This window comes from Cupressus sempervirens, chromosome 10 (genome assembly GCF_028749045.1).
Source record: "Cupressus sempervirens isolate cs-2001-9-10 chromosome 10, ASM2874904v1, whole genome shotgun sequence".
Taxonomy (NCBI): Eukaryota; Viridiplantae; Streptophyta; class Pinopsida; order Cupressales; family Cupressaceae; genus Cupressus; species Cupressus sempervirens.
This window is the reverse complement of record NC_143127.1, coordinates 418,006,597-418,078,685: the sequence shown is the minus strand read 5'-3', so window position 1 is coordinate 418,078,685 and position 72,089 is coordinate 418,006,597. Positions and strand designations below refer to the sequence as shown.

The 72,089-nt window shown below is 34.2% G+C and overlaps 1 pseudogene; it reads left to right on the top strand.

Moving 5' to 3' along the window:
* Window positions 1–32,471: 32,471 nt before the first annotated feature.
* LOC149534482 (uncharacterized) lies at window positions 32,472–41,444 on the top strand (annotated as a pseudogene).
* Window positions 41,445–72,089: the final 30,645 nt, after the last annotated feature.

The window sequence follows — 72,089 nt, the reverse complement described above, 5'->3', positions numbered from 1 at the left end:
GTTTGACATCAATAACAACATAAAAATTGTTCCAATTATATTTTCCAACAATCTCCCTCTTTGGCATTGGTGACAACACCTTTAGTTACCATGCAATGGAAAATTTATTCTCTTCATTTTCACTATTAGTTACAATATGTTCATTATATTAATATCCTTAGTTTCATTTTGATTCTCATCCATGCAATCTTAGATATGCTCCCTCTTTACTTCTTTATGGTTCTCCCTCTATGATACCAATGTAGATTCTTCATTGTAACACCACTTGTATGGACTCCCTATTTGACATATCTCCTATGATAGTATCTTGACATACTTATTCCTTACACATCTTTAGATATTGGATGGTAGCATCCATCTTCTCCATATTTAACAACAATGCCAAAGACATCATCCACTCTACACATCACTCTCTTTATCACTACACAAACTAATCTTTGAATAATCTCTCCCTCTTTCATCTTTGATTGTATCACCATGTGCCCACTTCAACTCCATCAACTCATACTTTTGTCCTTCTTTTAACATCTTTAGGAAGCTCCTAAAGTGTGACCTCATACATTATTTTTTAAGATATTATAATCATAACAATTGATCCAATGATGCATCTCTTCATAATTTTCTTTAGATAAGGGAATTAACCCTAACTTACCTCTTAGATACAAAAATTAATCCTTAGGTAGTGCCTTACTGAATATATCAGCTATTTATTCTTTTGTGTTCACATATTCTAGTCTTACTTCTTGGTCTTGCACTAATTCCCTTAAGTATTGACACTTAATTGAAATATGTTTGGTCTTTTTGTGTATCACAAGATTCCTAGATATGTTTATATCACTTGTTTTATCATGATATATGATCATAGGTTTAGTGATCTCTTCCTTCATACCTTTAAAAAATTGCTTGATCTACACAATATTTGAGTAATTAACTACTATTGCAACATATTCAGCTTTTGTAGTGGATTGAGAAATACAATTTTGCTTCTTACTTTCCCATGAAAATAATCTCCTACCCAGAAACAAAGTGCATCCAATTGTACTCTTTCTATCATCAATGTTTCCAACCCAATCAACATTTGTACACACTTTTAACTTAAACTTTCCATTCTTCTTATACCATAAATCATAGTCTTATGTACCTATCATATATCTCAATATTCTTTTCACAACCATCATGTGATTCTCCTTAGGATTAGCAAAAAATGTTGCAACAATTCCAACACCTAGTGCAATGTCAAGTCTTCTATGAATAACATATTGCATTTAACCAATCATTCATCTATACAATATCTAATTCAGTTCAATAGAATCATCATTCTTTGAAAGTTTATGCCCATCATCCATAGGGGTTCCAACTGGTCTTGAAGCTTCAATTCTACATTTCTTTAGTATCTCCTTGATATACTTTGATTGTGTAATACATATGTAATGAACCCTTTTTGGGGGTCCATCATTTTTATGACTTTCCTTTTAATTATATTCTTTTTTTGCCATATTTTTTCGATGATGTCTTTGACAAATGCTAAATTTAACACTCACACCATTGAAACTAAGAAATAAGACTGATCCATTTGCCAAATCTAATTATAATTTGTTCACTGGTCTGAAGTCCCAATCTAAAGAGATAGAATAATTTTCATATTTTCCTTTCATTTCTCCCTACTTCATCATATGCTCTTTGACTGTTGTTGTCTCTTATCTGCAATTATAATATTTGCACTAAGATAAGTTGTGCTAGCCACTGTTTATTCTCTTTACTAAGTGGATTCCATAAAATCAATTCTCTGAATCTATATTTTGGATAGCCAATCAGCTTAGTAAATATATGTGCCGAAGAGCCACAATGAGAAGATGCCTCTTCAATATCATTAACCACTATTTGTGAATGGATAAACAATATGACTGTTATGAATAACCATATGTTATTGTAGTTTCATTAGTATTAATGGTAATATAACTTATATATTTATACCATCAAGCTTAATATCATAATGTATATTGTATTATATTGTACCATATATTTGTTCAATCCATAATGTACAATAATATAATTAGTATATATTTATATGTCCAATATTTATTTAATAATAGTGCACATAATTCATTAATAACATTGTTTTTATTATTATTAAATCATATATATATATATATATCTGTGTGTGTGTTATATTCACAAATCTTGATTACTTTACTAATATTATTAATCTTTAATTTATTATATTTTAATACTATTATCATATTATAATTATAATATAATATCGTAGTGTATGATAATAACATTATTATTTCATTTATTAATAATGATTTGACCTTTTATATTACCTTAGTAACATATTATTATTATTATATCAATAATATATTATTATTTATTCTTTATTATTCTTAATTATTATCATTGTATAATATGTTATTCAAATATTCATATATCCTTAAATTTGGGCTCACGACAAGTCCGCTCCTCTTGAATTTGCTTTTCCTCAAGCAATAATCATTTTCATATTTGTTTCACCTTATATAAAAAAATTGACTACTAGATCCCATTCAAATTTTTACTTATAAGATTACTTCATTCTATTCTATAAAGAGTCACACATGTAGTATGCATTTGAATGCAAAGTATACATATGAATGTATGAAGACACAAAGAAAACACGAAGCATACACATTGATACATGAAGACATGAAGCAGACATGATGTAGACACATCATACATAACCTTGATTAGATCCTAAAGTGCACAATGACTATACTTCTTTGTTAGGCATATAAACCCTGCAACCAAAAAATAAGCATTAGTACATGCATATAAATATATATAAACTTGAAAGAAATTTGAATAATAATTAGTTAATCCAAGCCAGTTCCATACTAAGCCCAAGAGCAAAACTTTGGCCCCCTTGGCCCTAGTGGCGGGTGTTAGGCATCCACACGAGGTGGTCTACTTAGTGGATTGCTTGTTTGGCTAGAAAGGTTCTTGTGAAAAGGAGCCATTACTATCTTTCCCTTAACTAGCACTACAATAGGATGTTTTCTCCTGATTGTAGACTCCATAGGAAAAGTGGTAGGGTTCCTTTTTCTTATTTACATAATCCTTTGAAAGGAATCTTTCTCCCTTTCCTTATTATGATCATCATAAGATGGTAGATTTACGGTGCAGAGGGCATGTGAAACAAGCTCCAAGCATATCTGACAAGTGCTTGAAATTACTCTACCTCTCCCTCAACCAACTCCCTACCTTAGGATATCATAATGTGGATGAGAAGATGAGTATTAAATTTAATTTACTTAGTTCATTTGAAATATTTCTTCTTATAGTATACAAACAACTTTCTCTCTCCTTGTTACGATCATCTTGATGGTAGAATGATGGTGCAAAGGGCGCGTGAAACAAGCTCCAAGCGTATCCGACAAGAGCTCGAAAATACTTCGCCTTTCCCCCCACCAACTCCCTATCTAAGATTACGTAATTTGGACAAGAGATAGACTCTTTGTACTATAATTGAAATGTATTTTAATTACTATGTTTTCTTTAAATCAACATATTTATATTTCTTTTTTTTTTTCATTTTTAATATATATATATTTTCAATTTATCTTTCATTTTTCATATATTCTAATTTCATTTCTTTGTAACTAGAATCATTGATAGATTATTCAATATTCTTTACAATAACAAATGTGTCAGTAATAAAAAAGACACTATCAATTATTTCATAGAAATATATGCACAAAAAATATATATCTTACCTCATTACCCTTATGTGTTGAAGTGGTGATTATAGGATATTTATCCATTAACTATCTTAAGGATCCTTTTAGATTCAACCACCTTTGCTGAATAGTTCCCCACTTTTGTGTGAATTAAATGCTTTGGGAGAATAGGTCAATCATAGAGATTTACCAAAATACTTTTGCTCTAATAATTTTCCTTTGTCCCTTTCTTTACAAGTTTTCCTCTAATGAAATTTCAGGCTCCTTACCTTGGAAGTGTCAGACTCCTTCTGAATCTGATATCAATATCCCCTTTTCTACAAGACATACTCGAAAGAAAAGATCAAAGAAAGTGCTCGTAGAGAAAAACAAGAAATAAGAGGAAGATTTATATCACACTCAAGAATAAATAATTTTGCACAATAAATAATTCCAATATATATAATAATCTAATTGAAATATATACTTTAATACATATATGTCCAACATTTTATTTCCTTATCAAATAACTATGATTATGAAATTCTAATTCAAAAATGAATAAGGAAACATTACACACATAGTTAGTTATCTACATAATTGAATACTTTATTATTCATCATTTAATGATAATATAATAGTTCTATCGGTAATATTAAACATGAATTTCTTATTTATCATTAACTCTATTTCAAGTTCATATAATGTTAGAAGTAATAGTAATGATAAATTTAAATAATCGTTATCAAAATATATATATCCCTCATGCACTTTCACGTACCTATCCCACTTGTATATGGTTTCATAGGAACATGGGTGCTTCCCATGTAGTTTTTATGATATCATGGATGAATGTGAGTATTGCTAAAATTGCATTCTCAACCAAGTTATAGATGGATCATGATATAGTATCCATTCAATCATTCAATCCATAAGTAATGACATAAATTGTTGATTCTATTATATACTATTTACATTTATATAGCCCTTTAAAATTCAATGATATATTACCTTGCATATAATAAATGATTAAAGTGTATATATATTATGTTCATTATCATAATAATATAGTGAAGGAAATTAAAGGTTTATTGTTTACATTTCCTTACCTTACATTGGATGGCTCTCATATATTAATGGGCCGGTTTTGCACTCAAGCTCATATATATTGCTACACTTTATCTATTTAATAATAGAAATAAAATTTGATAATCTATAGAAATTTAAAAATGTAACCATACCATATTCTTACCTTATTTGGGATTCAGCCCCACCTTCAATGTTTGTCTCAACGGCTCCAATTTTTGTAATGAACCATTATACTACTATCCAAAGTTTTTGGATAAAGCTACGCTGAAACCTTTAGCAAGCTTTGAGGTTAAATGACTTAATATTTCTATCTCCATTGTTCATGAGAGTCTTCCTCTTCTCAGATTGGCTTTTTACAATGAATAGTGGATGAATGTTTTTATCTTTTCAATTCAACCCTTTTGAAGATAAATGTTTTTCCATCTTTTTTGAGGCTATTTTATGGGCTTTCTTTTCAAATCTTATAAGCTCCAATTGTCCATGTCATTCTCATGATGCCCAATTAATGTGAATATCCTCTAATGTCTCATATTATTCCTCTTACTTGGCTAAGTTGGCATTACGTAATGCCATGTTACCTCCGTCCTCATCAGTGTTTTCATATATCACTTCATAATCGGATTCATATATTCTGGTAACGTATCAAATGTTTGTATCCTCCTTGATGGCCATTGCTGCATCCTCAAAATTTGGTAGCTTCTCCAACATAGAGAATCTCCAAATATGCAAAAAACGTAGCTTGGGAAACCCAGATTGCTTTCCAAATGCATTTGATAATTTTATACAACTTTGATTACCTTCTAGTTTCAATTTCTTCAAGTTAGGCAATGCTTTTGTCAGCGTAGCATATATCTATTGTAGCACAAGAACATTGGGATGGATTGCACAAGCAGTTTGGGTCAATAGTAGAGTAGATTTTCCACTTTCATTTCCCTATCATGGTACTCAATGAAAATATCCTTCCAGGATTCATTCTTTGACTATCTACCATTCATTCCAGTTGTTACTGCTACAATGTATTTTGATTTCCAACATTTTTGCACAATTGGATGCCTTGATGTTTTGCAAAATTTTGGCTGCATCAGACTGAATCCTTACAAATGATATCATAGAGTGGTCAAGTTGTACCAATGATAGTATTGTTATTGTAGAGGTTTAAACTCTTCTTTCACAGTGTTATATATATATATATATATATATATATATATCAGTTGCATAATCTTCGAACCCAATGATAAGATGCTATGCCAAATAATGCTTTCACAATCAAGGGGAATATATGGATCCCAAACATGGACATTTATATTGATCTTTCAAGTATTATCTGTCCCTTGAGTTGTTGTTTCATTCCTAGTAGAGGCACAATATATTTTTACTTAAAATACTATCTTATCATTAATGCTTTTGTCTTCATTATTAGATTATATCATCATATGTTGATTCAACTCAAATAATATTGTCTTAATCTGATGTTCACCAATAATTCTTTTGACACAATAGTTCTATTAATAGAAAGAGCAAGCAAATTTGTGGATGTATAATCTGCATTTTGTTGCCCCCAATCACAAGCCAATGTTTATCCTCATATCAATGCAGGTTGTTCATATATAGAGGAGTGATATGTTGGGTTTGAGGAAGTTTTATAACATATATTCAACTACCATTTCAACTGCTATCTTTGCAGACTCTTAACATATTATAGTTCTTGGTACGATTAATCTGACCAATGCATCCACGCCAGATTTTTTTTTTGTTTTGTTTAGAAATATAACTCCTCAATGATGTGTCATCAGCACTCCCTTAACACCCAAAGATAATCTTATTGGGTTGTATAGCAATCTATCTTTGATGACATTTTGTCTTCAAAAGTTTTAGTCCATTAAAAAACACTCATTATAATATGTTTTGAAACTTAAATAGAAGGCAAACTTGAGAGATAGATTGATATACAAATAACTCTGACAACATATGTTTTCTCCACTAAGTAACATCACCTGTAATACTATCAGTTCGTTGGTCTTCACACTTTCAATGATTGTCAATGTAGAACCACTTTCGTAACACCTTAATCAAGATGAGACAAAATAAGCTTCATAAGTCTTTTCCATTCGATTAATATATGATTTTCTTCACAATAAGTAAGGACCTCATCATTTGATGTTGAAGCAAATGATATATTTCAAACAAATTAATTAATTTCAGTCATGTATATTCAGAGGTAGTTTGGTTCAAAGTAGATTATCTGTAATGGACCCAAACTCTCCATGACCAGATGCTTGTCTTCCAAACAATCCTGAAACATCTCAATCATGGAAATACTCTCCCTAGATTATTGACTAGCTGTTCGAATTTCATATGTTGCTCTGAAACTGTAACCTTTATCTTAGTATCTTGAATTTTATATTAGTGTAACCAGCAAAGATAATTCTAGACTTCCAAAAATGTCTTCATGATTCATAGGCTGGCAGGATGCTGGCTCTGATACCATTTGTAATGAACCCTTTTTGGGGATCCATGATTTTTATGACTTTCCTTTTAATTATATTCTTTTTTTGCCATATTTTTCTGATGATGTCTTTGACAAATGCTAAATTTAACACTCACACCATTGAAACTAAGAAAGAAGACTGCTCCATTTGCCAAATCTAATTATAATTTATTCACTGGTCTGAAGTCCCAATCTAAAGAGATAGAATAATTTTCATATTTTCCTTTCATTTCTCCCTACTTAATCATATGCTCTTTGACTACTATTGTCTCTTATCTGCAATTATAATATTTGCACTAAGATAAGTTGTGCTAGCCACTGTTTATTCTCTTTACTAAGTGGATTCCATATTAAAATCAATTCTCCAAATCTATATTTTGGATAGCCAATCAGCTTAGTAAATATATGTGCCAAAGAGCCACAATGAGAAGATGTCACTTTAATATCATTAACCACTATTTGTGAATGGATAAACAATATGACTATTATGAATAATCGTATGTTATTGTAGTTTCATTAATATTAATGGTAATATAATTTATATATTTATACCATCAAGCTTAATATCATAATGTATATTGTATTATATTGTACCATATATTTGTTCAATCCATAATGTACAATAATATAATTAGTATATATTTATATGTCCAATATTTATTTAATAATAGTGCACCTAATTCATTAATAACATTGTTTTTATTATTATTAAATCATATATATATCTGTGTGTGTGATATTCACAAATCTTGATTACTTTACTAATATTATTAATCTTTAATTTATTATATTTTAATACTATTATCATATTATAATTATAATATAATATCGTAGTGTATGATAATAACATTATTATTTCATTTATTAATAATGACTTGACCTTTTATATTACCTTATTACCTTAGTAACATATTATTATTATTATATCAATAATATATTATTATTTATTCTTTATTATTCTTAATTATTATCATTGTATAATATGTTATTCAAATATTCATATATCCTTAAATTTGGGCTCATGACAACATATACCTCCTTTCATTCGATAGATTTACAAACCAGCAAAGAATTTAATCTCTCCAAAAATTTACATCTCAAATTTTTCTTGCATCTCATTAGCAAATCATTCCTACAATAAATCATGTCCTCCAAATATGATATCATCAATAAATATTTCAGCTAATAATATCTTATTCTCGGATTCACTTTTCAAGTACAGATTGTTATTATCATTAGTTCTTGCAAAACCGTTTTTTACCAAATATGTATATAATATTTCATACCATGCTCTAGGGGTTTACTTCAAACCATAAGATAGTTTGTGTAAGTTATATACCATGTTCAAAAAATCCTTCAATTTATTCAATGTATACTTCTTGTTCCAAGATTCCATCACAAAATAAAAATTTAACATCCATTTGATATACTTTGAATTCTTTGTAAGAAACACATGCAAGTAATGTTTGAATGGATCGATAGGGGTCATGGGAAAACCTATGATCCCTTTTAACACATTTCATGACAACATATGTCCCTAGGGTCCAAAGATACCTAGGGGCCTATTTCACATGTTCAAATGGGTCAAAAGGGGTCATAGGTGAAGATATGACCCCTTTTGACCCATTCCATGAAAAAATATGTCCCTAGGGGTCTTAGGACCCCTAAGGAACTATATTATTTGTTGGAATGTGTTGAAAGGGGTCATAGGATAGCCTATGACCCCTTTCAATGCATTTCATGACAACATATGTCACTATGGGTCCTAGGATTCTTAGGGACCTATTTCATTCATTTCAATGGGTTGAAAGTGGTCAAACAAAAATCCATGGTACATTAAACACATTTAATTACAACTTATGTTCCTAGGGATCCTAGGACCCCTAGGGACCTATTTCATTTGTGTAGATGCTTAAAATCATCCCTAAACACTATATTAATTAATTTTAATATTTCTCGTGAAATTTTAATTAATTATTAATTAATTAATTATATTGCTCACATTCTTCTACTTATTTAATTTAATTAATTAATTAAATCAGTTCATTCTCTTAAGTATTTAAATCTAATTTAAATACTTCTAGCCTTAATGTGCTAAATTAATTTAACACATGATCCTCCATGTTTCACCATTTTAAAATAAATTTTATTTATTTAAATCCTCACATCCCATTAATTCCTCTAAATCTATGATTAAATTAAATGTCATTTAATTTAATCTTAAGCCTAACCTAGAGCCTAGCCTACAACCATCATTTTCATCTTCTTAAGCCTACTTCTTCTCTAATCCCACTTAATCATTCTTAATCATCTCTCTAATCCCCCTCATTAGCCTAAGAGTGTGCTCACACATGTGTGAGATGGCATGCCTACACACTCCCCTTTACACTCTTGTCTCCCACTCTTCTTCTCAAGTTTGCTCACACATGTGTGAGCAAACTTTGAATTCTTGACCATTTGCATGGCTTGCATGTCACCTTATGTGGCATCTACATGGATGCCACCTCACCAAGCCCTCCCTCAAGCCTATAAATAGAGGACTTGTCTCAAGCATTTGAATCTCCCATTATTGCATTGTTACCATGCCATTTTGAGTTTTGAGTTCTCATGCTAAGAGTTTGCATTGTAGTTTGATTTTCATAGAGATTTCTAGGATCATACTAACAATTTGGTAGTTGATTTAGTTTGCTTCATGCATTGTTAGTCTAATTTCTTCATGTATTAGCATATCCATTTCATTTACATCTTAGTTTAGCTTGCACATCTCATTAGTTTCTTAATTGCATTCCATAGTTTCATCTTTGAATACTTTCAAGTATGGCTTTCTCCATAGCTATTTCTTGAGGTGTTCTTCATTTCATCTATCCTAGGCTTATATTTCATTTTCACTCACACTTACACATCCATTCAAGAGATTCACTCCATTGTTGTGTTTGGGAGAGCACACCAAACATACCCCCCCATCTTAACACACCAACATGGCCTCTTATGAGTGTCCTTGTTGAGCTATAGAGGTGGCTGGAAGATTGGGGTTTTTAGTTGCTTACAGTTGCAAAACCCAAGCAAGCATTATTTAGTGCTTGTTCCTTTCATTTTGATGAATCTTTGATGCACTTTCAAGGTTTTTAGCTAATGTTTGCTTGTTGATTCATGCTACTAACAGGTCACATTTTCTTCCACACAATTTGTTCAAATAGGTCAAAAGTGGTCATAGAAAAACCTATGACCTCTTTCAACACATTTCACGATAATATATGTCACTAGGGGTCCTAGGACCCATAGGGATCCATTTCATTTGTTTGATTGGCTCAAAAGGAGTCATAGGATAACCTATGACCCCTTTGAACACATTTCATGATCGCATGTCCCTAGGGGTCCTAGAACTCATAGGGACCTATTTTCTTTGTCTCAATAGGTCAAAAGGGATCATGGGATAATCTATGGACCCTTTCAAAAACATTCACGACTATATATGTCTCTAGGGGTCCTAGGACCCCTAGGAACCTATTTCATTTGTTCAAATGGTTTGAAATGGTCATAGGATAACCTATGATGCCTTTCAACACAGTTCATGATAAAATATGTCCCTGAGGGTCCTAGGACCACTAGAGACATATGTAGTCATGATTTTTTAAAGGGGTCATAGATTATCCCACGACCCCTTTTGACCCATTCGAACAAATGAAATAAGTTCCTATGAGTTCTAGGACCCCTAGGGACATATGCTATCGGAAAATGTGTTCAAAAGAGTCTTAGGACAGCTAGGGAACTATTTCATTTGTTGGAATGGGTCAATGGATTTTGTATGACCCATTTTGACCTATTTGAACAAATGAAATCGATCCCTAGGGGTCTAGACCCATAGGACTGATTTCATTTGTTTGAATGAGTTGAAAGGGATCATAGGATAACCAATGACCCCTTTAGAGACATTTCATGAAAACTTATGTTGATAGGGGTTCTAGGAGCCCTAAGAGCTTATTTCATTTGTTTGAATAGGTTGAAAGGGGTTATAGGGTAACCTATGATCCAATTTGATACATTTCATACCCCTAGGGACCTATTTTATTTGTTTGATAGGGTCTAAATGGGTCAGAGGAGAACCTATGACTTCTTTTAAAGTATTTCATGACAACATATGTCCCTAGGGTTCCTAGGACCCCTACGAACCTATTTTATTTGTTCAAAAGGGTCTAAAGGGGTCACATGATAACTTATGACCCTTTTTGATGCAAATAATGACAACATATATCCCTTGGGGTCCTATGATCCCTTGGGACCTATTTCATTTGTTCAAATGGTTGAAAAGAGATCGTAGGTTAAGATATGATGCCTTTTGATACTTTTCATGACAACATATGTCCTTAGGTGCCTAGGATCCCTAAGGACTTATTTCATTTGTTTAGATGGGCCAAATGGGGTTATAGAAAAACCTAGGAACCCTTTCAACCCATCTCATGACAACATATGTTCCTAAGGGCCTTAAAACCCATAAGGACCTATTTTATTTGTAAAAATAGGTTGAAAGGGGTCATAGGTTAATCTATGATCCTTTTTAGTGTATTTCATGATAACATATGTCCGTAGGGGTCTTGGGCCCACTAAGAACCCCTTTTATCTGGTTAAATAGTTTGAAAGGGGTCATAAGTTATCCTATGACCCCTTACATGCATTTCATGGAAACACATTTCCCTAGGGATCCTAGGATCCTTATGGACATATGTCGCAACGAAATGCATCGTAAGGGATCATAAGACATCTTATGACCTCTTTTGACATATTTCATAACTACATATGTCCCATAGGTCTTAGAACCCCTAGGGACCTACTTCATTTGTTTGAATGAGTCAAAAGGGGTCATATGATAACCTATGACCCTGTTCGATGCATCTCAGGAAAACATAAGTCCCTATAACTCCTAGGACACCTTGGAACTATTTCATTTGTTTAAATGTGTTGAAAGGGGTCATAAGAGCATGAATAAGTTTCCATGAAGTTGACATTTCTTATAGGACTCAACATAACAAACAATGTCACCTTGCATGGTTGGCCAAAAATAACCCACCCTAAACAATTTTTGAACAAGTGAAAGGCCATTGGAATGTGCCCTACAAATTTAATCATGGACTTCAACTAGTGCCTTTTCGATTTTTTAGAGAGCATCCTGATGATGGATCATTGAGTATGATCCAAAATGTCAATGCTATCAAACTTACACACAATCTCATCCTAGAAGCATTAATAGTGAATAGCATGGATTGTGGAAATTTGTTACAATTTAAGTTTATAGTAATTGGGCAATATTTTTCTCTTGAGTGACAATTTTTTGTAAACAATGTGATAAACTTTAGTATAACCAAGAAATAGACCTAGAAGTATCCAAGCAATACATTTTTGGAAAAAAATGTGTTGCACAATATTTCTATAGACACCATGTGATAGTTTTCTATTGAAATGTGAAAAGAGATAGTTTTGACTCAAAAAAATTGCATTTCAGTCGGTCAATCAAGTAGTTTTTAGATTAGACGGTTTAGAACTTCAGTTCGTGTCAAATAACAACAAGGTTTACAAATAATAAGTGTATTTTAGTATGTTTCAAACAATTGAACAAGGGTCAAAACAACCTTGCCAATAAGAATTTGTGATATTAGAACATCCTTCCTACCAATTTTACCAAGATGTTTGATTTGTGAGAACATTTACACAAGTCAACACATTTAAAAAAACTCACCAAGCAATCCATCTTGAAGTCATGGTTCATTACTCAACAACTTGGCCCATGCTATGTGCTCCTTCACCTCACACCAAGTGGTTGCCCACAAAAGATATTGGCTTTTTCATGGAAGTATCATAAGCACAACCAAGGGAACATAGATGGTGAGTGTAAAATCTTGGGGTGATTTGCATAGTCCACTAGGATCGATCCTTGCATGAAGAAGTTGAGCAAAGAAAAGGGTAGCTACTAACTTAGAGCATTTAGAAAGGGCTTTCGTTCATAATGTTCCTCTTGCACCCAATTATGGGACACCCCACCTTGCGGTGGGTAATAGACCTCACAACCACAAGAGTACCTTAAGTGTTCTTGCTTAGCATTTTCCTCATGGTCCCAATCCCACAAGTAATCACACTAAGCAAAGACAAAAAATATGTCTACCAAGGTTTTGTGTCCTTGATAGCCTTGAGTTTATAGTGGGTTGGAATAGTCGAGTTTTCTTGTCCCCACTTGGGTCATTCCTCTTGGTTGCCCAAGAGCAAGCCTTCAAAAGGATTCTAACTAAAAATAGATTGGATCCACTTTCAAGAGTCAAGATTTCCAATTCATCGCAAGGGTAAAGACCATACTCTCTTATCTTGATTGTTTCCCCCAAGCATGCCAAGAAGCTTCAATTATTCCTTTGTTTTTGAAATCCAAAGACAATTCAAGATTTTTGATTCACCACCAGGGTGAAGAGCATACTCTCCTATCACTAAAGATTCTCAATCACAAGTTTAATGTGCCTACAAAATGAAAACAACTAGTAGAGTGTTGCACATGGAATAAAAGAAAACAAGCAAGTTTGGTTTTTATGCTTTGAGTAGCCTTGCAAATTAGTGTTAGTATCCCTTTTGAATTTGAAGCTTTGACATGCATTCTTTTCAAGAAAATTATGTAATCATTCAAATCTATAAGATTTCCACAATCCATGAAAATGACTTTTAAGTAATGTAAGCATTTCAAGGCAACAACCTAAAAACACAACCATTAGTCCCAAATAACATAAAATCTGCAAATGAACATCTGTCAAATAGCCATAGACCTATAAAATTGAACAAACAATAAGAAAGAACCAAGAAATTGACCTAGCTACCCAAACAACAAGAAAATCCAAGCTAGGCAATAGATTTTGCTAGAAGACTATCTTAAGCCAAGTGAAAAAATTTACTATGCTAAGGCAATAAAGTTCAATAAGGGCATGTGATACTTTTAGTGGAAAATTATTTCATGATATTACAAACAAATGTAGCATGATACTGAAAAAGTATCACCCAAAGTCTATGACTCTGAAAAAAGAAAAATGCAGGGAGAATGCAAAAAATGTAAGAAATGCATCAAGATTAAGAGAAGAACTAGGACATCTTGCCCCATGGTAGGCATAAAAAATTCACACTCAAAATGTGTCACAATATAAACCCTTCTATCCAAGATATTCCATGAGTTAGAATGCTTGGATGTTGACCTAGAGTTTCCTATCCACATAGTGCAAGAAAGTATGTTTCAAGTATGTGAGGGCTCTCAGTTAAGCCTTAGAGATACTTTTCTTGCTAGTAAACCATGAAACAAGAGATTTCTTTGAGACAAGATAGAATAGTACAAGTTTCCACAAGAGAACTCACAAAATGCAATGCAAATGTGAAGTATGCTAATATGAAATGCAAAAACAACTATAGTAACCAAGATGAGAGTATTACAAACCAGCCTAGTTATGCCATGTGAGCTAGATTATAGTAGAGGAAACTAAGCTATCATGAAACTACATTAAAAATTCCATGGTATGAGAGAATGTAGACAAGAAAATGGAAGTTCTCCACAAAATCTCTCAAGGATTCGAATGGTAAACCTGTAGCATAACAGTACTCAAGAGTGTGGATCCTTTGAAGGGGAAAGTTCTTTCTTTTAAAGTCATACGGATGATGGAGATCAAGATCAAGATGATGGAAGATTAAGGGTGGAGTTTGAAAATGAAGTGGATCCATGTACACACACAAGTTAGCTAGTAAACAAAGAGTTGACTTTGCATGTGAGACAAAAAAAGGTCTTTTCTTTTAATATGCAAAATAGAAATAATGCTTTATGTGTGCACATTGAGTGGGTTAGAAGAAAGGGGGATTTTATTTAATTAAAAGGGGACATGTTCTTTTAATCAAATAATGAACTTAGGATAGCATAGTCAAACCTATAGGTTATAATCAAATTAATTAATTTTTAGCAATTTGGTTTAGGGAAATGATTAATTAATTTAACCAAAATGCTGAGAAGGGGGCTAATAGATGAGATTGAGGTTAAGAAGATGAAAAAGTTGGACCCTAGTAGCTCATTTGGGAAGAAAAGGAAGATTAAGGAGACTGATTCAGATGTGGATATGGATTTTGAAGAGGAGAAAGGTAAAAGTAGTATTGGTTGTAAGGTCTCTAAAAACAAGGGGAAGAAAATGGACAGGGCCCCAAGCATACCTTCTAATGATGAAACTTTGATCAAGAGGATGGAGCAAAAAGAAAAAAATGCACTTCGCTAAGCGAAGATGGATGCTAAAGGGCATGAGGAGATCGATTATGAAAGAGATAATGTTGGTCGGGATGAGGATGACCTTACTCATAACAAGGGCAATGATGACCAAGGGTTTTTGAAAGGGATTTTTTGGCAATCCAGGGTTGATGAAGAAGGAGATTAGTAGTTTGCAGCAGCAGATGTAGGACATTGTTAGAGAATTTGACTAGTGCTAGGATTAAACCTTAGACATAAATAAAAATTACATGCAAATATATACATTATCATAAAATAATAGATCGTAGAGAAAAGAACACAAGACACCAAGATTTATTGTGGTTCACCCAAACCCTGGGCTACATCCACCAAACAACAATTCCAATATTATTACAATCCAAAGATTACAACTTGATTACAATTCATAATCCCTTATAGCTCAATATCGTTGCAAGAAGCAATTTTTGCATCATAGCTTATGAAACAATCCCTAACCCTAAGCCCTTTTATACAAGTTTTTTTTTTCTTTAGGGTTAAAACATGTTGTCCATAAATTAGTGAATATAAGCAATAGTCAATTGGCGAATAGTAGCCCAAATTTTTGTGTCATTGGCGAATGGTGAATAGTAGCCCAAAATTTTTTTGGGCGGATTCCCTGAACCCTAATGAATTTATGAAGTATGTATAGTACTTCCTTGATCAATCACCAAAAACTAACAACTAGCTCAGCAAAACTACTATAGGGGAGAGAACTTTGGGACAACATATTAATAAAATTTTTGAGGTGATTGGTAATGCTGAAAAGGTTAAGAATTTAATGAAACATGTTCCACCCCTTGAAGCCAAAAAAAGAGCTTTGGATCAGATGATAAAAAATTTTCAAAAAAAGATAGATGGTCTAGATAATAGAGTGGTTAATATGGAGAAGATGGTCAAAAAACTGGCAAATTAGAATTGCCCTATTCTGAAGACAATGGCTGATAATATTAACACTCTCCTGAACAAATTTGAACAAGGGAAAGGTCAAGGTTCCAAGGAAGTGAAAGATGATCAAGGACCTAGCAAGTGCACCAAGGCCAACTTGAAGAAGACAGAGGGTGTCAAAGCCAGATAAATTGATGATCTAAAGGCCTCTATAGAAAACATGAATATCCTTGCAGATTAGGCAACAGATCTACTGAAGACCCTGTAGCTAGCTTTGTGTGGTCTTTTTGTTATCTTTTCCAACTCATTGGTTTTAGCTATTTGTTTTAGCTTGTTCTTCTCTTAGTGCTAATGCACAGTTCTGGGTTTCTTAGTTTTTATTTCTCTGCTACTCTATAAAAGGTTTCAGGTCCTTTAAAACATATTTTTACTTAATCAAAACTCCTTTTTTTTCTTTTTTTTAAAATTTATCTCCACTTTTAACTCTTTTACTTAATTTATAAATTAATTTTTCTATACTTTTAACTCTTATTTGTTACTATTTATTTATAAAATTAATTAGTTGTTATCTCCACTTTTAACTCATTTTTTTCCTTTCTTTTTATTTAATTTTGATTTTTTAAATTGATTGAAGTTTTAGTTTAAAATTATTTTAATTAGTTTAGCTTTTTTACTTTAAATATTAAATTTAAGTTTAGCCAATAGGATATTTGTAGGAGGGTTTCCTTTTTTTACTATATTTTTTAATATTTCTCATATTAATTTTTTAAGATATTTTTCCATGGCAAGTTAAATTGTGATATCTTAGCAGTCATTAGATCTAGGTGATGCTCATAGAGGTGAAGCACCAAGATTTCCTCTAATTTAGTTTTTAGTTTTTATAATATTTCAGTTTATATTTTTTTCTCCACTTTATACGTGTTATTTTTTTCATATTACTTTCTTATTAGTTTTTCATAATAGATTTTTATGGGAATATTTTTTAGATGATAATTTATTAGTATATAATAAACTAAATAAAAAAATATAATAAGGAAACCAATTCATGGAATGTGTTGGGAGGATTTCCTATGAGAGAAGATTCAACAAATGGTTGGGGTCTCACATTTAACGCATGTGGAAATGAACAGATTGTGACTGGAGGGTACAGAGGACCTAAAAGTGAAATCATTGAGATGGATTCATGGCATTTGACTGCTAATGGAGAACCCCTACATTGTGATCTACTGGCATTCAAGGAGCATGTTGGGGGTTTTTGTTTATAATTATGTAGTTATGGGATGCTAATTTTTTACACTCTCTTGTCGGGTCTATTCTATTATTCACAGAACTCTTATACAAGAATACACTGATTTATGGTCGTAGGTATGATTTTTTATATCTTCACATCAACAAAATTGGAAAATTTAGTTTATTCATGATAATGAGATCAGATCTCAAGTCATCAATGATAGTTTCAAATCTCAAAATCAACCAAAAAATATGTTTTAAAGTATTCTCAAGTTTAATGTTCCCAATATGGTTAAAAAAAAACAACTTACTTTGGTCAACCTTCATGATCCTGGAAGTTATTTTGCAGAAGACAGAGATGAATAAGTTATGGCAAGTGTCTTGTTTCTTCTATGTAAAGGCTATTACAGAGCCATTAGAACAACAACTTATGAACAGGTTACATCAAAAAGTAATGGGAGTATATTTTCTTTCACCATTATGGAACGATTTCCCTTCCTCGAATGAAGTGAAAAATTAAAACTTTTGGAAAAGTCTATTTATTTAAATTTACGAACTTTGTATTGGATCAACTGCTATAGTTGATACTAGAGATTGAATGTTTCAAATCTTTTAGTCATTTTACCATTGTAAAATGACTCCATATTTTTCATTTCTATTTGGAAACTTAACAAGAATTAAGGAGAGAATTTTGATTTTTAAGATTGACCACCAATCATTTATTTTAAAGGTTTATTGTACACCTAACATAGAAGTAACAGATATTGCCCTCTATGTCAGCTTTCCTTATTATCCATCTTAGAATAGCCTTATATGTTTCATTTATACAATGGTTACATTAATGTGGTATGAAAAATCATGTCTTTGAAATTTGAATCATTATTGAGATTATTTTATATGTTAGTTAACTCCATCTTTCAGTGATCATCGTAATCCTCTAATGAATCTAACTGAATATCACTTGGGAAGAAATAATTTTTTTTTTCTATTTTTTCAATTCCTTTCTTTATAGGTTGGATTTATAAGGAAATTTTGTTTACAATTATGAAATTTGGAATAATCCATCAAATTATTTTTTTGAATTCTATTGGTTGTATTTAGTAACAATATTCACCAACATGTATTACTATTCTATGGTTGATATAAAATTGGTTAGTTAAATGCCATTTTCTAGCTAAATAGGTGGATATGTGTTTCCATGGCTCATGCATTCAATGTGTGCATGAATTAGGAGGTTGGTAAACTAGATTTGGGAGATTATTTGTCCTTATTTGTAGTATCTGCAAGGGTTATATAAATTACTAGACTTCTAAATTACAATATTACAAACCAACTTATGTCGTAGAACTGAAGTAATGCATCAAATTAGTGCTAGGGCTCATGGGAGTTACATATTACTTAGTCACTATAGCCAATTATGGTCCAGAGTTGGCTAGTGGAGGCTTGGAAACAACAATTTCTTTTCTTGTATTAGTGTTTTTTCATGGTCTAGGGAGCCATCTGTCTTAATTATTTATGACACTTTTATTATTATTATTAATATTTATATTATTTATTTTTTCTTTCATTTAAGGGGTCAATTGAAGACCATGAGGTAACAATAGGGTATCATTCAGCTGCTTACCTAATATTTTTAATCAATTACAGCTACAAGTATTCAAGAGGATTTATTTTGGGGTAGGATATTTTATGAGTTATTCTCAACTATATTATTTTTAAAATTAATAAATTTGAAGGTAAAATCTAAAAAGGAAGTGTAAAAGAGATGAAATGCAAAATGTACTGCCATTGGGAAATATTTGGTTTAGTAGTGGTTGCACAAGTTTAACTGCCCTCTCTATACACAACTAAACTTACAAATCCTTAACAATAGGTCCACCTCTATTTCAGGAGAAGATTAAAACTGTGTTGTGGGCTAATTAAAATATTTCGTGGGACAATGACAGCTTTAAACAATTCAGTAGTAAGCAGCTAAATGAAAATGTTGTATGTGTTGAGGTATTAATAAAATTTATAAATGCAGGTCAGATTTCTATTGCCTGGACCTTCTCTATATCTTTGTTACACTATAGTCTTGTGTATTTTTTGATCATTACACCATGATCATGTCTTCTTCCTTATTGTAGTAACTTGTCCATACTCTTCTTATAACACAACCCTTTTCTCTATTCACTCATTGTGCCAAAACCTTGTCCATGCTCCTGTTGCATCATAACCTTGCCCATTTGCTTATTGCTCCACAACCTTTTTTGTGTCCTTATTTCACCACAACCTCATCTTTCTACAACCTTTTGCATTTACTTGTTGCTCCACAATCTTATTCACACAATTTTTTTTCCCTCATTGCACCACAACCTTGTCTATTTTCTTGTTATGTCACATCCTTACACATATGCCATTACCTTGACCATGTCCTTCTTACACCATGACCTTGTTACTCCACATTCTTATGCCACAACCTTGCTCACATCTTCCTTTTGCCAATATCTCCCTCCCTCCCATATCCTTCTTACACCTCAAACTTGCTACATGTCTTCATTGTACCGCAACCCTACATCCTGTTTGTCATATAACAATGTTGTTGCATGTATTTGTCATATCACAATCTTGTCACATGTTTGTCATACCACAATATTGTGTCATGTACTTGTTATACCACAACTTTTTCCATATATCTTTCATACCACAATTTTGTTGTTGTATTTGTTATGCCACAACCTTGACACAAGTTTGTCACAAAACAATGCTCTTGCATATATTTTCTATACTACAACCTTGGTGCAAGCCCTTTTATACTACAACCTCTCCATATATGTGTTGAGTTGTGGGTCACCTTATTTAGGTGATGGTATTGTAGAAAATGTTTATTTGTTGTAAACGTTATGAAACAATAAATTTGTGTTTCAAATGCCAAGTTTAGGAGATTAAGTATTTTAATTTGCATGCAAAATTTCTCATACTTTGCATTCTAAAAAATAATTAATGTTTTGTTTTTTTATCATTGAATTTTGGGATGGCTTATTTCGATGTTGTTGGCCTATTGTTACTTCTAAGTGGTTGATGAATTCTCTTTAACAAGTGAGCCAACTAATGCCTCCCACACAAGGACGATTATCACATTGGAGAATACCTTTGTAGCTGAAGCTTGAACTTGATAAATTGAATTTAAATAAATAATATTTCTTAATCTATTTAAAAGATTTTAGTAAATGTCATGTTATTTAAATTGATTTTTTTTAATAATCTAATTTCTTCAATGAGATTTTATTTTACATCTTCATTTTAAATTATTGTCTTTCTTTTCCTAATTGTTTAAAAATAAATATTTGTGATCTCAATTCATTTAACTTTTGATTTTTAATATTCATTAAATATTGTTAGATCTTATATGTCTTAAATTTCGTGTAAGTGATATATTGTTAGATCTGAAGGAATTCCTTTATGATATCTTTATAAATGTTAGCACAACACTTAATATAATTATGCTAATTGAATATTACTCCAGTAAACAAAAAAATAAATCAGAAATTATATGAATTCTAAAAATAATCCAAGTTCGTCCTTACTCCAAAATATAACAATAAATTACAATCCTTTACTTTCTCGTTTCTAAAATTTAATTCTTTTATCAAGTTAAAATTAAAAAACAGAGAAGACAGAATCGAGTGAAAGTTTTGTCAAAAGTATGTAGACCCGTTTGCCATATTTTCCACAAAACGTGCAGAGACTTCCCCATTAATCGAATCTTTCATTTTTTCTGTTTTTCTGCAGAATTGTACAAAAAAAACTACCTATTTCCCTGTTATCGTGGAAGGGAGAAAGAAAGATACAAAATATGGTCAATTAAAACAGTACAATTATTTATCGCACCTTATCAGTGATGATTTTCAGTCAATGATTTAGTGGTTTACTTTTTGGTAAGTCATGAAAAGTGAAATTATTATCAACTAGTTATTAATTTATTTAATTTTCAAATTATGATGATTTTTTGTCAATAAATTTTGTTTCGATATTTACATTTTGGTAATAGATGAAATGCAACTAATTTATTGTTTAGTACAAAATTTAATTTGAAAAATAAAGATTGAAAGGTCTTCAAATTTAAAAATCAATTTCATATTTCTAGAAGGAAAGTATTTTTTCAGGTTATAAGATATGTTAATATTAATATCATTCTTCACTCCCAGTTTTATAGTTTCATTATTAACATTTTATGCTTATATCTCAACTACTATCAAAACATATTGTATTGTGCTTGAGTTTAGAAAGGGAAATAAAAGGCATTCTCATGCTTCGAAAGATTAGACTAATCTTGTCAGAGTTATTGTGTTTCAAACGAAATATATTGTGATATTCTCTTCATGCTATTAGGTTGGTGTTCATCTCATGGAAGGGGGAGGGGGCTTGTCTTTTAACAACTTAATTTCTATTATATGTGAAATTACTAATCTCACAATGTTGATAGTACAATATTAATATTTTAGTAGTTCTTTCCTCCACAGTCTCTTGTATTGCAACCAAGGACAACTTCAATCAGTAATATCTGCCAATTGGCTAATCTCACTCATCAGGGAACCCAAATTTGGCTATTTTTTTTACACTTTTGGGATGTCCATGTCACCTACGCTTTACCAAAATTGGGTCCCATACTTAGACCAATCGCCAATAATATTACATAATTATATGTATTTTAGTGATGACTTCACCAATAAAATATAATTTTTGTATGCTATAAATTAAATATTTTTACCTACATTTTCAAAGGACAATCTTAATCAATGGTCATATTCACTAATATTTGGTAAAAAATAAGTCATCTTAAAGATTAAGTCTATAGATGTAACATGTGTCTCTATTTCAAAGACTTTTCATGAAACTTTTTATCGTTTATCACTTTAGTCCAAAATAGATTTGACTAGGGAAACATATCTTTTTTTTGTGGACTTTCTTTAAAATTTGGTATCATTTTAAAAGTCTGGCTTGAAATTGGATATAGGTCATTGATTTAGGATCATCCAACGGTTATAAATAATAGGGGTACTACCTCCAAACCACCATTCAATAACTTGGAGGGAAACTCTAACAATAAAAGTCAACTAAATTTAACTTTAAAGTTTGATAATTAATTAGGATCCATATAATAATAGTAATAAAATCATGGTTTCTAAGTATGTGCACTTATATCTATGATTTTCATCAATAATGAAAGATTCACTAGGATTTTATACAATTTTCATATGATTAAAAACAAATCATTAATAAAATTAAAAATTCCCCTTCTTAAAAATAAACATTCGCTAATAGAAATTAATTTTTCCTCCCTGAACTAATGTGTGATTCCCCAAAATTTTATAATTTTTTCCAAATGGGGGTTTCTTAAAGTGATCCCTAATTGCAACTAATTACATGAGCTTAATTTATTGTGAAATTGTTTCATTGGAACATTACCTAGTTGTGTCTCCAATTTAAATAAGTTAAGAGAGTTGAACTTGGCATGAAAGTGATTTTACTCATTTCATTCTTATAGGCTTCAGAATGTTGCCAAAGCTTAAAGCTCTCTAATTCCATAAAAATAATTTGAGTGGCAAGTTTTGTAATTCTATCAAGAATATGAAGCCTTTATAAAACCTTGTGCTTGGGAATAATTATTTTTCTAGAGTACAACACTTAAATAATTTACAATTTAAAAGAATTGTAGTAGTTATAACTATAGAAGTATTGCCTTAGTGTCTCGATATATCATACAATCATCTATTGGGTGATATTCCAATCAATTTATTAGCTCTTTAAAATTTGAGATACTTATTTTCATATGATGTTAAATTTCAAAAATGTTGTCGCATTTTAATAAGTGTTTAAAACAACCATACACTATTATATTATTTTGACTAATTAACATTTATTTTTAAAAAATTTAAAGTGTTGTAGAGAAAGGAATGATAAACCAACAACAATGAGTCCCAAAGTAGATAATATATCTTTTCAATTCAAACTAGGGTGATATAACATTTTTGCCCCACCTAGGAATCCTTGGACACAAGGATCAATCAAGTACAAAATATTTTTTTCACTAAAAAAAAAGGTTTAAACATATGAAATAACATACATTATATAAGGAAAGTGATGCTCTAATGAAACTGTTGAAGATTCCCAAGCATCAACTAAGTCCATGAGATGATTACATACTGTTAGAAAGTAAAGTCCACGAATACAACTAAGAGGTGGGGGTGGGGTGAATCAATTGTGTTTTGATTACAACTTAAATTCAACTTATCAAATCCAAATTAAATAACAAAAATATTAGGCAATTCCAAGAGATAACACACTCACAAAATGATTTGTTAACTATGGAAACCCTTGATTAGAGGGAAAAGTCTAGTGTAGATGGAACCCACAAGATGATATACTAATATTAAAGTTCCTTGTGAAATAATGTCACCCTATTAGGAACCAAATATGATAGAATCAATATATTAGTCCCTCTTAGGATACTTTGAACCCTTGTTAGAAGGTTCTAGCCCTACTAGGAGCCTCAAGAAAGAAATTGAACACATTGTCCAAATTGCTTTAGTTACTATTATATAAACAAATCTTCAAGATAACAAATCCAAGTAGTGAACTAACCAAGGTTGTAACTCAATTTCCAAAATAGTTCCTTTGAAGTTCTCAATCCAATATTAATTTAATCTTACACTCTCCTTTGATCAAATTCGCACCCCATAACTCATGAACATTATGTCACATACTCAATCACACTTACAAATGAAGGAAACAACTTTGCTTTATATCCAATCCTAAAAACTAATTAGGGAGGCATTTTGAGCTTCTCCAATGTAAAATTACTTACATAGGACCTAATTAAGATATTACATTAAGTTACCACATGTTACAAGATAATTTCCAACTTCCAAAATAATACAAGAGTCAGTTGCTAGTGAATATATCACATGTTACACTTCAATGACCTCCCTAGAATGAACTTAAATATGTGCTAATGTGAACATATCATCATGAACATTTCTTCAACCATGATCTAAGATCACTTACCATAATTCCAACTCACTCATCAAATATAGCCAAATATACTACAACCTATTTTACTACACAATGGCCTACTACCAATCTTCACAAAATAATTTATAACTTATATAAACACACGTGAACACAAATTTATTATCCAAAAAACTCCTTGAATGTGATCCTAATATTGCATAACTTAACCTATTGTATCACAACTTTAACAACTAATTTGAACCTCTGTGGTGTTCAAAATATATGTTTGACATGTACACACACACACACACACACACACACACACACACACACACACACACACACACACACACACACACACACACACACACACACACACACACACACACACACACACACACACACACACACACACACATACACACACACACTTGCACACACACATGCACACGCACATGCACACACACATGCACATGCACATGCGCGCGCGCACACACACACACACACACATCAATGCCAAACCTATTATTAATACAACACACAACCAACATATCCAAGTGACAACCACTTGTGCAATCCTAATAGTCTCCCCCTTTAGCATTGATGGCAACATGTAATAAAAAATCATCAATTCAAAAAGAACGTCTCGACATATACTACTTCCTGAACAATCTCCCATTTGGAATATAATTTTCTAAGTACCCTCAACATATAAATCCTAAAACCTATTTTCCTTAATAAAAAACATATAAGTCCTAAAAATATTCTCCTCTCATAGGTATATATACTTTTCTTTGAGTTACTCTCCCTCGTAGATATATGATTTTTTCATGTGTTAGTCTCCCTCATTGACATCAATGATAAATGTGTCAATATGCCAATTTTAGAATCTCAAGTACTCTCGTTATTTTTCCTACATTGGATCAAGCCAATCAAACCAATTGCTAATAGACAATGTTCTACCAAAAGATTCACAAGTGCTCTTGAATTGACTCTTCCCAAAGAAACCATTCACCCATATGAGTAGCATCAATCTTCTAGTCTAAAAGTATGAGTATCACTTTGATTGTACTAGATTAATGTATTTTTGTATCAATTTTTGATTAAGTAAAATATAATTTTTACAAGGGTTCCTAAAACCCACCAATTCAAAAAATAAAACAAATTAAGAAGAATAGGTTTATCTAAAAAAAAATTAGAAAAAACCATAGGCCAGGCCTGACCAACAAACGAAAGCAAAATACTAAAGGCCTAAAACTAGGAAAACATAAAAGGCTAGGACCACCACTTAGGAAATAAGATCTTTAGCTAGCTCCTTGTTCTTTAATTTCATCCCTTCCTTGGCATCTGCCTCATCGGTCCTTGAGTGACTATCCTTCAGGGAAGCTAGCTCATCCCTCTTTCTCTTTTCCACTATGCTCTTTCTGATTGGTCTCATAGTTTGTATATATATATATATATCAGTTACTCTAAATCAAGTTGGGATATTACCACAAACATTCATGAAAGGTACTAAAATCTACCCTAAGCCAATAGTTTGGTAAAGATGTCTTCTATGTTTTATTTTGTACAAATATATTTCTATCTAATTTCCTTTACACCAAACTTTTCTCTTAGAAAGTGATAATAGCAATCTGTTTTTTCTTTGAGTGTTAAATTTGATTCTTTGACATGCTCATTACTTGTGCTGTCATAATGATAATAATAGGTTCTAAAATCCCAATACTTATATATATCATCATTTTCTTCATCTATATGATTTTATTATAGTTTCTAGCTACTTCCACATTAATTTCTTCTATTGTAGATTGTGAAATGTAATATTATTTCATTCTTATCTAAGAGAGATCAATCTTCTTCATACAAAGAATGCACCACCAATTATACTCTATTTGTTATCAAGATTTCATTTGCAATCAACATTACATAGATGATGTAGGTAAGGGATGAGGTCATCCCTTACCTTCTATGTACCAAAATTTGAGGTCTAGAGCCAAAACGTAAAACTTGAAATCCTAATTCTCACATTTGAGCCATGTAGCTTTGAAACCTATAAATCTACACCTGCAAGAAAGGAAAAAGGCATTTTTTGAGTAGGGGGAGGGGCTTGATTTGATCACTCCCTAGGTAAGGAATTAGCCTTAAGATGATAAAACATGTGAAAAAGAAGAGAATGCAAATATTTTCGTCATTTGTCAAACCTCCACTGACAGATTTAGATCCACTATCCACAAAGATGTATAAATTCTTGTATATAATTGATAATGTAGGATGTATCCATAGATGAACCTAGATTCATGCATACCAAATCATGGACCCGTGAATGCTGTATTGATTAAACACTTGAATGTTTCTTGAAAACTTGCTTGAATGGGTGATGCCTTAGATGAGTCTTGTTGAGATAATGGGTGTTGCACACATTGCATAATATTGTTATATTGTAGTAATTTATTTTATTATGTAATGTTGCACCTAGATGGATGTTCAACATGGAAAGATTCCCATGGGATATACTTAATGACTTGTATTGTAACATTATGAGAATATTTCATGTAATTATTTAATATTGCGAAAAAGAATTAAGTTTTCAATATTAAATGTGGGGTCAATGGGTTAGGTAGCACATGGTTTATGTAATACCACTTGGTGGTTTTGTGGGACTTGCTACTATATAAGCAGCCACAAGGGCAGTTGTTGGTGTGTGAGGAAGAAGGCAAAAGGAAAAGAGTCTAGTAGGACAAAGCTTGATAGGTTAGCCAAGGGAGCATTTGTGAAGGTTGGAAGCATGGCATGGGATGTGTGGATTCATGCTTGTCCACATAGATTGCTTGGTTGTGGCTATGGCTTTGAAGGCTTCCATGGTTGTATTGCAATGGTGATTTTGCTGAATAATACATGGTGATATGCTTTTGGAGACTAGGTTTTTTTCCCTCAATAAGGGTTTCCTAGGATATATCTTGTGTCACAATTTTTGTGGGTATGTTGTTTATTCTCTTGCATGTGAATTTCAATTACATATTTATTTTAGATCTATTATGGGTTATGTGTAATTGGTTATATTATTTGTTGCAAGTTTTCTTACAATCCTTTCTATCAATGAATGCTTAATGAACAACTTTAGATGATTAAGGATAGTAAATTAATCCTTTTGTGTGTATATAATGACAAATAAGGGGAGAATGACTTCTTTTATAAATATATTTCATACCAAAAACTAAGAAGAGATGACTCAAGAAGGTGGGAAATAACTAAAAAATGCTAAATTAATCCCATGATATAAGAAAAAATGGCTTAGGGAAAAGTTCTTCTCTTATCTCAGTCTCAAGGATGGCCTCAACTTTTACCCCTAGGGAATTTGAACCTTAAAATGCACATCGATATCTCAACGATGAAAAGATAACGATTAGAAAGGAGTAGAACTTGAGAACAAGAACAATGAAAGAATAAGAACATTCATGTACATGGGAGATTATTAAAGGGGTTTCTAAAAGGTCTTGTAATTTGAAATTTGCTATACTATGAAAATATGAAAAGAAGAGTCCTCATGTTAAAACAATCCAAACCCAAGTTTGAAAAGGTTAAGCTCTAGCCATCTCAAGTATACACAAAATAGAATCTCAATGCCAAAAAGTAGCACCTAATCCAAGAATGTCCCAATTAGATTAAATTGAGAGAGAGAGCATTGAAATCACATTACAATTAGAGTGGGATTGAAAGATTGACAAATTAAGAGTCCACCCAGGAGTTAATTATGTCCTTATCAAGATCACCACTTACAATTTTTATGATTAGGCCCAACTTCTTCCTCACACACTTTGCACTTTGTTTACCCTAGAGTCCTTTCTTAGAGCTGCAATATAGATTATCCTCTTCAACATTGTTAGTTTCATCATCCCTTAGAAGCATAGCTAGAATCCTTTCCTAGTTACATCTTCTATCGCATCATGTCTTTTGTATCATCATCCTAGTGGCCATATATCTTATATATTGCATCTATGTAGCATTACAACTATCCCTTTGCTAACACACTTGTCCAAGATAGTTTATTTCATCATTTGTGTTCATTGTCACCTTGGTCAAAATGTTGGGATCCATACTTGATTATCTACCATCATCCTACAAATCTCACACATATCACATTATATCCACCTTTGATACCAAGATAATCCTCATGGTCCTATAGGCATCATGTGCTTAGACTAATCCTACACCATCAGACTATCTTCCAACATTGGTCACCACCTTTAGCCTCTTACAAAATCTATGATCATAGACTTTGTCTACTAGCTTACATCCACTATCATATTATCTTTTTACACCCCCATGTCTAGGTTATAGTGTCATTTCATTCCACCAATTGCATCTCTTAGTAAAAGGAAGGAAAGGAAACTTCTCCATATCCTCTCAGCACTAGAACTAGTGCATGTCTCAATCCTAAGAAAACAACAAACATGCTAGGCCCAACATCTCAAGATCCAAAATCCAATACCAAAAAAATCACGACTTCACAACACATAGATTTTCCCATAGAGGTATTTATGTTTCCCTTAGAATGCATCATTTGTTAGGGAAATCATCAAAAGGAATAAAGATACCATCAAGGCTAATTTCCAAAGAGTAGACATTGCAAGTTTTGACTTTTGGTGAATGTGGCCATCTAGCACTATCATAGATCCCAACCATCCACTTTACAAAATGTCCATGTCATGGGAACCCTTAGATCTAGAACAACCCAAAACTGAAAGTCATCCATTGATACAATAAAATAATAGATCCTTTTGCTACATCTATGCAAAATAGTACTCTTATCCCCCAAAGAAAATCATCACCCATCACACCATCTAAAATTTATACAATGTTACAATCAACCACCGCATTACTAGTTCCATCCACAAGCATTCCCATCACTAATGTTGCTATCGCACAACCCATATTGATGCCTTTGAACATTTCATGGCCTGTCACTTTCCAAGCACCTAGCCAAAACACTACCACCCAACAAACCCCATATGCATCTCTCATTATTTCCATTAGAAATTTTTCCAACATGACCCAACAAGGTTCATGATTTGCACCCTAATACATTACAAGGATGCCATCCATGGGGCTTATTACTCAAACCACCCCACTACCTATTACTACTTCCACTTTATCTACAACAAATCTGAGTATGTCCACATCATTTTTGTCTACCTCATGGAGCTTGAACCAAGCAAAAATACAAGTTGTAGGAAACCCTACCTTCACCCCTATTGTGCCAACTCCACTACTGACAAGTTCCCTTAAACATGTCCCTAACTACTTCATAATGCCACCACTTAGAAGTAGTTGCACCTCCCAGTCATTGATCCAATAGAAGAAAAGGGTAACCTCCCCTACCAACTATGTTATATTGCTATGTCATAGAAGAAAATGGTGACCTCCCCTATCAACTATGTTATACGGATTGAAATTTTAACTCACTTGAAATTGATAGTTTTCATCTCCCACCAATTTTTTTTAAAAAAAATCTATTTTAATAGGAGAAACAAAATATATTATAAAAGATAACTCTCTCCTCTAGAACACCATATAATTTTTAGATTTTTTTAATATGATTTAATATTTTTTTCGTCTCAAAATTGACATTTTTTCAAGTGTCAAAATACGTGGTTGTGTAATTTTTTAATTACAATATACTATATCTAATTAAAACACTATAAACTCTACATGACAATAATCTTGACTCTGAGCTCTATAAAATGGTGTTTATATGTTATTAAAAAAATATTCTAAAAGATAGTAAGAGTTATCAAAGTGCCACTTTTCTAAAATAATTAAATATTTCTTTAGTAATTGGATACAGTTTAGTATAAAACATGCATTTAATAGACATTTCAAATTGGAAAAGTGTGTGACTATATATAACTTAGCTAGAATGAATTTATCTAGATCATACATTTAATTTTTTTTAAAAAAAATTAGATAGAAATACTCAAATTCAGTCGTTCTGATAAGTCAGCCTGAAAGGTGACACAGCTTTGTACTTCTACCCCTCTAGTACGATCTTCCTTCAAGACTAGAGAAATCTAGATTCTTTAAAAATATCTTCTTTGTGTCATCTATTATTTAGAAATGTCTTCAAAATAATGTTGTACCAACACTATGTTGAAGAGAGGCAAAATGTAGACACCTAAATCTGATCACATAAATTCATAATAAAATTTAGGCATCTTCTAAAGAATATTTTAATTAAATATTTAATATTTAATAATTTTAGTATTATCCTCTAATTAATTAATTATATCCCAATTAATAAAATAGCAGACAACTAATAATCTAATATATTAATAAAATCCTTGTTCCTTTATTAAATTAAATAAATGTAAAACTCATTTAATTTAATCTCCAAAACTCCTTTCTATTTAATTAATTTAATCCCTCCACCAACAAACTCATCCTCTAAACCAACAGTTATTGAAACTCAACTCATGCACCAATAATTCCTCTTTAAATTAAATTATTTATTTATTTAATTAATCTCATGCACCAACAATTCCTCTTTTAATTAAATAATTTTTTTATTTAACTACATGTCATGCACCAAATATTCATCTTTTAATTAAATGGTTTATTTATTTAATTATATCTCATCATGAATAATTTCCTTTTTAATTCAATAGTTCATTTATTTAATTAAAATCACCCACCAACCTTTTCTCTAAAAAATCAATCCACCTCCCACATCATCCAATCAACTTAGCCACCTCACCCACCTTAACTAAAACACATCACCTCTTCTTCCATGTCTAAAATTCCTCTGTAGATCTCTTGCATAAATTATGACATGATTCATTCTCCTAACTCAAGCCTAAGTCTACTCTCTTGCCACATCTCCCTCATCCATCTCTAAACATAGAAGTCTATCTCCTCCACCTGTAACAGTCAATTGAAGCATATCTCACACCTCACTCAGTTAACTATTCATCAACAATTCTTATGTTTTTCTCACACAATTTCCTATAAATTGAACCCATTTCTCCTCACAAATTATCCACCTTCTAAGTAGAATTATTATATCATTTTAAGAGCTAATTACTTTTGAAGTGGTATTTGGCAATATTTATATTTTCATGCATCCATCTATCAAATCCATCCATTTGTTAAGTATGGAGCATACAATTGAATATACATCCATAATCATAACCACATCAACACATCAAGGAGGCTATAGATTATTCAGGTTTGGATTCTCGTTGTCTGGGTTTCCTTATTGGTTTATCATATATGTTTGTTAATTGACTTAGTTTGTCAAATGTTTGGATTTGACTAAATGTATATTTTGCATCCTAATTCTAACACATACACTATCTAGATCCTTGGGGATCATATGCTTTGGACTAGCCATGCATGGCTCTTTATGTTGAATTTTATTTTATTTTAGAACTCTTTATATAACGATAATGTCTTTCATAATTTTAATACTGTTATGAAAATGTTGCTAAGCATTTTTTGTATGTCTCACTAATTCTACATGACGTTTGTGGGTAGGGAGAGGTGTATTTGTTTGAAGTTTTTGATAAGACAATGGAAAGCATTTTTTTATGATAAAGAAAGGGATTAGCTGACTTTTTAAAACAATGAATTTATATGATTGTAGTTAATGTGTAGTAATTGTAGTGTTTGAGTCTATCCCTCTTGTCTTTTTCTTGGGCCAGCCCCCTTGTTCTGGCTCATTTTAATATGGTCAAATGATTCATCCTGTGCCGATTGTAGTAAGTCTGACAGAGCAGCTTTCTCACATTTCTGTAAGAAAAATCTCTTTTCCAAGACAATGGCCATCCCTGCTCTCGCTCACTTTTTCTGCATTCTTACCTTCTTACATTTGTTTCTCCACTGTTTTTCCCTGTCGCAAGATGGCCTTATTCTGCTTCAAATCAAGAAGGGAGATTGGAGGCACACCCGAAATGCTTTGAGCAACTGGAATGAATCTCACCAAAATCCATGTTCTTGGACTGGAATCTCCTGCGATGCTCTAAACACCGTTACGGCTATTGATCTCACGAGGGCCTCCATTTCTGGGAACTTGACTTCCGCGATATGTGCCCTTCCTAATCTAACTGCCCTCATTCTCCAAGACAATGGTTTCAACGGTCCCTTCCCACGCGGACTTTTGCATTGCAAGCGTTTACACAAGCTCGATTTATTCAGCAACCAGTTTGTTGGAACACTGCCCTCTACTATCTCCGAATTGAGTAAGTTGAGAGTACTCAACATGTCAAATAATAGCTTCTATGGCTCTATCCCTCCAGCCTTAGGTATGTTGTCGAAGCTCGAAGTTCCCTTCCTCAACGACAATAGCTTGAGTGGGGTATTCCCTAAATTTGTCGGGCATTTGGAGTCTCTAAGGAACTTCACGATTGGCGGCAATCCTCTGAGTCCTGGTGTGCTACCGACGGAGCTTGGCAATTTAAAGCACCTGCAGCAGTTATGGTTATATAACTGCAACCTTGTGGGCGATATTCCGACTTTCTTTGGCAATTTAACCCAGTTAGAGTGGTTGGATTTGTCGCAGAATCATCTCTCGCGTTCTATTCCAACCAGTTTAATGGTTCTTGAGAGTTTGAGAGAACTTTATCTCTATGACAACAATCTGTCTGGCCAAATTCCGGCCAACATTGGGCAATTGTAGAGCATGGGGAATCTGGATTTCAGCGACAATCAGCTTCGCGGCACAATTCCAGAGGGAGTCTCCAATCTGACGTATTTGAATTCTCTGCAGTTGTTGAACAATCGACTTACCGGAGAGATACCTTCTGAGCTCGGCAATCGACGATGTTTGAGTTACTTGAAGCTCTTCAGCAACAAGCTCAACGGATGGTTGCCCCAGAGTCTGGGCATCTTCTCCAATCTCGCTCACGTTGAAGTGTGGGAAAATGAATTGGAAGGTCCTCTGCCAGAGAATCTCTGTCGGGGAGGAGCGCTCTATGCCTTTTCTGGCAAGTCAAATAAATTCAGTGGTAGTCTGCCTTCGTCCTTCGCAGCCTGCAATTCTCTTCAATATCTCGACATCAGCAACAATCGCCTGAGCGGCAAGATTCCTGCTGGACTATGGGGCGCCTCCACTCTCAAGATATTGTTTCTCAGCAACAACAAGTTTGAAGGCAAGATTTCACCTGCAATCGGCCAAGCGAAGAATCTGCGTCGGTTGGATGTAAGCAACAACCAGTTGGAAGGAAGAATCCCGGCACATGTTGGACAGCTGCTTAAACTTCAAGTGTTCCAATCCAGCAACAAACGGTTGACAGGGCGCATTCCCCGTGAGCTCGGGGCCTTGAGTTTGATCATAACTCTCCAGCTGGATCATAATTCTCTGTCAGGAGAAATTCCCAGGGAAATAATGTCGCTAAAGAAACTGAGTCAGATCAATCTTTCTCACAACCGACTTACAGGCGAAATCCCTGCAGCTCTGAACGACATCATCAACATTCTTGATCTGTCAAATAATTTGCTTTCTGGAAGGATTCCTCCGGAGTTGGGAAACATGAAGCTGGTTGTTTTCAATGTCTCCAACAATGACTTGTCCGGACGTGTTCCTGAAGCGCTAGACCTTGTCGCTTACAAGGAGCGATTTCTGGGAAACCCGAAACTATGTGGAGGTCAGAATTTGATGCTACATCCCTGTCCCTCTCCTCATTATTTGTCGCGTCGGAGGTTAGCTACAATTCTGGTACCGCTTTTGCTTGTTGTGGCCGTGTTAGTCTGCTCCATTTGTCTATGTTCCTCGTTTTTCAGGAAGGCGAGCAGCGGATCAACGTGGAAATTAACTATTCCACTCGACAGAAGTGGACTTGAGATACATCCTGAAAAATTGGATGAAGAGTATCGTGATAGAATCCGGAAATGCTGGAAAGGTTTACAAGGTCATTCTGAAGAACGGGGAAGCGGTAGCCGTTAAGATCCGCAACACTAGCAGACTACAAAGACGTTTTAACAGAAAAGATGAGCAAGAAGAGAATATAGATGGGGACGTCGAGGTCGATACACTGGGGCTCATACGGCACACCAATATAATAAAGCTTCTGGGTTGCATGACAAGTTAAGAGTCAGATTACAAGTTGTCGGTATACGAGTACATGTCCAACGGTAGCCTCTTCGACCGTCTGCACGGTAGCCGAGGAACAGAAAGGCTGCTGCCGTGGCCGACACGTTATAATATCGCAGTGGGTGCAGCCCGTGGCCTCCAAATTCTGCACAGGGACGTGAAATCTAGCAACATCTTGCTGGACGGGGAATTCGCGGCTAAAATTGCAGACTTTGGCGTGTCCAAAGTGGTTGATAGGTTGGAAGATCAGAATAGGGTGTCCGGTTATGTAGGGTCTCATGGATATATTGCTCCAGGTACGAAGACTTTGTCTTCTTTATAAATTCAATAATTTTTTTGATGAATAGTCCTTTTCAATTAATAAAATTTACTAAGATTACAATTTACAAAAAAGGGTCGGGGGATACAGGATCACCCCGCGAATGAGTTCAATCGACCGAAGCTAGAGTAAACAACATGGCCGCAGCCAACAACTATAAACTATTCATAAAAAAAAAAACATTTAAAACAACTTCATGCTGCCAAGGCAGTACCAGCAGAGGGAGGAGGATCATCTTTATCAGGAAATCCCCACGCATCAGTGGGATTGTGAGGCGGACTAGGAACAGTCCAGCCGTTAGCAGCATCTGTAGGATCTAGGGTAGTTGCAATCTCCACATCCCTCTTGTCTGGTCGTGGAGGAGAAATTGCCAAGGCCAGTTGGGAAAACTTGCCAGAGTGCGCCTGTCCAGGGGGAGGAGCCGGAGACCGGCCAGAAGCCCGCCCAGGGGGGGAGCCGAGGACCAGCCAGAACCACCACGTGGTGGGAAAGCGGAGCGGCGCCTCCAACCGCCATGACCACCACTGGGAGAGTGGTGGCGGGGACCCTAGGAGCGCGGCGTGTGTGAATGGTGGCCAGAGGACTGGCGTCTGGAACGGCGACCGCGAGACGAGGAGGCATCAGCCGAGGCATCTGAAGGCACTCTGGCAATGGTACAAGGAGCATTGCCCCAGTGGTTTAACAATTCCTGTAAGTGGGCAACCTCCAGGGCAACTTTATTAGCTTGCACCTGCATCTGCATAATGACATTGTTACAAATGCATGCCTTAGTGTACATTGCAATGTTAACATCCAAAAAACTATGAGTGAATAAAACCGCATTCCTATCTTTCCATAGAGAAAACAAAATTTCCATCCTGAAAGTATGCCAAATTTGGGAAAACTTCAGAGGAAATCTGGGGGAATCACCCAGCAGGATCATGTGCCATGAAAAAGGTTCGGGCCTGAAAGGCTTGAAAAAATCATGGATCCAGTGCCAATAATTCTGAGCACGCTTACAAAACCAAAAAATATGCAAAAAGGACTCAGGTTGGCCACAGAAGGGGCATCTGAGATCAGGAACCCCAATGTGCTTGAGCCGAGGCCCCAGGGGAAGACCTTGGAAAGCAAGCCACCAAGCAAAGTGAGCAATCTTAGGTTCTGTAATGGCACTCCAAATGGTGTCGAACCATATTCTCCATTGAGAAAGCGAAGAATGCAAATGCCACCATTGATTAAGCGTGTCCACGATCGGAAGGTGGGGCGAAAGCCATCTGTATCCCATATTGGGCTTATAATTGGTAAATGGAGTGGCAGGAAACCACTTCCAATCATACCACCAAGGTCGAATAGACTGAATCCCCATTTTATGAAGTAAGTGCACAGAGATGGAAGACAATAGAAGGTCATAAGTCTGGCGAACGGCACGTACAAGGCAGTATTGAATTTGCATATCCTCCCAAGACCTGAAGCTCATGGTGACTCTTGAAAAAATGTCCTTGGTAGTGCGAATGCCACGTTTAAAGAAACACAGAGCACTGACACCTTGAGTCTTGGCAAGAGGAATACCCTGGAAGGCAAACAGGGGAGACCACCAAATGTTCTACTGATTTAAGGACAACCCATTTCGAAACTCATCACCAGCCCAACGAAGACAAGGCTTAACAACTTCTCAGGCTTTCCAGATGCTCTTTATAACAAAAGAGCCCTGTATGACCACTGGTTCACGCATAGTGAGAAGGGTCTAAAAACCAATCCCCTTCCACGCCGGTCTGTTAGTAGGGAAGCCTGAAGAGATGCAATGCCTGACAAGAATTTTCTAGGCTTCATCTTCAAAAATAGCTCTGATAATCCATTTAGCACAGAGGGCAAGGCCTTGCTTTCGAGTGGAAAGCAGGCCGAGACCCCCAGATTCCCTTGGGAGATAACAGAAATCCCAAGCAACTCTGTGAAAACCATGATGGTCAGAACCGGAGGTCCAAAGAAAATCTCTGAGCAAACGTTCTAATTTGAGATAGGAAGCTTTGGAGGGAGCCCAACAAGAAGAATAAAACACATGGGTGGCAGCCAAAATCTTAGAACAAATCTAGAATTTACCAGCAAGAGAAAGCAGCTTAGTGATCCAATAATCAAGCTTTTTGCTAATCTTTGTAAGCATAGCATTCCAAAGTTCCACAGGGGAAGCTTGGAAAGCAAAGGGAATGCCAAGAAAGCGAAAAATTTCTCAATGAGTAACCCATTTCCATTGGAATTGGCTAAGCCAAGGTGGAGCTGGCAAAAAAGATTATCGGTAGCAGAGCATTTTATGCCATTGAATGGCAGAGCCAGAGGCTTGACAAAAAGTGTCAAGACAATTTAAAACATTTTTTATGTTTTTTTCATTTTCAAGAAGAGTAAGAAAAGAATCATCAGCAAAATGACCATTGACTAACTGGGAGGAAGAATCAGGCAAGGAAATGCCACGGACCAGCCCTAAAGACACAAAGTGAGCAAGTAAATAACCAAAACCTTCACCAGCAAGGACATAAAGCACTGGAGCTAATAGAAAACCTTGTCTGATGGAACCAAAAAGTCCAAAAGCTTCAGATTGCGAATTATTGATGGTGATGCAAGCATTAGCATCACCAAAGAGCATCTCCACGGACTGAAGGAAATTGGGACCAAAACCTAGAGCCTGAAGCATAGCCAAAATGAAAGGCCATCCAATGCAATCATAGGCTTTAGCAAAATCTATCTTTAAAAAGATAGCCTGCTTCTTGGATTTACGAGCCCATTCCATACCTTCCCAGACAGCAATGATGTTGTCAAGAATATACCTGGATTTGATGAAGCCAGTTTGTTCAGGCCGCACAATTAGAGGAAGCATATGGCCGATTTTGAGAGAGAACGCCTTAGCAATGATCTTATAAGACACATTCGGGAGGGTGATGGGCCTCCAGTTGCAAATGTCCTCAGGATCACTAGCTTTAGGTATGAATTTAATATTGCCTTTATTTATGATCGCTCCAAAGCTTTTAGAATGGTATGCTTCAAGATAGACTTTGTACAGATCAGGACCAATTTGCTCCCAAAGATGTTTGTAAAATTCACAGGGAAATTCATCACACCCAGGGGATTTGTCATCTGCCATGGAGTAAACTGCCTCTTTAAGGTCTCGGAGGGAAAGAAGTTGCTCACAGAAAGTGTGTTGCTCAACCGCGAGGTGGTTTGGAGTAACAGTAATACACTTTCTGAGAGCCTCCTCCTGAGCAACTGAATGGCCCTGCGAAGCAAAAACGTTCTCATAGTGAAGAACAAAAGCTTGCAGGATGTCTGGCAGACTAGAAAGAACATCAATTCCTTGTTTTATCTTTTTAATCCCAACATTAGTATGACGGGCTTAGAGAGCCTGGAAGAACTCCTTCGAGGCTTTGTCGCCAAGCTCCAACTAGTGGAGATGGGCTTTGATTTGAGCTCCTCGGGCAGCATAGTTATCAGCAATTTTCTTTTCATGGCGAAGCTTGGCAAGCTGAAGTTGAAGATCCACATCAAAGGGGTTGAAGGTGAGCGCTTCAGAGGCTTTCTTGAGGGCAAGGGTGTTGGCTTCATAAGATCGTTTTCTAAAAATTGCCAGCTGACGCCCGTAGATGTGCAAAAAATGAGCCGTTCTGGTAATGGCATCGTTCCACCATTGAATCCAACCTCGATGAGAATGTGGACGTGGTTCCAAATTCCAGACACGTTGTATGTGGGAGATGGTGGAGGCATGTAATAGCACAACGTGTTGAGGAAGAATTGAGACTTAACCACTTTGGGGATAGTTGTTTGACAAGAAATGCCAAAATAAATGGGATAGTGGTCTGACAACGTCGCATCTATCAAGGGAATGACAGGTAGATCACGATCTTCAGAAAAATAAAAAAAAAGACTGCGCCGAGATCATAGCACGATCAAGACGTTTCAATATGCGGTCAGGACCGGCTTGAAAATTGGACCAAGTGTGCCAAACCCTATTATCATGACGATGGCTAGTATTGGGATCAAAGAGGCCCAATTTATGATGCATGTAAAACCAGGCTTCTCTTTCCCCAGCTGTCCAACGAAAAGGCAGAATGCCATCTTTGTTAGAGGCCACTTCAACCATATTGAAGTCCCCACACAGGACCCAAGTAGCTCGCGGCAGGTTGTCAACAAGTCAAACCCACATTTGTGCCCTTTCCATAGCATCATTGGAGGCATAAACATTAATGACTCCAAAAGAATGATTGTTAATGGAAAGCAAAAGCCAAATAATACGGTGTGTGGGGTCAGAACCGTGCGAAATAATAGCAGAATGAAGGCGAGGTGAGAGGAGAGTAACTGCACCACCTCAGCCAGCTTCACATGTGCTGAGAAGAAAACATGACGCCATCCTGCCAAATGACGCGACATGCAACAAAAAGCATGAAACCAGAAATCTTAACTTCTTGCAGGCAAAGAAAATCTAAATTCTCAAGTCTATGACGGGTATCTTGGACATAGAATTTTTTGTGGAGGTTTGTAAGACCTCAAACATTCCAAGAGAGGAAGTTCATGAAAAATCTTCCATATCATCCTCGTCCTCGAGAGAGGAGTAACTATTCTGCAAAAAGGTAGAAACCGAGTGAAAGTTAGATGGGAAATCCTTTGGACTTACAACCTTTCATTTGACCCCTGATATCTTCGCACGTCCAAGAGGTCTACGAGAACGCCTTGTTGCTGGTGGTACTATGGAAGAGATTGTAAGAGAATAATGAGCCCCAACCAAGGACGAGGTCCTGGCGGCTGCCTTAATCCCCTGTGAACCAGCAGGGTTTGAAACCTGCGAAACTAGAACAAGTGCAATAGAAGCCGCTAGCATCTCCACGCTAGCAGGCATTGACACTTAGGTGGAAGTAGGAGGAATCACGGTAACTGCCATATAGGATGGCTTGGGGGCCAAAGGATTCAAGGCAGGCTTGCCTTTGCGCCCAACAGTAACCCATTCTTCTTTTTTCCCTTCGACCTGCTTGACATGCGTTGCTTTAGGCTGGGGTTTGACCCTAGGCATGGCCAAAGGGCAATCCCTGATCTTGTGTTCCGCAGATTGGCACCTATAATAGGTGTTAGGTAGGTTCAAGTAAAGCACCTTCTGTGCGAAGGTTTGAGTGCCAATCTAGATTTCCATAGAATCCTTGAGATCTTTAGAAAGATCAACTTCAATGCAAACACGCCACTGAGGGCGAGCGTTAAAAAATTTCTCTGGCTCCTTGGTAACAACTTTGCCAAGGGCTTGGGCAATAGACACAATAAAAGGCCAGTAGGGCAAGGGTAGACCTAGGAATTCGACCCAAACAGGAACCCTAAGCTTTTTATCGTCCGAGATAGAGAAGTCTCGAGACCATTTCTGAAAAACAAGCAGAGAGGAATGCACAGACCAAGGGTCGTTGGTAAAAACTGTGTCTGCTTGCGATGGGTTAGCAAAGCAAAATAAAAAAAAACCTCTAGTAAAGTTTTGCACAGCGTCAAGGAAGACTCCATGAGGAGTCCAACTTTTGTTGACCCATTCTCTGAGCATAGCTTCAGGGGGAGTCCTACCAACAAAATACCCTATCAAGGTATGTTGTTCTAACCAGTCACATGCAACATCAAATTCTTGCAAAGGAAGGACAATATCAGGATTACCTCGTGGAAAACCTTCGGGACAAACTTGCGTGGGCATTTTTTCGATGGCGGCGCCATGGTAGTTCGAAGCAGTAGTATGAACACTAGAAACAACTGGTTCACCGCTGGCCGGAGCTATTATAACTTAACGTAAAGCTCTCGCAGTAAATGCGGTATGACAAGTGCCGACAGAGGGGGAGTGCAAGTGAAAGGCCATACGCAAAAAAAATTGAAAGTTCGCATGAAGCAAGAAAACCCTAGCAGAGCCAAAAAAAATTGACCAGGATAATTAAATTCAATAAGTCAGCTTTCATGAATCAATAATTTATTTTATATATGTAATTTATCTTTTCAGAATGTGGTATGTAGAGTATGTGGAGAGGTTCACAGTGGACGAGAAAAGTGATGTGTACAGCTTCAGAGTGGTTGTGCTGGAGCTGGTGAGTAGGAGGAAAGCCACGGGTGAGGTTGATTATGGGGAGGGCGTGGATATCGTGAGGTGGATATGCAACACAATTTTGATGGGCAGAGAGAGAGAAGCGGTGGATGCGCGCATTGTGGAAGAGAAATGCAAGGAACAGATGATGCTCGTCTTACATGTGGGTTTGCTTTGCACAAAGAGAGAGCCGAACTAGTGGCCATGTATGAGACAAGTGGTGGAGAATCACAGGGAGATGGGGATGGAAGACTGTTTCAGCATTTTGAATCGATCTCGGGTAGTCAATCCGAGAGCGAGAACTGAATGGTCAACTTTTCCAGATTAATGGGCTTACAGAACTGATTTAATTAAGGTTGGTTTATTAACATTACCATTCGTTTTGTTCATTCAAAAGTTTCAATTGTTAGTTTCTTTTCTTGTATATATTCAGGTTTAAATGTATTTCTGTAATATTTTAGAGAGCGTGAGAAAAAAATAACCGTCTTCTTTAATAGAGCTCCATTCTTGACTATATATCACTGATATCTTAGTAGTTATGTTAAAAAATTAGTTTGTATGAATTGATTCATAGAGTATTGATCTTGAATGTTTTTAAGTGACATTTGTAATTGTTGTCCTCAAATAAAGAGTTAATTTCAATCATCATAGGATATTGAGGTTGAATGTATTAAAGTAATATATAATAGTTTTATTGAAATGTTAAAGTGATATATAATAGTTTTATTGAAATGACATGCTTATTTCAATTGATTCATTGAATATTAATCTTGGATATATTTTAGTGATATTTTAATAGTCATGTTGAAATAATAGTCTTGCCTCAATCAATTCATAGAGCATTAATCTTGAATGTATTTTAGTGATATTTTAGTAGTCATGTTAAAATAACAATCTTGGGTCAATTGATTCATAGAGCATTAATCTTGAATGTATTTTACTGATATTTTAGTAGTCAAGTTGAAATTTGCTTCAATACATACAAGATTAATCTTGAATGCATATTTTATTCACGTTTTAGTAGTCATGTTGAAATAACAATCTTATTTATTTCAATGTTTTATTAGTGATATTGAAATAATAGTCTTGACTCAATGGATTCATATAGTATTAATCTTGAACTTATTTCAATGAATTTTAGTAGTCATGTTGAAATAACAATGTTGCCTCCACTGGTTCAAATGTATTCCATTGATATTTTAAGAGTCGCATTGAAATAATAGTCTTGCCTGAATTGATTCATAGAGCTTAATTAACATTAAATGTAATTTTTTAACATTTTAATAGTCAAGTTGAATAATCTCGCTTCAATTGATTCCTATAATATTAATTCTAAATATATTTCAGCGATTACTAGTCAGTTAGGAATAATAATATTGCTTTGAAATTGATTCACAGACAAACAATTTTCAATGAATTTTAGTGGTCATGTTGATATATCAGTCTTGTTTCAATTGATTTATAAAGAATTAATCTTGCTAGATGTATGTAGAACAAACTCAAGGAAAGGAGATACTCTATTAGAAGAGATGAAATTAAATAATCAATTTGGCCATGTTTTGTATAAGAGGAATAATTTTTTTCATTAGAGGATATGGATTAGAGGTCAACATTTATGAGGAGTAGATCAAAGTGAGTTTTTCAAACTGAAATCACCAATATCCTTATTTGGATAGTATATGATAGAGTATTTTAGACTACATTGTGTAAGGGTGGCTCAATTAGCAACCTTCACTAATATAATCTAAAATGATCAAAGTTACTATCAAATGTTGATAGTCATAAAGATTTATAGTATTGTTAAATACAATATTATATAATTGTACTTTAAAGAACTATTAAATGCACTTCTTAGTTAGTAGATCTATAAATAATTATCGTTTGGTTGATTGATATTACCTTTAGGTACTCTTACTAATTTTCAATTTTATTTTTTTTGATACTTCATTGATTTTCATACATTGCATTAATGAAATAAACTTGATCACATTAATTAACATATCATAAGACACTCCATCATTACAAAATAAGTAACAACCATAAGAAGGGTTAATCTATAGTTTAATTTTAAAGATATCTATTTCACATTAATTTATGGTAAAGGTAGTAACTAAACCTCTAATACTTTTTTAGATTTTAGCATAATTTTTATTGAAGTTGTTTATTTAATTCATGATTTAGAAATAGAACTATAGATTATTTTTCATGTGAGAGTGGTGTTTGGTAATATTTAAGGATTTATAATGTCAAAATATTCATTTTTACTCTAATGCTCCACTAAGAAACATGAAAAAAGGTTAAATATGCACAATTATTTTTTAACTAATAGAATTATCACATGCATAATATGTGGTGACAATGCTAACAATATTATAACATAAACACAATAATCATGCTAACAACATTATAGCATAAACACAATAATCATTCTACAATCATACACAAGCGTAAGTCTTGACAAACATTCAAGTGTTACAACATGATTAGGCATAGAAGCTTACTAAACAATCAACATTAATACAAGAAAGATAAGGAACCACGATAAACATAAAGAAAAAATATCATGAAAGAAATCAAGATTTGGAAACCAACTTATAATCTTAGAAGAACTGAAATGCGAGAAGAGGTGTTGATATGTGCATGCCCTAATCTCCATTTGTAGATTATAAAAGATCAAATTTCACAATCTAGAGAGCATAAAAGTCTTAAAAGTCTTACGTTGAGAGAACTGGTGCTAAAAGCTAGATAGTGGCACTAAAAGCTAGGTGTTGATGTGAAAAGTCCAGGTGCTAAAACTCCAATCTTAACATATTCCATACGTGGATACAGAAAGAAGGTATAATTGGATAGATCTGATAGTTTTCTTTAACCGCTGACAGACAGACAAGTTTGGAATAACCAAACAACAGTTTGATTATAACAGATTTCTGATATGGAAGCAGGAGTATTAATTTCCACACCAAATATATCCAAAAATCAAACCCTCGAACCCTAAAATTGAGTGAAGGTAATTAAGAATCGCTTGATGATTCCATACACAGTTCACCAAACATTGAGTGAAAGGTAATAAGAATGGCTAGATGATTCCATATACAGTTCATCAACAATTTTTTGGACTATAGGCAGGGCACTTGCTTCCTCCCCCGTTTTTTATGTTACTAAGCTAACGATGATGATGGGGTGTGAATCAATAAGCTAACGATGATTACACTTACGGTGTCTAGCATCTTCACCGGTAACTCGAAATTGTCATTTCCCTTTCTGGGAACCTCGGCCACTGCATCGGCACTGCTTATAAAGCCAGAAAAAAGGTGTCTATTCAAAAATAACTCTGCTCGATCAGCTGCTCTTCCGATCAGAGTAATTGCCTTCGACGGCAGACTCTAAACAGAGAAAAACAAGCATAACAATGATTGGACGGATAAAAATATATCTGAGATCCTCTAGAAGAGAAAGTTTAAAATAAAACTGAAGTTAGCAATGAATAAAATTGGCTATCTCAATATGAGAAACTTTTTTTTATCTGTGAGAAGATTGGTTTTGGATATACCGTCAATCGTCTAATGCAACTCCATATTCCTCTATTTGACACCGTACGATGTAGAGTCTAGATTAGAGATTTCCAAAATATAGAGATTTCCCATCCAATGAATGATTTATCTTAGCCTAGTAGGAGAATATATCATAATCTACATGCATGGATACTTAAACAAACAAATTATATAAAAACACCTAGAATTTAACACGTAAACTATGTTGACTCTATTGTATAGGTGAAAATAATCGAACTCTATATTTGGGATCACTCAATATACATGTTCAATGTTCAATGCCAACTTCACTTAATGCATCAATTAATATGTCACTACTAATATATTGATAGTAGCTGGTAATGTTACACATCAATGTGGCACTACTAATATATTGATAGTAGCTGGTAATGTTACACATCAATGTGGCACCCTTATGCCCACCCCATCATACTTGTGGAGATGACCAAATGACAAAAGAAAAGAAGCAAACATAAAGGGGAACATACTTAGATACTCATTCCATTCAATACATTTAGATTATAGATAAATTAGGACTCACATAAAATCCTAGCAATATGTGCGCCCTATGCCTAGTTGCTCACACTAGCTAACACACTATAACATGTGCACCTTATAGTGTGCACACCCTATAGCTTCTCGATGACAATTTCTTCGTTCAGGAATCCGGTCTCTTATGCCTCACCATGGGTGGCTCCAACAAAATTTCCATCTTCGTTATGTACAACAGCAGAACTTCCACATACTTTACAACAATGCTCAGAACACTCTCCTTCATGCCTGCAAAATGCGATTCTCTGTTGCCTGATATACAAGATAGAAAAATGGTCATTGCGCTATTGCTTTTATCGTTATAATATGATATCATTGATTCCCTCTCCTTTTCGCCAAATAAATGTGATATTCCTTGAACATAATGTGTTTCCCTGTCCTGTCTTCGTCTATCTCTACCGATTCCTCCTCTTCTTCCCGTGGTCACTTTCTTCCAACTTCCAATATGCGTTTCCATACCCCTAAGGATGATTATAGTGACAAATGTAAGTTAGTTGTCTTAATTTGATATGGAATAAAAGTTTTTTATTTTTTAAAATATTGTCTTTAATTATTGTTTCTTGAAGACGACATAAAACCTTCAATTATTATATTTAATTAGTGTCTCTTAAAGAGTAGTTCCCTCCTTGTTAGTCTATAGTAGCTGAAGAGTAGTTGCAGTAGAATGCATGACCCTCACCCAGAAGTTAGCAACACTATCAAATTTGTCCTCTAAGTGCTCATTCTTCTTGATTAGGGTGGTAATGGACTCCTTCAATATGGTAATATCCGAACTCCCTTGATCATTTTCCTTTTTTCCAATTGTGCTTGCCTCCTTTTGGGTGTCAATACCCCCAGTATTCACCACCTTCCAAAAATAACCTCCCAAATGGGCCCCTCCTTGAGCCTCGCCTCCCAAATTACCCTCTTTGACCAGTGATGTGACTATACCCTGCTCCCTCATATCATCATCCTTCTTAGACACTGGAGTGTTAGTCTCAATTTTTGAGAAAAAAGTTGGCATCAAGGAAGATATCCAAATTATTCAAGATAAAATGCAGAAGGAAGGATACACTCCTGACCTTATTACAAAAGAAAATGAAAAGTTGGCCCAATATCATGACATTATCACTAAAGAAGAAATCCATTAGAGGCACAGATCTAGACTCGTATGGTTGAATGAAGGAGATAAAAACACAAGGTTTTTCCATCTATCTACTCTCAAGTACAGAGCCAAAACCTGTATTTCACATCTAAAAAAGGGAGATCTGAAGATTTCTGAGGACAAGGATATTATGGAAGAAATGGTCGACTTTTTTTCCTCTTTAATGACTGCTGACCCCAATATTAATTTGGCTCACTAGGCTAATTTTCTAAAGGTGATTCCACTTTTAGTCATGAAGGATCAGAATAAATTGTTAGGTTCTATTGCAAAGGATGAAGAAAATTTTTAAGCTATTTTTTCTTTAGGAGGAGACAAAGCAGCTGGTCCAGATGGTTTTCCCATATTTTTCTTCCAGAAATTATGGAAACTGGTTGGAAAAGATGTTTGTGATGTTGTCAAGGAATTTTTTGGAGCTAAACAAATGCTAATGGAAATCAAATCCACTTTTTTGTGTTTGATTCCCAAAAAGATTAGAGCTGATTCTCAAGACTAGTTTAGGCCAATCAGCCTATGTAATTCTTTCTACAAGATTATTTCTAAAGTCTTTACTTCTAGATTACTCCTGGTGCTTCCTTCAATCATTACTGATCAACAAAATAGCTTCATTCCAGGAAGACAAATTCTAAATTCTATTATCTCGGCTCATGAGAATATTAATTCCTTGTCCTATTCTAATAATCAAGGGTTTATTATGAAAGTGGACATTGCAAAGGCCTATGATAGAGTTGAATGGGCCTTCCTTGCTAAAATTTTACAAGCCTTTGGTTTTGATCGTAAAGTTGTTGGAGCTGTTTATCAGCTGATTTCAACTTCATCTATAGCTGTCTTGGTCAATGGAAGTTCTTCTCATTATTTTAATTCTAATCAAGGTCTGAGACAAGGTGACCCTTTATCCCCCATTTTTTTTGTTATAATGACTGATTTTTCGGGGAGATATATATGTGATTTGGTTCAAAAAGGAGTTATTAAAGGTTTGTAGCCTTCTTCTCAACCACTCATTTGTTCTCATGGTTAGTTTGTTGATGATACCATCTTTATGGGTAAATCTGAAGTTAATGAAGCTAGAAACCTGAAGCAAGCACTTAATTTGTATTCTTCAACCTTGGGTCAATTGGTAAATTGGAACAAAAGTATAATGTTTTTTATTAATACTCCAATTCCCAGACAAAATAAAATTGCTAAAATTCTAGGGTGTTCTATAGGATATTTTCCTTCTATTTATCTAGGTCTTCCTTTAGGATTGAAAGTCCCTGATTCCTTCTAGGAAGACCTCATAAAAAGATTTAATAAGAAGCTTTCAGTCTGGAAAGGAAATCTTTTGAGTGAGGTAGGTAAAATTACTCTACTTAAAGCTTGTCTACATAGTTTACCAACTTATGCTTTGAGTCTTTTTAGAATTCCAGTGAAATTTGTAGATACTATTGATAAAATTTAGAGGAATTTTTTATGGACTGACACTGAGGAAAACAAGAGACTGCCTCTGATTGCTTGGGACCAAATCTATATGCCTATCATAGATGGTGGATTGGGAATTAGGTCTATAAGAAGTATGAATAGAGCTCTTTTGGCTAAACAAGGATGGAGAATTTATCATGATGACAAAGAATGGAGTACTATATGGAAACACAAGTACCTTTTTAATGTAAATTCTTTAGCTGATTTCCTTTCTTATCTGGATGTCCTTAATCCATTTGCCATATGGGGAACTGTTCAAGGGACAAAGAATATTCTTGGTAAGGGCTACTCCTAGAAAATTGGAAATGGGCAAAAGGTGAGATTTTGGGAAGATGTTTGGTTAATGGATCATCTTCTTCTTGAGGACTTTCAAGATACTACCCAAGTTGATGTATGTAAGCAAAGGTATGACACATTAGTGAGTCATTATTGGCATAACAATACTTGGGTGAAATTGACCGATGTTGACCAAGGTTTTGATAATATACAATTAAGTTTGAATGTTTTTTCTCTATACCCTAATCATGAGGACAAGATGATATGGAATGTAGATTCTAGTGGTCAATTCAAAGTATCTACTCTCTTTACTTCTAAGGAGAAAGGTAATCAACATTTTTGGTCTCAAGCTTGGATAAAGGGTCTCATACCTAAAATAAACATCTTCTATTGGATATTGCTTCAAAATAAAATCCTTACCTAGGATAATCTGCAAAAAAGAGTTATCAATGTGATTAATAGATGCACCTTATGTAAAAATGGATTTGAAGATAGAAATCATTTGTTCTTGAATTGTTCCTATAATCAACAAGTGTGGACTGAGATTCTTAATTATTGGAATATAACTTGGATTCATCAAGTTAGAATCTGAAAAGATTGATAACCCAGAAAACTAGTGCAAAGAATAAATATCTAAACTATGAATGCAAATGATACAAAATCAAAATAGCAACATAGAGTTAGTCTCCAAGAGAGTAATACAAATGCTAGAAGAAAAATAGCATTAAGAGGATGCTAAAAACTAGAGATCCAAACACAAACCAGGTAGCATGCTTATATAGGCTAGGAAGAGGGAGGAGGTGGCAACACAAACCAATGAGGAGCAACCATCTATTGGACTAAAGATAGCAAGGTATCTTCCCAAGATAGCTAATGGATTCTCACATGTAGGAAGGTGACACCTCACAACCATTCACCTAATAAGACATGCTTTATTAACCTAAGCGAGATTATTAAAAGTGTAGGAAAAACCTAGCAAAATAGGAAAAATAAAAAACTACACTAACACCCCCCATAAGTGAAGCTTAGGTGGATGTAGAAATGGGTCCGACAAGTCAAGCCTGATGAGGTATCCATGTACATAAGATTTCCCAAAAGAGAGAGAAAAGAGACCCCCCAAAAAAAAATCAGGACTCTGAGTGAGAGGAAGAGGCCCCCCCAAAAGATGAAGCATCTCGCACCCCCAACAAAGCTCGCAAATGAAGGAACTTTCTCTCAGTGAAGGGTTTGGTGAAGATATCAGCAACTCATTCGGAAGTCAGACAATATCCAAGGTCAATGACATGACCATGGATGAGCTCTTGGATGTAGTGCATGTGGACCTCTACGTGTTTGGTCCGTTGATGATGAATTGGATTTCGTGAGATCTGAATGGCACTCTGGTTGTCACAAAATATGAATGATGGCCATCTAATCTAGATACCAAACTCAATGAGAAGATGTTGAAGCCAAATGGTCTCAGTAGCAACATTTATAGCCCCCCGATACTCAGCCTCAGTAGAAGATAGAGCAATAGCAGACTGCTTTTTGCTCGACCAACAAACAAGACCTGACCCAAGTGAGAAGCTATACCCTGAAGTAGACTTGCAATTCTCAAAATCACCTGCCCAATCTGAATCTGTGTAGCCCAAAAATCAAGCTCAATACCTGTTGTCTAGTGAATCCTGCAACTATGAGAACCTTGAATGTAGTGAAGGATCTGCTTGGCTGGTTTCTAGTGTAGCTCATGGGGCTCCTGCATGAATCGAGAGACCATGCCTATAGCATAGGAGATGTCAGGTCTTGTATGAGTCAGATAAATGAGACTCCCAACAAGTTGGCAGTACAAAGTGCCATCAACAAGTGGAGGAGAACATTGAGCCTCAAGTTTGACTCTAGAAAGGAAGGGAGTTGGAGGAGGCTTATAGTCAATCATATGAAACCTCGAGAGTAAATCTAGAGCATACTTGGACTATGTGATGGTGATCCCAAAAGGAGACTGAAGGATCTCAATCCTGAGAAAGTAATGCAACAAGCCCAAGTCAGTCATCAAAAAACTTTCCTGAAGGGCCACTTTGACAACCTTAATGGTGGGTGAAGAACTTCCTATGATCAGCAAGTCATCAACATAAAAAACCCAAAATAGAAGTGAATCACCCTATTGCAAAATGTAGACATTAGGATCATAATGAGACCGAGTGAACTCAACTGATAGAAGGAAGGAGTCCATCATGGCATACTAGGCCCAAGGAGCTTGTTTGAGGCCACAAAGAGACTTCCAAAGATGGCACACAAGTGAAGAATCCTAAAGGAATCCCTATGGCTGCTCCATGTAGATCTCCTCATGAAGGTCACCATGAAGTAAAGCACTCTTCACATCTATCTGATGTACTTCCCAACGATTAGTTGCTGCAATGGCAAGAACAATTCGAATGGAATTCATTCAGGCAACTAGCACAAAAGTCTCAGAATAGTCAATCCTAGGAACCTAGGAGAATCCTTTAGCGACCAAGTGAGCCTTGTGTTTATCAACTGACCCATCTGTTGCAAATTTTGTCCGATAGATCCACTTACATCAAACAAGTTTTATTCCTTTAGGAAGAGGGACAAGATCCCAAGTGTGGTTCCTCATCAAGGAACTATACTCTTCCTGCATAGTTGTATCCCACTTAGGAATACTAGAAGCCTCATGAAAGGACTATGGATCTAAGGCAGTAGCAATGAAGACATGTGGAGTATCCTGGAATTGTGAATGAGTTTGCCTAGTGTTTGAGGGATCCCCAACCCAATCACTTGCAGTCTGCAAGGTTTGTCTAGCCCAAAGTGGACAGGAAGATGGAGAATCTGGAGGGGAATCATTAACCTCTGAATGATGACTAGGAGAGGAAGGAGGTGAGTAGAGGTAGAAGACTGTTCAGGTGAATCTGACATGTATTCCAAGTGACTCTAATGTCAAGGTAGAAGGAGTTGGAGAAGTGATAGAAAGCAAGCTTGAAGATCCCTCCTCAAACTAAACACTCCTCTCAATAAATAACTCATGTGTAGTAGGGTGGAGCAATCGATAACCCTTCACACTATCAAGATAACCTACAAATATGCAAGGTCTACTTTGCGGATCCAAGGCCTTACATTTCTCTGTAGGAATGTGGGCCTTTGCAGGGGAGCCAAAAAATTAAAAGTGCTTAATTGATGGTTTTCGAATGCTTCAAGCTTCAAAAGGAGTAACTCCCTTCAAGGCTCGGTGAGGAACATGGTTCTGGATATAACAAGCATAGTTAATGGCTTCTGCCCAATACTGTGGTGCAAGATATCTAGAGTGAATCATACAGTTTGCTATTTCCTTCAAGGATCTATTCTTCCATTCTACAACACCATTTTTTTGAGGATTGTATGGAACTAAATGTTGTAAATCAATCCCCTCTGAAGTGAAAAATCTTTCAAACTGATGGTTGACATACTTACCACCATTGTCTGTGTGTAAAACCTTGATGGCTTTCCCAGATTGCTTTTCTACAAAATTTTTGAAGTCTTGAAAATGATCAAATACCTTTGACTTATGCTTGAGAAAGTACACCCATGTATATCAAGAAAGGTCATTAATGAATGTGAGGACATATTGGGCCCTGCTGAAAGAAGGATGTTGAAATGGACTAGTCAAATCACTATGAACTAACTCTAGTATTTGTGAAGCTCTCCATGCCTTACTTTTGTCAAACTTTTCCTTAGGATGCTTCCTAAGAATGCAACCTTGGCAAACACCTCCTGAGAATTGAACCGAAGGCAACCCTATGACCATGCTCTGTTGGTTGAGCTGATGCAAATAGCGGAAGTTAAGATGGCCAAACTGCTCATGCCATAATTTACTCACATCATTAGAGTGAGTGAGCAAAACAAATGAAGGAGGATCAAGACCAAAGTGAGAAAATAGATAGAGTCATGACTGATGATCTGCTCTCCCAACTACAACTACAGAATCACTATGCAACTATAGAATCACTATGCAACTCACGTATCTCCACTGAATTAGGAGTGAACTCAACTCACTTGCCTAGACCTGTGTGAGTGATCTGGTATATTGATAGAAGATTGGTTGATAATGAAGGTACACAAAGAACATCATGGAATGTGCCATCCCCCACATCAACAAACCCTCTCCCATACACCTCAACAAGAGTGTCATCACCCATCAAAATAGAAGGCATAGTACATGGCTCCAAGGATGCAAGTTCTTCCTTAGATGAAGCCATGTGGTGCAAAGCACCCAAATCAAGAACCCAAGTGGATGGTGAGGAAGCAACTACAACAAGAGCCTTGCCCTTTCCTTTCCCTTTTTTGTTTTCTTTTGCCTTGTTAGACTCTTCATTAGAACTTTGTTTGATAGACTCAGGAACACTAATATTATTCTTCTCAAGAATGTATGTCAAGTGATCAATTTGTTTCTTCAAACATTTATGTTCATCATGATCGGGTCTTTTACAATAGGCACATTTAACATTTTCTTTCTTAGGCTTAACGCCCTTAGAGGATGAGGTATCAATAGTTTCTTTTGAAGCAATTGGTATTTGATCCTTCTTTTTCTCACTATTATTTTGTTTCTCATCCTTACTATTGTTGTTACTACTTTGTCCTTTTTGTTCTTTTGTGCCTTGGTTGGCTACTAAGGCATGTGACTTAGAGGACTTATGAGTGCCCATTTGGATTAGCTTGTCCTATTCTCGAATGAGATTGACAGCAAAATAATCTAGAGATGGCATGGTGAATTGAGTACCAAGTGCACCCTTAGTAGCATAGAAGGTAGAGACAAACATAGAATATTCTGAACTTAGCTTAGAGAGAATACTAAGTATCAGTTGTTCATCCTTCTTTTCAATTCCACATTGTTTTAACTGTAGCCTTAGTGATTTTAATTTGGTGAAGAAATCTTGGATTATGTTGAAATTTCCTGGACTTAAACTAATTAATTCATTTTCCAACATATGACCCCTCATTGAATCTCGTGTGCCAAATAGTGTTTCTAGCTTTGTCCATACTTCATTTGGTGTATCCAAAGACTTAATGTGAAATAGCAAGTCAAGGGAAATAGACAAACACAATGTTCCATATGCCTCATCACATTTGTTAAACCACTTAGGCTTATCTTCATCTTTAGCAAGTTCAGTTTCAAGTCCCATAGTTATCCTATTTAATCTAGCTTTCCTTAAGTGAATTGTCATTCGTGATTTTCACTCAAAGTAATTGTATGGAGTTAGGATGGGCATATTTTTTTGATCCATGATGAAGAAATGCAGAGAAGAAATGCTAAAAAGAAGAGAACCCAGCCACGACAATGCCCCCCCTTTTTACTCAATCAAAGAACCCCCCCAAAGAAATATGATTTGACACTTTATTTTAGTGTGTTTACAACTACCACTAGAAAGAAATACTTAGTGGTCTTGATTTCAATGCATTACAAACCCTCATGAAGAGCATATGTTGAACATGAAACTTAGGCACAATAATCAAGAAAACAAATAGCACCACTGTGATCTACTCAAAAAATCATGCACTTTCAAAAAAAAATCGCTTCAGTACAAAGTCGTATGAGAAAATTATGATCCTCTGAAGTTTCCAAAACGAGAACTGTGCATAGTTACGGCCAAGAATCTGCAATTTCTGAAAAATTTATGCATGAAAATAAAAAAACAACTCCATTAGTGGATAGAGCACAAAAAATGAGCCAAGGTCATAACAAGAATCATCAAAATCAGAGTCTGTATGAGCAAGAATGAGACATTTAAAAACTACATTCAAATTTGCGACTGCCAACAGAGAGTGGTACGACTGTAGCTTTCCACACTCAATCTTGCAAAATATATAGATTTCATGCAAAATCTAAAAGATACCTAGATGGTTTTTCAGGGCTGCAAACAAAATCCAAAAAGCATTTTTCTTGCTGATGTACAAAAGATGTTGTTGTAGTGTAAATCAGACGCCTTTAACAGTAAAAAATGGCTCCAAAAATCAAGAAATGACCCTAGCAACCAAAATATGACATGCAAATGCTGGATCTGCTTCCTACGTCCATCAATGGCATGCTAGAACTTGCAATACTGATTGAAAACTCCAAATATGCAAGTTGGTTGTCAGATTTGAGATTGAAACCCCAGAGAAAAATCATTTTTGTCAAAACTTTTCTGATTCTCAAGATCATCCAAAGATGCAAGAGAAGAGCATACTTCATTTTTCAAAAAACTACAATAAAATTTGTTAGCCCCCCCCCCCCCTCCCTGAATCTCTCAAATAAGAAAATTAAAATCTACTCTTGCACATAGAAAAGCTCTCATACCATGTTAGAATCTGAAAAGATTGATAACCCAGAAAACAAGTGCAAAGAATAAATATCTAAATTATGAATGCAAATGATACAAAATCAAAATAGCAACACAGACTTAGTCTCCAAGAGAGTAATGCAAATGCTAGAAGCAAAATAGCATTAAGAGGATGCTAAAAACCAGAGATCCAAATACAAGCTAGGTAGCATGCTTATATAGGTTAGGAAGAGGGAGGAGGTGGCAACACCAACCAATGAGAAGCAACCATCTATCAGACTAAAGATAGCAAAGTATCTTCCCAACATAGCTAATGGATGCTGACATGTAGGAAGGTGACACCTCACAACCATTCACCTAATAAGACATGCTTTATTAACCTAAGCGAGATTATTAAAAGTGTAGGAAAAACCTAGCAAAATAAGAAAAATAAAAAACTACACTAACACATCATAATAATGTTGAACTCTGTTGTAAAAGTTATAGATGTCCTTCTAAGGATTCTGATGTTGAATTTCTTTGGAAAATTACTTCCTCATCTCTGGTGGGGCATCTAGAAAGAAAGAAATAATAGAATCTTTAGAAATAAAGATTTGGTAGGATGGGTGCTTGGACAAAATATTGTTAGAGCAATAAAGGAAAATTTCAAATCTCAGAGGAAAATTGATCAAAATTTTCAAATTGATACTCCAATACGATCACAAGGTTCTAATTTGAAAAAAGATAACCCAAGATTGGCTATGAGATGGAAAACCCCTCTTAATGGATGGATTAAAAGGAACTTTGATGGCCCCGCTAAGGGAAATCTGGGACAAGCAAGTTGTGGAGGGGTCTCAACACATCATGCAGGTAATATAATTGATGCCATTGAAATTCCTATAGGTAATTCTAATAGCCACATTGATGAGGCTACTACGGCTCTTTATACTATGACGTTAGGTACTTATTCGGGTTGCCCTCATCTTTTGTTGGAAGGTGATTCATTAAATATTATTAACATGCTCAATAAAAAAAATTCAATTACTTGGTCAATTGAGGCAACAATCATGGAGATTAAATCTTTAATTAATAAATTTGAAAAATTCATAATATCCCACACTTATCGTGAAGCTAATGGGGTAGCTGACTGGGTCACCAACCATGCAGTCCAAATGAGATATAAGATGACGTGGATCAATGAAGTAAGAAATCATGTTGATCTTAGAGCCCTTATTGATTATGATGCTACTCATGTGATGGTGGGAAAGATTTGCTAAGATTAGCAATTTAATGATTTTTGGTAATGGGCCTACGGGATTCAGTGTTCCTTGCCCAAGGAAGTACATTTATGTGATTACAATGTTGGCATTGCACATATCACCTCTAAAGTGAGTTTTATTTGATGTGATGAAGATTTGGTATATGTTTAATTTGTTCTCTCTCCATCTTTGGCTGCTTCTAGTTTTAGGCATTCTTTGGAATTCTCTGAAAATAGGGGCAGAGCCATGCAAACAAGAACCCAAAAATTGCAATGACTAGAAGGCAAGGAAGGATGTATGGAAGATTTTGCAAAAGGGAAAGGTGACTAGTTATTTGGAATGTCTTCATGGGTTTAAACTACATGTTACCATGGCCTTTTTCAAAAATTGGACTGAGGACATGGTCTCTTCGCATGGTGTTACTGTGCAATTGATAGAGGAATTCATAGCTAAGATCGTAGGTTTACCTATGGAAGGCATTAAGTTTAGTAAATAAACTAGCATTTCAAATGTTGTGTTCAAGAAATTTGCCAAAATGGATGTTGAGGAGAAAAATGGAGATTTCTATGAACTGGACCAAATAAAGACCATTTGGCAGGAGGTGCTCTTGTGTACTTGTGAGTATTTCATCTTAGATGGTAGAAACAAAAGGGTACATAAATTTCATTTTATCTTCCTTAATCATTTCAGACATAAGGATAGAATTTCTCTTCCATTTTATTAAGGTTTTCTTTGCTTCAAAGTTTACAAGCTTATAGGGAAAAAGAGTTGCATCCTATTTTGCATGAAGGGTTGATTCTCCTTATTGAGGGTTTCTACAAAAATAAGTCCATTGTGTCTACTCCGTCATTAGATAAAATTAAGAGTTCAACCACTGAAACTCACTCTAGAAAGAGTAAGGGTGAAGAGTCTGTCAAGGATAAAAGGAGGAGTCCGAAACAAGAATCCCCACATTCTCAACTGCATAAGGTGGAAGCGGTCACTAAATTTGAGAACTTTGAAAATAAGGAGGATGATATCCCAGAGGAAGAGGAAAACATGGATGAAGGTGACTTTAGTTCCAATTTGGAAGGCTACCTAGAGAGTAAAGGAAAAAGCGGGAAGGAAGATGAGGAAGAGAATAGTGAGGAAAATATAGAGCAGGGTAATTTTGGTGATGATGGTACCTAGAGTGATCATTCTAAGGGTGTAAGGGATGAGAATGAGGAGACATAAAAGGCTAAAGAGGACCCTATTGTTATGAGGGAGGATGAATAGACTGAAAAGATTGCTTCTCCTACTAGAGAGGAAGTGGAAAAGGATAAGTCTGATTCACCACAGAGGGATGTTATACTTTCCTTTTTGCATACTACTAAGCTCAAAGTTGATTCCATGCTCCAAGGTGATTCATGGATGTATAATGAAATAATGAGTCTTAAAAAGAAAATGGAAATTGTGCAACAAAACTAGGATGCTAACTGTGCCAAAATTAGTCAGATGGAAGTGCAGGTGGGAAACATTCCAAAAAAACTCAAGGACTATGAACAAAACCTTCAGTTGCTTATCAAGAAAAGCGATAATAAAATGGAACAGGTGACATCCAACATTTGTGCTACTGCTGCTAGTCTTGGAAAATGTACAAATGAAGAGATTATGTTGCCAAGGGGTCCTAGCAAGAGAACCAAGCAGAGTTCCAGGAAGTAGGCTGTGGAGGCTACTAGTGTTTCGGCTACTAATTCCATTCAAGGAACTATGGATATTGGAGAAGAGGTGGTCAAAATGATTAAAGAGTTACAGTAACAGCTTTCTTTGGTCTTTGATCACTATTTTTTGTTCCTAGTGTGGTTTTATTTACTGGTAACGGTAAATGGTTTCTACTTTTGGTCTTGTTTATTGGTTTTTATCTATTCTTTAAACTAGGTTCCAGGTCCTTGTAAAACCTGAGTTCTTTTATTGGACACTATCTGTGGTTTTAGGTCCCTATAAAACCTAATTTTGATACTATTTTTTAGCAGGTTTTAGGTCCTTGTAAAACCTGGTAGTGCTTAATGTTTTATCTTTTTTGCTTTTGTTAAAGGGTTTCGAGGTCCCTTCAAAACCTACTTTTACCATAATCTAAAACATTTATTTTTTAAAATTTTAAAGTGTTGTAGAGAAAGGAATGATAAACCAACAACAATGAGTCCCAAAGTAGACTATATATATATTTTTTCAATTCAAAGTAGGGTGATGTAACATTTTTGCCCCACTTGGAAATCCTTGGACACAAGGATCAATCAAGTACAATTTTTTTTTTTTTGCTAAAATAAAGGTTAAAACATATGAAATAACATACATTATATAAGGAAAGTGACGCTCTAATAAAACTATTGAAGATTCCCAAGCATCAACTAAGTCCATGAGATGATTACATACTGTTAGAAAGTAAAGTCCACCAAATCAACTAAGAGGGGGGGAGGTGAATCAATTGTGGTCCAATTACAAATTAAATTCAACTTAACCAAATCCAAATTAAATAATAAAAATATTAGAAAATTCCAAGAGATAACACACTCACAAAAATATTTGTTAACTAGGGAAACTCTTGATTAGAGGGAAAAGTCTAGTGTAGATGGAACCCACATGATGATGTACTAATATAAAAGTTCCTTGTGAAATAATGTTACCCTGTTATGAACCAAATATGATAGAATCAATATATTAGTCCCTGTTAGGATACTTTAAACCCTTGTCAAAAGGTTCTAGCCCTACTAGGAGCCTCAAGAAAGAAACTGAACATATTGTCCAAATTGCTTCAGTTACTATTATACAAACAAATCTTCAAGATAACAAATCCAAGTAGTGAACTAACCAAGGTTGTAACTCAATTTCCAAAATTGTTCCTTTGAAGTTCCCAATCCAATATTGATTTAATCTTACACTCTTCTTTGATCAAATTTGCACCCCATAACTCATGAACATTACATTACATACTCAATCACACTTACAAATCAAGGAAACAACTTTCCTTTATATCCTATCCTAAAAACTAATTAGGGAGGCATTTTGAACTTCCCCAATGTACAATTACTTACATAAGACCTAATTAAGTTATTACATTAAGTTACCACATGTTACAATATAATTTCCAACTTCCAAAATAATACAAGAGTCAGTTGCCAATGAACATATCATATGTTACACTTCAATGACCTCCCTAGAATAAACTTCAATATGTGCTAATGTGAACACATCATCATGAACATTTCTTCAACCATGATCTAAGCTCACTTACCATAATTCCGCCTTACTCATTAGATATAGCCAAATATACTATAACCTATTTTACTACACATTGGCCTACTACCAATCTTCACAAAATAATTTATAACTTATATAAACACATGTGAACAAAAATGTAGTATCATTAAAAATCCTTGAATGTGATCCTAATATTGCATAACTTAACCTATTCTATCACAACTTTACCAACTAATCTAAACCTCTGCGGTGTTCAAAATATATGTCTGACATATATACATATATATGCACATACATATATAAACATATACATATATATGTATATGTATGTGTGTGTATGTATACACTTACCATTTTGTAATCTTAACATAGTTATCTCTCTTGTTTTGAAAGATGAAATGAGGATGAAAAAAGGTGGTGTTTATCTAAGCAATCCATATGCAAGGGTGATGTATAAGGCTAAGCAATTCGTGCATGCAAATTTGAGGGAAACATGAAGTCATGAAACATCAATAACTCAAAAGTACAACAAAAGAGAAGGATATCTTTTGAAACCTATATATTCAATACTAATTATTTCTGTCATTGTACTGTCAGAACAGGTATATCTATACATAATCCATATTGTTTCGATGGCCAAACTCTTCCAATGCTTCTCACTTAAATATTTTAATCTTGAATCTTTTCAAACCAGCCTTCAATCTTATATTCATATCCCCAAAATGAATCTTAAAAGAAAATACTTTAAAAATATGGGAAATCTGTTCTTAAAAATCAAATTTTTTGTAACTTCAAACAATCCATACAAACTAAAAATTATATCCAAATTGGGAAACGAATGTAGTTTCCATGGTAATTATAAGCTCCTTAAGAAACGATATTTTGCAGATTTAAATCTGTACTAAGGAGACCAGTCCAAACCGATCAAATCAGATTTTTTTGACAAGTTAAAAATCTGCTCTACTAAGAGCCTTTGCATGTCATGTAGGCAAGGCTATCTATTCTATAAAAATCAGAGTTAAGTTTAAAATCAAACCCAATTCCAATGTTATAAATCAGAATTTTCATATTCCAATCAACATGTAGGAATCGATTCATATTCCATTAGACCAAACTCCTTACGAACCCGATGTCATAGTTTTCCATATTCATATTAAACTAGCTCATAATTGATAAAACAACCTGCTGCCAATACTTTCAAATTTAAACGGAATAATTAGTACTTAATAAACCATTTTTGAAGGTTTCCATATTCTTTCCAACATATGCGAGCTTGATAGCATAGAAAACTAAATTGTTTTCATTCCAATTCAACAAACAGAAAAGCTAGATATCATACTTGTAACACAAGAATTGTCAAAGGAAAATAATTCCAACACATTCAAACAAATTCCATGTCTCCTTAGTAACCAATTCTTGGAAAATGTAGGGCATAAAATCTTTCTATTAAGATGAATCCATTTGAACAAAAATCAAAAAATCCAAACTTTCAGTTGTTCTTGGCTATCGACAGTTAGAGGAACAAATCATGTTTACGTTATTTCATCCTCTTCTCTGCTCTCAATTCATTCCCATTTATTAAAATTATGGACAGTTAAAAAGAATCCTTTCCTTTTCGGTTACGTAGTTCTTTTAATTCCATTTGGCATACTAGTTACAAAACTATTCCACTTCATTATAATTTCAACACATCTTGTAAAATTATAAATTTGTAAGATTATTCTTTACATACATTAATATATACATGGGCTTTAGTTCCATATTTTTCTAGAAAGACAACCTTGGACATAAAACGTGATGAAATTAATTATTCTATTGGTGCCCCTACAACAAAAATGGAGGACATTAACACCATCTTGAATTTCCTTCATAAATCCAAGATCAATTAGAATTATCCAAATTTATAAAGGACATCACCAATGTTAAATGATCAAGGCAAAGAAGATGGAGAAAATTTATGTAGCTGAAGCACTTTGGGAATATGAGCTATCACAATCAATTGACGCTCACTCAAGATTAATTAGAATGATCCAAATTCATAAAGGACATCACCAATGTTAAATGATTAAGGCAAAGAAGATGGAGAAAATTTATGTAGATGAAGCACTTTGGGAATATGAGCTATCACAATCAATTGACACTCACTCATCTTCAAGGTTAGTTATAAGACTCCAGTTTCACATGTCCAAGTTTATCCAATCCAAATTTCCAAGTTGGACTACCAAGTGCACTTAATGTCTTAGTTATCATTGGTCCACCAAAGTTATATTGGTTTGTAGATGTCTAAAATTACCTTTATTAATTAAATTTATTGTAATTATTACACCGAGAGGCGTTCTATACAATCACAGCACAAATACCCAGCACGAGAATATGCCAAAAAAGATTTTCCGTCAATAAAAAAGAATTGGGAGCGGTTACAAACTTCCAAATTAAATATTAAAAAAGAATTCCCGAAATAATAGTTGGCCAAAATAATAGGAAGCCAAATGGAGGCCAAAATAATAGGCCCGAAAAAGTAGGGCCCGAAAAAGTAGGACCCGAAAAAATAGGGTCCGAAAAAATTGGGGCAAAATAATTTCAATATGACTTTTTTTTTGTTAAATATAATTTTGCATGCACATTCATACTTATTTTTTGTGGGGAGTGGGGGAATTTGAAACAAATTCATGGAATGTGAAGAGAAGTCTGTTGGGGGATATGAGGAGCCTCTCAGAAGTTATAAAACCAAGGCTCCTCATTTCATTTTCATTTTATGTTTTTGCAGGAAGGAAGAGGTGGAGGTTATTGGAGGATTAGATTGAAGTTTTTGAATAGGAGTAGATTGAAGTTTTGGAGTAACATTTTTGCAGGTGAGATTTCTATTTTTTATTTACATTTTCATTTAGATTTAGATGTAGATGTAAATTGAAATCAAAATTAGTTATAATATTCTACTTTGATTTAGATTTCAATTTTAATTAATTTCATTTAGATTTAGAATTTTGTTCATAACTATTTAGGCTTGCATTTAATAGTTTAGTCTTGCATGTTTGATTTAGATTTAGATTTGTATTCAACATCTATTTGATTTATATATTTTATAGTACTTTTCATTTACATATTTTAAAAGTGCATGTTAAAATTGGTTTTATATTTGCATGTTTCATATTAGTTTTAGATTTTCATATTTCAAAATAGTTTTGGTTTGCATGTTTTAGATTTGAATGTTTCACAATAGTTTTACATTTGCATATTTCTAAGTATTTATATTTTCATGTTTCAAAGCATAATTTTATCATTAACTGGATGAGAATGCTACCATATCAATACAATTTATATTTTATTAAAGTTAATGATTTATTTAAAGTAGATAAATCATATATTTAGCATATATTTTATCATTATTGAATTATAAAATAAAATAAAATTCTCAAAATAATAGCTAGCCAAAATAATATTAAGCCAAATGGATGCCGAAATAATAGAACCTAAAAAAATAAGGCCAAAAAAATATAACCCAAGAAAATAGGGCTGAAATAACTTAATTAAAATTTTAAATATAAAACATTTTCTTTTTGTTAAATATATTTTTGCATGCACATTCATGCTTATTTTTTGTGAGGAGTGGGGGAATTTGAAAAAAATTCATCGAATGTCAAAAGACATCTATTGGGGGATATGAGGGTTCTCTTATAAATTATAAAACAAATGCTCCTCGTTTCATTTTTATTTTGTGTTTTTGCAAGGAGGGAGAGATGGAGATTATTGGAGCAATTCGAGTTTTTGAATAGGAGTAGATTAAAGTTTCATATAGCTTAGCCTTGTATGTTTGATTTATATTTAGGATTCAAATTTTTTTTGATTTAGATATTTGATAATACATTTCTTTTGCAGATTTGTAATGTGCATGTTTCAATTTAGTTTTACATTTTCATGTTTTACATTAGTTTTAGATTTGCATATTTCAAAATACTTTTGGTTTCCATGTTTTAGATTTGTATGTTTCATAATAGTTTTATACTTGCATGTTTCAAAATATTTATATTTTTAATGTTTCATAATTAAATTTAATCATTGATGTGGACAAGAAGGTCACCTTATCAATAAAATTTGTATTTTATTAAAGTTAGTGATTAATTTAAAATAAATGAATCATAGATTTAGTTTATATTGTCATTACTTAATTAGATTATATATGTGTTTTATTTAAATATTTTTCATACTATATATAGATTTTTATTAATATTTACATTTGTAATGTTTGAAAAGTGGAAGACAATGCCACCATATTTCAAACATTACAATCTAAGTATTTCATTTGAAATAGTTTTGATTTTTATTTAGGTTATTTTGAACATTATTCATTTGAAAGAATTTATGTTAACTATTGATACTTTTTCATTATGATTATTTCCATATGTTGATTTTTGTTTATAACTTTGCAGGTTACTATTTGAGTTATGGATACTTCGAATAGAGAATCAAACATTATTGGATACTAGAGCCTAACTACTTCAACGATCTCAAATGATTTCTTCAAGATTGAGTTTGAAAAATGCCTACAAATAATTAAAGAGGAGCACACAAATATAATTAAAGTTGTAGAGAAGCAATATTTCCAATTGACTATGTTGAGGAAATGGAAGAAATGCATATGGAAGATGCATAAAAAATTTCTGTGTGACGCATCTACAAAAGTGGATGGGTTTCCCTCAATGATGAAAGAAGTATTTCATAATCATTTTTCAAATAAAGGTCATAAAAGAATCCTAATCATTGAAGAATGTGATATGTATTTACACCATCACAGATATATTTTTTGTATATAGTTCATTCTTGTCTCCGGTTTCAAATTTTTACTTCTAATTAGTTGTATTGGCAATTTTATTTCCCCATTGTTCAATGTAACTTTCATGGAGAAGAGAACAAGACAAAATAAATTTATTGTTGTACGAAAAATTTCTTCAACAGATGTGGCTACTAAATATATTAATTAAGAAAGAAAATCATAAGACTAAATAGATTCCTTAATGATAGGGAGATTTATTGATTACCAATGGATGTGGCTACTAAATATATTAATTAAGAAAGAAACTCATAAGTCTAAATAGATTCCTTAATGATAGGGAGATTTATTGATTACAATTCTTAATCATTGCAATAAAAATTGCATTAGCATTATTAAAAATTCAACAATATATAATGTTCTTGCATCATCATGGAGAAATAATTTTCATAAAATTGACTCTTATATATTCTTTCACACTTTTAACATCATTTGAATTGTTGTGTTGGAACTTATAACTTCCCTTTCATGAATTAATTTTTCCACTATTCGAGTCATTTGTATAACATATATCCCAAATTTGACCATAGTTGTACTCCAAATACTCCAACACTACACCTAAATCTCATACTTCCCTTAATCCTATCCCTTATTTTAGTGTAACATTTAACCACTTATTAACCCTAACCATAACACTGAGTGTCATATAAATGAAATTGTAAACCTTGGATCCTAACTTTAACTCTTACTCTATATATGATTATACTAATCATTTAGTAAATTATATACCTTAGCCTAACCCTATATATACAAGTATCTAGAAATAATATTATATTTTTTTATAAGTGATAATATGTACACACACACACACACACACACACACACAGAGCATATCTGTAGACAAGAAGGAGCTAATATTATGTTTCTTATAGAGGCATGTTTTATGTAGATAGAGAGAAAAATAGATTATGAGGGGAGAGAGAGAGAGAGAGAGAGAGAGAGAGAGAGAGAGAGAGGATTATCTAGAAAGGAGGGTAGGAGAGATAAGTGGGTGTATCTAGAGATTAGAGAGACATATTAGAGGGGCATTACTAGAGACTACACACAGAGAGGGTATATTTAGATGGTGGGGTGAGATATTAATGGGTGTAGTTAGAGAGAGAGGGGAGAGAGAGGGGGGAGGGATTACATTATTAAAAAGGTTAATAACTTGTATCACAATGGCACTAATCATGGGCACTATAATAGAACTAACCCACATTAAAATTTAACCTATTAGTTATCCTGACACCAAGGTAAAGTGTAATAATAGCACTAACATTAGCTATAATATGATTAGTAACACAAAAATTATCTTAACCACAATAATAACACAAACCCTAACTCTAACTCTAACTCTAACTAGATAATTCTAATTTTAACCCTAACCCTAACTCTAACTCTATCTCTAACTTTAATTCTCCCCCTAACCCTAACCTTAACCCTTTATAATCCTAAATCTAATGCTAATTCTAATCCTAACCCTAATTCTAGCCCTAACCCTAAGCCTTACTATAACTCTAATCCTAACTCTAATTCTAATTCTAATGCTAATTCTAACCCTAAATCTAACCCTAATTTAAACCCATATTCTAACTCTAACCCTAACTCTAACTCCAACTCTATCTCTAACCCTAACCCTACCCCTATCCCTAATTCTTACCCTAACTCTAACTCTAACTCTAACTCTAACTCTAACTCTACCCCTCACTATAATTATAACTCTAACTCTAATTGTAACCCTAACACTAACCCTAACTCTAACCCTAATCCTACCCATAATCCTAATCCTAACAATATATATAATGCTAATCCTGACCCTAACACTATATGTAACTCTAACTCTAATCCTAACCCTAATTCTAATCATAAACCCAATCCTAATTCTAACACTGACTCTAACTCTAGACCTAAATCTAACCCTAACTCTAGTCCAAACCCTAAATCTGACCCTAACCCCAACTCTATCTCCAACTTTAACTCTAACTTGATCCCTAACTCTAACTCTTATTCTAACCATAACCCTAACTCTAACCCTAGCCTTAATTCTAGCCCCAATTCTAACCCTAACACTAACACTAACACTAACACTAACACTAACACTAACACTAACACTAACACTAATTATAACCCTAACCCTAATTCTAACCCTAACTCTAAGCATAACCCTTATTCTAACCATAATCCTAGCCCTAATTCTAACCCTACCTCTAACTCCAACTCTTGTTCTAATTCTAATTCTAACTCTAACTCTAGCTCAAATCCTACCTCTAAATCTAACCCTAACCCTAACCCTAATTCTAACCCTAACTTTATTTGTAACCCTAATTCTAGCCCTAAACCTAATTGTTACCCTTACCCTAACTGTAGCTCTAACTCAATATGTAACCCTAATTATATTTGTAACCCTAATTCTAACCCTAACCCTAATTCTAACTCTAACTCTAGTTGTAACTCTAATTCTACACCTAATCTTAACCCAAACCTATATAACCCTAACTCTAACCCTAATTCTAACCCTAACCCCAACTCTAGCTCTAACCCTAACCTAATTATAACCCTAACTATAACTCTGTTCCTAACTCTAACCCTAACTATAACTCCAATTCTTACCCTAACCCTAACCCTAACCCTAATTCTAACCCTAGCTCTAACTCCAATGCTAATTCTAATCCTAACCTTGATTCTTACCCTAAATCTAACTCTAACTCTAACTCTAACCCTAACTCCAACTCTAACTTTATCCCTAATTCTAACCTTAACTCCAACTTTGACACTTTTTGTAACCCTAACACCAATATTAACCCTAACCCTAACTTTGACTATAAATCTACCCCTAATCCTAACTCTAACACTAACCCTATTTCTAATCATAATCCTAGCCCTAACTCTTACCCTAACCCTAAATCTAGTAAGGTAACTTTAATCCTAACCCTAATTTAACCCTGATCACAACTCTATCTCTAACTTTAACTCTAACTCTAACTTGAACCCTAACTCTAACACTAATTCTAACTCTAACTCTTATACTAACACTAACACTAACACTACCTCTAATTTTAACTCTTACTCTAATTGTAACCCTAACCCTAATGCTAATCCTAACCATAACCCTAACACTAACCCTAACCCTAACCCTAACCCTAATGCTAACCCTAACCATAACCCTAACACTAACCATAACCCTAACTCTAACACTAATTCTAATCCTAACCTTAATTCTAACCCTAAATATAACCCTAACTCTAACTCTAACTCTAACTCTAACTCCAACCCTTATTCTAACTCTAATTCTAACTCTATCTCTAACCGTAACCCTAATTCTTATTCTAACCTTAACACTAACCCTAACTATATTTGTAACCCTAATTCTAACCCTCACCCTAATTCTTACCCTTACCCTTACCCTAACTCTATCTCTCATCCTAACTATATTTCTAACCCTAATTATAACCCTAACCCTAATTCCAATCCTAACTCTAATTTCAAACCTAACCCTAACCCTAACTCTAGCTCTAATTGTAAACCTAACCCTAACAAAAATCCTAACTCTAATTCAAACCCTATCCCTTACCCTAATTTTCATCGTAATGCTAACCCTAACTCTAACTCTAACCCTAACCCTAACCTTAACACTAACCCTAACCTTAATTCTAACCTTAACCCTAACCTTAACTCTAACTCTAACTCTAACCCAAACCCTAACCTTAACACTAACCTTAACCATAAACATTAATTTTTCCCTAACTCTAACCCTAAATCTAACTCTACCATAATTGGACTCTAACCATAACCCTAACCCTAACTTTAATCTTGGCTCAAAACTTTTCCCTAACCATAGCTCTAGAACCTTAACCTTTACTAAAGCCCTAACCCTAAACCTAACCCTAACCATGGCCCTACTATAACCCTAAACCTAACCATAACCATAACTAGACTCTAACCCTAATCCTAACCCTAACTTTAATCCTAACTAAAACCCTAACCCTAATCCTAAATCTATCCTTAACCCTGACTCAAACCCTAACCCTATCCCTACAATAACCCTAACTCGAGCCCTATAATAACCCTCACCTTACCCCTAACCATAACCATAACTCTAACCCTAACCTTAACCACATGAGCATAACTCTAACCCTTAACTCTAACACTAAATCTAACTCTACCATAATTGGACTCTAACCCTAACCCTAACCCTTACTTAAATCCTGACTCAAACCCTAACCTTGAATCTAACCTTAACCCTGACTCAAACCCTAACCCTAGCCTTACTATAACACTAACCCTAACCATAACCATAACTCTAACCCTAATCTTAACTATTACCATAACTCTAACCCTAACCTTAACCATAAACATAACTCTAATCCGAACCTTAACCGTAACCATAACTCTAACCCTAGTCTTAACCATAAACATAACTCTAATCCAAACCTTAACCATAACTCTAACAATAACCATAACCATAACTCTAACCCTAACCTTAACCATAACTCAAACCCTAACCCTAACTCTAATGCTAACTCTAAACCTTATTCTATCCCTAAGGTTAACATTAACTGTAACGGTAACTTTGTCCCTAACCATATATCTATGTTTGACTATAACATTTTACATTACAATATGCCAAAAAGAAAATTACTTTTTTAAAACCATAATCCTACCCCTAACTCTAACCCTAAATATAACCCTAACTACAAATCTAACTCTACCATAATTAGACTCTAATCCTAACCCTAATCCTTAGTTTAACCTTCACTAAAATCGTAACCTAACCCTAACTCTAACCTTAACACTGACTCAAAACTCTAACTCTAACCTTAACCCTTACTTTAATCTAAACGAAAACCATAGCCCTAACCCTAACCCTAACCTTAACCCTGATGTAACTCTATATACAACCCTAACTCTAAATATAAACCTAACCTTAACCATCACCCTAAAACTAACCCTTTCTCTACCTCTTTCTCTAACTCTAACAATAAATATAATTTTAACCCTAACCCTAATCCCAATTTTAACCCTAATTATAACCCTAATTTCAACTCTAACTCTAGCGCTTATTTGAGCTCGAATTCCAACTCTACCTCTAACTCAAACCCTAACTCTAATTCTAATACTAACCCTAACTATATTTTTAACCTAAACCATTATTCTTACCCTCGCCCTTATCTTGAGCCTAACCCTAACTCTATTTCTAACCCTAACTATATTTGTAACCCAAATTCTAACCCTAATCCTAACATTAACTCTAACTTATATTCTAAACCTAACCCTAACTATAACCCTAACAAGATTCATAATCCTAAAAATAACCCTAGCCCTAACCCTAATGCTAATCCTGACTCTAATTGTAACTCTATTCTTGACTGTAACTCTAACCCTATCCATAACTCAAACCCTAACAATAGCCCCAACCCTATCACTAACCCTAACCCTAACTCTAAGTCTACTCCTCAATATAACATTTTACATAATAATATGCTTAAAATAAAACTGAATTAAAGTGATACAAATAAACACCATATATAGAATTAAAAAATAAAATATTCAAGAATAATTTTATAGTAAGTATACACTATTACATTTTTATAGTAAGTTTATACAATTGCATTTAAAAAGAAATAAATCATTCAACACTAACCTTAAAAAAAAATACTTCCTATTGCGCCGCAATTGCCACTAGCTTATATATACCTCTATATATATTACGCTGAGAGTAATCGTTCTCGAGGCGCCTATTTTCATTTTCATAATCCCAACTGTGATTAAAATAACCTTGAGATTAAATGAAAATAGGCGCTTTGAGAATGATTTCTCTCGGCGTAATATATATAGAGGTATATATAAGCTAGTTATATCCTATAACATTATAGTTAATTTTGAGTAGTTAATTCTCTTTGTTAGATTCATCTACTAATTAAATTAAATTAAGTTCACTCTCTAAAAGTATTTAAATCTAATCTAAACACATGCTCCTCTCTAGTGTATTAAATCTAGTTTTAATACATTACCTCTTACAAAATATATTTTACATATATTTATATTTATTTAAATCCTTTACATTTTTAGTTATTCTAATCCTTGATCAAAAGTAAATCTAATTTAATTCTAATCCTAATTCTAACCTAAAATCCTACCCTACACCGATTATTTCACTTCCTAAACCTACCCTTTCCCCTAATCATGCTCTAACCTCAATTGAAAAGTGATTCCACAACTTATTATCACTAATGTATTTCTCAAACATATGTGAGAAATCCTTGCCAAGAAAGCCACCAAACTTCCTTAAATTATCCAACCTTCTTGTCCCCCACATATTTCCCAAGGTTTCTCACACATGTTTTACAAACCTTGAGCCTCCCAAAGCTTCACATTTTTTACTTTTTCATGACCATCCCATCTATCCCATTTGTCTCTTATGTGTCCCATATGCGTATTCCACATAGGTGCCACCTCATCCAAGCTCTCTCCCCTCATCCAAAAATTTGTAAATAGAGCCCTCTCCAAGTTAAAAATCACCTCTCATTCTTTCATTGTTACCATGCTCTTATTATATGATTTTCTTTAGTATTTTAGCATTTTGTCACAATCTTAGTTCATTTTAATCTATAAATAAAATGTTAGGTCTAATATAAATGGACCATAGTCTTCTTTCATTTTTCATGTCATTCTAATTTAATCATTATTCTTTCATCAACATCATTTGGTGAGTGTTTGATATAAGTTCTTCATACTTGTTCTTGTGTTCCTCATCATACCATTATCTTACATGTATTATTTCATCCTTCAATCAATCTATAATACTTGGAGATTAGTTATTTGTCTCTTAAGAGAGTACACCCCCATATCCAAAAGAGAGAAAATCAAACAAGTCTTTATGGGTACACTTCTCTTTCAGATTTTGTGAGGAGTTTTTATGTTTAAGTTTATATGAATGATTTGATATTTTATTATTTATAACCCACTAATATTTTCATGATTTGGGACTGTTCCATACAGGTTAAAGATTTCCCCAAACACATTTCGGGATGCCCAATCCATTAATGTTTGCATGATTTTAGCTTGTTCCACATAAGTTGAAGATTTATTCATACATATTGTGGCATACATAATGGGATCCACATTGTAATGCCCTACCCAGAGATCCCTGGAATAAGGTTAAATATAAGCTGAGATTAAAAAAAAATAAAACAAGTGTATGAGCACATGACAACAACATACATAGATCACAAAGATTGCAACAAAAGACTGACAAACATCCAAACACCAACGGATCTCCAAACACCACTACTAACCAAAAAACAACAAGAAAATAAAAGAGAAAACCCAAGCTAGAAGATAAAAGTGGACTCCCAAAAATTGGCTTAGTTTGAAATCCTGAAAACCCTGAAATTTGGCTAAGTCTAAATTTTTGAAGCTCTGAAATTTCCTAGAATATTTATCTTAGCTCGTAGAGGTCTAGAATCTATCTCAAAATATTTTTCACATATATTAACATATATCTTAAGTATATGTCAATTTATACTTAAACGATATATTTTAAACCCCATAGGTAAACTAATAATGGTTTTTATGAAGGTTTCCTTGAAGACTTAATTATGTCTTTGGGATGAAATAGTATGAATAACCATTTGTCCTAGAATGCTTCTCGTTTTAAGGATAATCAGCCTCACTCAATCTTGAATGACTTAAGGAAATTGGCCAAATCAAATAATTAATACCTTAAGAAACTAACTCTCATTTCAACTATTTCTATCTATTAAGTAGGAAAAGAAACAATATATATGGTTAACTACACTATAATGTTTTTAATGTAGATATAAAATTCTTAGTCTCTCTAAGTAAGCTTCAATTTGGAAATAAGCTTTGTCTTGAGTATTTTATGAAGTGATTTTTAAAACTTCTTTTAAGGTATTTGTTGAGATATAATGCATTAGTTTAAGTGACTCATATAATTAAACTATTCACATATCCTCTCTCTTCATCTTCACAAAAGTTAGGTGAAGAGAAAGCTTAACTTAATCATTGCTTCTAGAGGGGCTTATCTAAAGGGGGTCATTTCTCCCTTTAGAGGATGACCTCAAATTGGTATATAAATAAGACTGTAATTAAATTATGGTCCTATCTTCCCAAGATCAAGTGATGTATGTTGATGATAGTTTAGTTTAGGTGAAGTATCCCTAGCAAACATCATGGTCAACTAAGCTCTTAAGTGAGTCATACATGTACAAACTACTTGGAGAGATGTAAAAAAGATTAATAACTATCATTAATCAGTAGCTTGCACATTTTACCTTTGAAAGTTTCATAGTATTTGTGCAAAGAGGGGGAAGGATATCTTCCAAAGAACACACTTTCCATACATATCCCCTTGAGTTTTTTAAAGTGGATAGTAAAGAATTGAAGGAAAAATTATATAGTATCCATTGATAATTTTCTCT